The 72,089-nt window shown below is 36.3% G+C and overlaps 1 non-coding gene and 1 pseudogene across 1 annotated transcript; one reads left to right on the top strand and one right to left on the bottom strand.

Moving 5' to 3' along the window:
* Positions 1 to 24,168: 24,168 nt before the first annotated feature.
* On the bottom strand, positions 24,169 to 56,396 carry LOC136217391 (uncharacterized; annotated as a pseudogene).
* On the top strand, positions 53,073 to 53,179 carry LOC136221201 (small nucleolar RNA R71). The gene has a single exon (XR_010684983.1). It is a non-coding gene; the product is annotated as a small nucleolar RNA R71 (small nucleolar RNA).
* Positions 56,397 to 72,089: the final 15,693 nt, after the last annotated feature.

The raw sequence follows: 72,089 nt of genomic DNA, 5'->3' as shown, positions 1-72,089 counted from the left end.
CACCATTTTGCCGAGAGGTATCGACACACATAAGAAATTTATCCAAATGTTCGTTGGGGTTCTCATGGAGTTCCCCTCCGAATTGACCACATTGTTGTATCAATTGGATCATTCCGGTCTTGATCTCGTATGTGTTGGCCAGGATCGTGGGAGCGACAATGCCGTTACGATTTTGGGGACGATGCGGTGCAAGGATCTCCATCATCGAACGCGTATCATTGCCCCCGCGGACGTTGTTCACGTGTGGCCTTTGGTTTCCGTCGGGTTGGTTGACCTCGGCGTTGGGGTTTCCCATTCTCTCTTTTCGAATCCTACAAAGAGTACGTTCAATTTCGAGATCAATAGGAATAAGAGAATCACTTTTCGATCGGGTGTGCATAAAGTAAAAGGAAGTATAAAAGGTTATCAACAAGAAAGAATAATGTTAGTAAGAGTATATATAAACAATTTATACAAAAAGAATGCTTAAACTAACAATGAAATGTTTTTGTCTAATATTGTAGGAAATTATAAATCCCCGGCAACGGCGCCAAAAACTTGATGGGGCGTAGGATCTAGGGGTGTAGAGCTTTTCTAGGACGACTTAAATGTGTATTCCGATGAATGTGCTACTAATATGGATGTGATCTTTCTAATGCTCTAACTCTACTAGACGCAACGACTACTTAGGGGCAAGTGCACCCCGTCGTATCAAGTAATAATCCGGTTAAGACCGGGTATCGAATCCACGAGATTTATAATTACAAGTATTAGACGACTCGGTTTCGTATGTTATTTAAGCGGTAATTACTTTGGGGTTAAGTAAGACACAACTACACACTATTCCTCACTATTGGCGACACAGATTCATGTAGCTAAAACTCTATGAAGTGGGATGAATATGATAAGTTATAGCTATGATAAACAATGACTCTAAATGTATACGGATAATAGTTTACTCTTGCAAAGACGACCGGGTGTAGTAGAACCGACCCGTGAAGCACTTAGACTACGTGATTCCTAGTCAAGGCGTGTCTAATGCGAGGGAATTAGAAACTAGGGCCCATAAGTTCCGTGGCTTGTCAATTCCTACGGTTTCCGGTTTGTCACTTCCGGTAAGGCAACACTTATATAACTCCCTAAAGATAGCCCGAATGGCGGCGGTAATCGCGTTCTCCTACACAATAATCAATTATCAATATCAAAACAAGCAATAAACATTAACACATAAAGGGAAATAGAGATTATAAATCATAAATTATAAATATGGAAAGTGATTAGATGAAATACAACCAAGCCTAGTACATAGGAAGAGTTCAAGCTAATTAGCAAGTAAAAAGGGAGAATCCTCCCTTGGAACTAGCTAACCGGACTCAAAGCCGTCTCCTAGGTCGTGGAGGTGGAACTCTCGAGCTTGGTGACGAATGGTGGAACGGAACGTCAATGGAACGCCGGAACAACGAACAAGCTCTCGAGGGGGAGAGTTTACAAAATCTGAATCTAAATTACAAGGAAAGAAAAGAGTATAGTGTAGCTCTCTAGTATGTAGTTGGTGTCAAATGAAGTTCAAGAGCTTCCTATTTATAGACATCAAGCAAGGGCAAGTTTGTAATTTCACAAAGCACAAGTATGGAGCAACATTATTTGGTGCAGAAATCCCATGATACGCCCCGCGTAAATTGGTCTATGCCCCGCGTAAATGCCCATTCCGTCAGAAATCTCCTGCATGTGGACCAATTCGTTGTCTTGTTGTCTCAAGCACGCCCTGCGTAAAGGATTGTACGCCCCGCGTGTTTGAGTCTCTGGAGTTTTATTGCTTGAATTGGTGCTTTTACGCCGTGCGTAGCTAAAGTACGCCCCGCGTAAAAGAGTCTCTGATCTTTTTACGTTGAAGAATTGCCTTTTACGCCCCGCGTATATGGTGGTACGCCCCGCGTAAGGAGAGTTGACTCTGGGAGACAATGCAGTCTGACTTTCAGGATTAGGCCAATTATTGCCGACATGTGTCATACGCCCCGCGTAGAGTGGCATACGCCCCGCGTATGCTGAGTCAGTTCCATATGGCTTCTGCGGATAAGGCAATCATTACCGACACCATGTTTCACGCCCCGCGTAGAGGATTATACGCCCCGCGTAGAGGAGTGGATTTTTGCTCCTTTCTCGTACCTGAAATACAAAACTTGAGAGCCGAGTTAGCTTGACGTTTTTATTTCCTAAACTAATCAAAAATGAGGAAAATAAACTGAAAGTATGAGATTTATTTTTATTTCTTTATTTTATCAAAACACTTTATTTTTGTAATTAAACTTATTTATTTTATCCAAAATCAACCCGTAAATCACGCTAAAAGATAGGGGTAAAATACCCCTATCAATGTTCTATCTACCGTTGCAATCGAAGTGCCCACAACTCTTACTTCGAGTTCCCGAGAACAAGACAAAAACACAATTCAAAACCAAGTTAGAATTCAACCGTATGAAAGCAATCAAGAATAGATTGCCTCTAATTAATCAACACAAGATCAAGGAATAGAGAAAGAGATTGATAATCAATTGAAACGAAAGGAAGCGGTGAATAATCTCGTCCTCAACAAGGGGGTCGAAATTCTTCTCTTCGGTAGACACTGTGTTGGTCGAAATTTACACATAGGGGGGTATATATACTCTCTTGTATCTAAACCCTAGTTAGATAGAATTGGGTTACTGAATAAGAATTCAATTCGGAATATAATTCTTATTTATCATCTATAATTATATCTAAATATAAAGATAATAATAATAACCTTTTAGGATAATAATAGGAGCAATTTAATCTCATTAAACCTCCTAACTTATTTATCCTTTAATTAATTTAATTCACAATCATAATCTAATTAGGACTGCTTAAAATCAAATTAATTTCTTTATGTAATTTATACATAAAAATCGCCCCCCTTGCTTACTGGGCCTTAGTGGACTCAGTTGGGCTTCCATCAATTAATTAACATCTGTTTCTCTTTTCGGCTCCAAGTCTTATGTGTGACCCATTAGGTTCTTATTGCTTCTAGACGTATGCAACTATTAAATTAATTTTCTCAGAATTATATTTATTCTTTGCATAACGGAATGAGTACGCGAAATGTGATTAGCAAATCCGAAACATTCCCCCAGAGCTATAAGAAGACATGTTGATTCTGTCGTTGACCTTTCCATATTAATTACAGTATAATTCGATCCTTTATCAACTACATCCTTGAACTGAATCTTATGACTATGGATAATGTCAAGTCACATATAGCGAGACGTTCGTTTTACTTGTACAGGCCGAGTTAACTCCAATTAGATAGGTTAAGTGAAATCTGTATTTCAAGTCTTAAGCTATCACCTTGCAAGGATTTAGAGTCAAGTCTTCCACAAGCGATCCTTGGACGTATCTCCCATTTATCGGGAGTGACAAATGCTCAATCCAATGTATAACTATCCTGCAATTACTTCATGTGATACCCAACGTCTGCCGTTCACACCCTAGAGTCATCTCTGTTATGGATCGTGTTACAACAGGATCAAAGCATCACATTCCATAATCCAGAATCACTAATTAACATTCCTTTGAGTCTAAGGATTACTTATACCTATTAATACCAATGAGATGAACAAGTGACAAGGATAAATCTACCCATCCTGTTATCTCAAGTCGGGTCCCCAATCCTAATGAACTCCCTTTCATTGGATCCATGCAACTGTCCAGATATTTGCATATCTGAAGCTTGTGAGATCAGCTTTCTGTCTCGACAGAAGACATTGTTACATGCAAGTCTCAACAGTGATATGTCAATCCTATTTCTAAACATATTACTTGACTTGGGGTAGTTTTAAGTTTATTAGTTTATTATAAAGTTTCGTCTCACTTCATGCTTGTATGAACACTTTATAATCACTTTAAACAAACTTAGGGATTTCCTTTTATTAGACTTATTTAGTTCGTAAAAGAGGTTGCCTTTATAAATAGTTATGAAACCATATCTTATTAAAACAAATGATGCAAAGAACACTTCATTTACATTAAGTTTATATCCTAGAACAATTGTCTATAGGACACTAAACCCCAACATACTCCCACTTGGACTAAAGCCAATTGTTTCTACAATTTATCCCAGTAGAACTTAGATGACGATCATGTACTTTATGGGCTAAGGGCTTTATCAACGGATCTGCAACGTTGTCCTCAGTAGGTACTCTTTCTATTCTCACATCTCCTCTTGCCACAATCTCTCTTACAATGTGGTATCGCTTCAGGTAATGCTTGGATGCATTATAAGACCGTGGTTCCTTTGCTTGTGCAATGGCTCCATTGTTATCACAGTACAGTGTAATGGGATTTACAATGTCAGACACCACACCAAGTTCAGTAATGAACTTCTTAATCCAAACCGCTTCCTTTGCTGCTTCCGCAACATCGATGTACTCTGACTCGGTCATAGAGAAAGCTACGCTTCCCTGCTTGGAACTCTTCCAATTGACCGCGCCTCCATTCAAAATAAACAGGTATCCTGATTGGGATCTAAAATCGTTATCATCTGTGAGATGACTGGCGTTTGAAAATCCTTCTATTTTCAGATCCCCTTCTCCGTACACTAGGAACATGTCTTTAGTCCTTCTCAAGTACTTAAGAATGTTCTTGACGACATTCCAATGCTCGTCTCCCGAATTACCTTGATAGCGACTCGTTATACTTAACGCGAACGCTACGTCAGGTCTAGTGCATAGCATACATAATCGAACCGATTGCGCTGGCGTACGGGATTACAACCATGCATTTCTTATCATCTTCGGTTTTAGGACATTGATGATTTCTTAACTTTACTCCATGTACCATGGGTAAGTTACCTCGTTTCGATTCAAGCATGCTAAACCGCTTTAGCACCTTTTCAATGTATGTAGCCTGTGAAAGACCAGGCGGTCTTCTTGATCTATCTCTATAGATCTTTATACCAAGTATATAAGCTGCTTCACCAAGGTCTTTCATGGAGAAGTTACATGATAACCATACTTTCACCGACTGTAGTAGAGCTATATCATTTCCCATTAATAATATATCGTCCACATATAATATTAGAAATGCAACTGAGCTCCCACTTGCTTTCTTGTAAATGCAAGCTTCTTCTCAATTTTGTTCGAAACCAAATTGTTTTATGGTTTCGTCAAAACGCTTGTTCCAGCTTCTAGATGATTGCTTGAGTCCATAAATGGATCTCTGTAGTTTGCAAACCTTATTTGCATCCTTTGATATGAAACCTTCATGTTGCATCATATATACATCCTCAAGCAGGTTTCCATTTAGGAAAGCTGTTTTCACATCCATTTGCCAAATCTCATAATCGTAGTGAGCGGCAATAGCGAGCATTATTCTGATTGATTTGGACATAGCCACAAGAGAGAAAGTTTCGTCATAATCAATTCCTTGTTTCTGATGATATCCTTTCGCTACTAACCTAGCTTTGTAGGTGCTAACCTTTCCATCCATGTCAGTCTTCTTTTTGAAGATCCACCTGCACCTAATGGGTTTTATCCCTTCGGGTGGATCAACCAAAGTCCACACTTGGTTGGTGTACATAGAATCCATTTCAGAATCTATGGCCTCGAGCCATGCTTTAGAATCTGGACTGGTAAGAGCCTCTTCGTAGTTCTCGGGTTCGTCGTCTAACACGGGAACCTCATCATCATCTCCCACTAGAAAACCATATCTAATTGGGAGTTCACGAACTCTTTGTGATCTACGAATGGGTGGCACTTGAGTCTCATCCAATGGGACTGCTTCGGGTTCCTCAACCGCCTCTGTTGTTTCAGTCGGTGTTTCTTCTTCTTGAACTTCATCAAGTTCAATCATGCTTTCCTTTTCTGTTTCTTCGAGAAACTCTTTCTCTAAGAAGGTTGCGTGCTTGGATACTATTACTTTCTGATCATCTGGATGATAGAAGTAATACCCTACATTTTCCTTAGGATATCCAATGAAGAAACATTTATCAGATTTAGAATCTAGTTTGTTTGATGCTATGCGTTTGACAAATGCTGAACAACCCCATACTCTCATGAATGAGAATGTGGGTTTCCTACCAACGAACAATTCATATGGTGTGGAACTAGCGGATTTAGTTGGTACTCGATTTAGGGTGAAGAGGGCAGTTTCTAAGGCATAGCCCCAGAATGTCTTTGGAAGTAATGCTATGCTCATCATAGATCGTACCATATCTAGTAAGGTACGGTTCCTCCTTTCGGATACACCATTGTATTGTGGTGTATAGGGAGGTGTCCATTGTGAGCATATCCCACATTCAGTTAGATAATTCAGAAAATCATCTGAAAGATATTCGCCACCTCGATCAGATCGAAGTATCTTTATTTTCTTTCCTAATTGATTTTCTACTTCATTCTTGAAGCATTTGAATTTCTCAAAAGCTTCGGACTTGTGCTTCATCAAGTAAACATAACCATATCTGGTATGGTCGTCTATGAAGCTTATGAAGTATCTGAATCCTCCTCTTGCTTGGACCGACATAGGACCACATACATCTTAATGTATTAATCCTAGAGTGTCTGATACACGCTCACCTTTATTGCTAAAGGGTGTCTTTGTCATTTTACCTTTTAAACATGCTTCGCATGTTTCCAATGATTCATAATCAATTGAATCTATAAGCCCATCTTAATGTAGCTTAAGCATGCGTCTTTTGTTTATATGGCCTAAACGATAATGCCACAAGTAAGTCGAATTATCTAGCTTATGTCTTTTGGTATCAATTGCGAATACAGAAATTTTGTCATCTAGCACATAAATCCCATTTTGTGATATTCCTGAAAAATAGAAAATCCCATCTCTATAAAACTCGCAACGTTTGTCTTTTTATTGAAATATGAAAACCGTCGTCAATAAGACGGCTAATAGAAATAATGTTTCTGGACATTTCTGGAACATACAAACAGTTCCCTAATTCTATTACAAGCCCAGAGGGCAAACTTAAAGCATAATCTCCAACAGCGAGGGCGACAACTCTTGCTCTATTTCCTACTTGCAAGTTTATGCTTCCTTTCTTCAATTCCTTAGTCCGATTTAGTTCCTGCATATTTGTACAAATATGATATCCACATCTGGTATCAAGTACCCAAGATTCAGACTGTGAAATTGTATTTATTTCAATATAAAACATACCAGACGTTGTAAGCACCGTCTTTTCCCTTCTTGAGGGAGGCTAGGTACTCCTTGCAGTTCCTCCTCCAATGCCCATCTTTACCACAGAAGTGGCACTCTCCTTTGGGCTTCTTCACTTCCTTTGCCTTTGCTCTAGTGGGCATGGCCCTCTTGCCTTTCTTGGGATGTTTAGGATTGGGAAAATTCCCTTTCCTCTTCTTTGATCCGTCTATGACAAGAGCCAGTATTGCCTTGTCTTTCTTCATATTGGGCTCAACTGTCTTGAGCAAGTTTGCAAGCTCTTCAAGAGAGGTTTGCAAGTCATTCATCTGGTAGTTCATGATGAACTATGAATAACTCTCTGGGAGGGATTGAAGAATTAAGTCTATGCTTAGTTCGTTATCCATCGCGAATCCAATACTAGAAAGCTTGGTAATATAGCCAATCATCTTGACACAATGTGTCATTACAGATGTGCCCTCTTGCATCCTGCAACGATATATCAATTTTGATATCTCGTAGCGTTCGCACCGAGTTTGTTTCCCAAACAACTCTTTTAGGTGCACAATGATGGAATAGGCATCCATTTCCTCATGTAGCCTCTGCAATTTCGGTGTCATCGATGCAAGTATGATGCATCCCGCATGATCGTCATCAGTCTTATGCTTCTGGTAAGCATCGATCTCTTCTATGGGAGCATCATCAGCTGGGATAGGGGGTATCGATGTATCAAGTACATACTGTTGGTCCCTAGTAATTAGTTCCAAGGGGGGGGGATAGGAACTAATTTAACTTTTTCGCTTTTAATTATGCTGACTTAATGCTATTTTAAGAGTTTATTAACTCAGCGTGTTGGTCAGCACGGCCGATTGATTAGTCAGAAAGTTTTAGTTCTATGCTGACTAAGACTGCTTGACTTGAGAGTTGGGAATTGACACTTGAGAGGTCAGCTTCTAACTCAGCACTCAGATTTACTCAGTTTCAGTTTTAACAATTTATAAGCTGAGTAAATACAACAAGCAACACATGCACATATATATATATATATATATATATTGAGAGAAAGAGTTTAGAAGTTACTCAGCACGACTTATCCTGGTTCGGCCTCTCTGCCTACGTCCAGTCCCCAGTTCCTCCTGGGATTTTCAATCCAATACTGAGCTCTTTCAAGGTAGAGCACAAACCCTTTACAAGGCAGTGAGTATGCAAGAGTACGTCCTCTATTCGTCTACTCAGCTCCTACTAAGTACTACAACCCAGCACTTAGATTTTTCTACCACTAAATGCTTACAACCAAGCACTCAGCATACACTTTCAATATAACAATTGATAAAACACTTGTTCTCTTTTCAGTAAAGAACACTTTAGAAGATTACACAGAATCACTCTAGCATTTACACAAGGAATAGAAGATTTGGTGTAAGATCTTTTTGTATTTGAGTGCTTTGAAGATTTTCTCTCTTGTATTTTTCTTTTGATGCTTCGGCAAATGTCCAAGTGAAATCCTTGTCCATTTTATAGATGAATTCTGGAAATTAGACCATTTGATTTTGGTGTGTCCGTTGATTCCAAAACGGCTCTTTTAGCAGACAGCTTCTGGTCAGCTTCAGTTTTGCAGGCCAATCATGTCATCTAATTTTTTCAGGTGTTAGCCTTGTCTTCTTCCTACAGACTTGTCTTTTTGTGGCAGTTGTCTTTTACCAATAATCCATTGTCCCATGTTTCTTGGAATTAGTCTTCTGTGTATTTTCGGGACTTCAATTATTGGTGCAGAAGATTGGCAGACTTTGTCCTTTAGTGAACGGATCCTTCATGCTGTCCTGACTGTCACTCGGCTTCATTCGTTATCTTCGAATGTTCAACTTCCATGCTGAGTTCCTTCTTAGTCAGCTCCGTTCTGTTTATTCAATTCTGAAGGAGTCTTCTAATTTAGTCAACTTCATTCTGGCAACTTAGAAGAAGACTTCTGAGACTGAGTTCTACTCCACTCAGCTTCAATTCTTTTATGCTGAGTTCCGTTCCACTCAGCTTGTATTCCTTCATGCTGACTTTTGTCCTGTCTTACTTTATATATATATTTTTGCACTCAATATTGAACAAACACATTAGTACAATTAAATCAAAGCATTTAAATTTAATTGCCTCTTAATCATGGATGATTTTGTCAAATCAAAATCTTGTGGAAAGGTGTTTCAACAAACTCCCCCATTTTGATGTTGGCAAAATACATAATTATGGAACTCAGTTATAAGTTACCCCATGATTGATTTATTTTTGAAATGACTCCCCCGTAAGGGTTGCACATATTGTCTTAGCTTAATTCTAAACCTTCCAAGATTTAATTGAATTATCCTTAAGACATTTGTGTATACTGACTTAATTTAATGTTAGATTTTTCAAGATCTGAGCTAATTTGATTTAAGTCAGTTTTCAAAAATATTAGAAGTATGTTGCTACTCAGTTTATTACATAAGTATTTTAGTGTTAATGTATACTGAGTATGTTTTACTTCTTAATTTGTTTGTTCAATTTTATCGACCAGATTTGAGGAAATAGTACTTGTCATGGATAAAAAAAACATATGAGCATATGAGGAAGGAAAGATTATATGCTAAGTTCTAAACATTGACTAGGCTATATCTAGTTCTTCTTCTTCTTAGCTTGATGGTCAGCTTGATCAGCTTGATTTATTCCTTTGCCTTTATCTTTACTTCTTGAGGCAATACCTGCAAGCTGAGTTCCTTCTTGGCTTGTCTCCCCCGTTTTGCCATCATCGGGTTTATAAATGAAGGTATCGTTGCGAGCATGAGTGGAGAGGTGATTTGAGTAACGCTGGAGCCTCTTAGTACTTTCACGCAAGCCATCAATTATAGGAACACTATCATCTTGGACATGGCGAGGAACCCGGAGAGAGCTGCTAATCATGCTGAGTAGGCATTCATGGGATTTGCTAAGCCAGGTGAGCGCGCTGGTGAGCTGACCAACGGATTGGTGGTACATCTTTAGCAAGGCAGAGTCATAAAACATGCGCTGAGCATTGTTGATGCGCATTGCCTTCATAATTGCTTGGGAAAAGCTCAAGAGTTGACCATTGGAGACTGGATCAACATCCATCTGTGCTTTGTTGATGTTGAGTAGATTTACTGCTTCGCTCAGTTGGTCAATTGTACACTGAGAGGAGGAGGAGACTAACTCACGCGTACAAGTCAGCTCAGCATTGAACTTGGTAAAGCATTCTTGGAGTTCAGCAGATGTGGCATACTCAATATTGCCAGGTGCGCTTGATTTAGATACTTCTGCAGTTAACTTAGCAAAATTAGCTTGAAGTTCAGTGGAAGTTGCATACCCTGGATTAACTTCCGACAGTTGGTGGATTTTGCCTTCAAGCGAGTCTAGATGGGTCACCATTATGAGTACCAACTCAGTCAGCTTTGCTATTTGGTCTTGGCTTGGTTGCTGAGTTTGAACGGTGGTTATAATACTTACCAGATCCTTGAGTCCTCTAAGTTCATTAAGAAGCTGAGTGATACCAGACAGTTGAGAGGACTCAGCATGAGAAGATCTAGTAGCATCAGCTTGAGGGGGGTTCAAATCTTGAAGCAAGGACTGAGCAGAGGCAATGATTCGTCGTCCTGACTCAGTAGCATTCAAGTATTGGAATTGAGCAGTATTTGTCTCAGAGGCTGGAATTGAGCTTGATGGAGGTGGAGTTGGCTGTTTGCCAGATTGATCATCTTGCAGATTGACTTCAGGAGCAGATTTATCAACATGCTGTGTTGGAGGTGGAGTTTGGTTAGTCATGTTGACTTGCTCATCCTGAGTGGGTGAAGTTGAAGCATGATTTGTTCCATCTTGAGCAGTTTTTGGATTCTCCGGAGTCTTGGCTTGTTCTTCAATATGAGTAACAGAGGCTTGGTTTTGCACAAGATCCGTTAGAGGAGACTCAGGCTCCGCATCATGAGAGAAATATTTGAGCTGAATTTTGGAGAGTTCAGCATCAATATCTTGAGGAGGAGAGTCTATAAGGAGGTCAATAGCTGGAGTCTTATGGGCTTTCTTCTTGAGCCGTTTGAACCTTGTTTCTTTAGTAGGAGATGGGTCAGCATGAATAACCTCCTCATCAGTATCAACTGTCTCTTCTACCATAGTTGGATTCTCATATTGCTCAATATGATCCTCAACAGCAATATTTTCTTCTTCCTCAACTCTTTGCTCAGCATCTCCCTGAGGTTGCTCAACATCAGCAGGTTCTTCCTGCTCAGTATGGACGTCTTCCTCAACAAAAGTTTCCTTCTCAGCTTCCCTTTCTAGGTCAGTTCCATGACCTTTGGAAGATACAGCCCAATCTAAGGGATCAGCTTCAACTGTCTTTAAGGTATTAACCTTCTTCCTTTTCATCAAAGGGGATTCTGGGGTTTCTTTTTCATCCTCAGGCTCTTCTGGCCTTTTTCTCTTCTCTGCCGACTCAGCTTTCTCCTTAGCTTGGTCAGCTTTAACTTTTTCTTGAGACACTAGTCTCACTTTCTTTGGGACAGCATTGATGTCTTTGGAGCAAGTTTCAATGGCCTTTCTCTTCTTTTTCTTCTTTTCCTTAGGGGACTCAGCAGGAGCCTCCACTTCTTTCTCAGGCTCATGCTCAGGTTCAACTTCTTGCTCAACTTCATCATTATCCTCAGCATTTTCAACTTCTTCATATCCTTTCAATGGTTGATTGTATAATAATCCAACCAGCAGAGCGCAGTGATTTCGCTTCCCAAACTGTCTATTTCATTCACGGTCTCAATCTACTTATCCTCCAGAATTTTTGTGATTAGAGAGCCCAATCGAAGTTTCTTACCTCCTCGTTGAAGAGCTCCAACTAGAAAGACTGGAAGGTTGAGAGGAGAGTAGGTCAGCATGTGCCATATGAAGCACTGCTCAAAGTTGGAAGCGGATGAGGCTGAGTTGAGTTTGGGGAATATGAAGTTGGTCAGTATGTAGTGTGCCATCTTCTGTTCTTGCCCCATACAGGTGCTGGGTATTTCACCTTTATGATTCTTGGGTTTACAGAACCCCTTGATCTTGTCAAGCTTTTCCTTTGGTGCCTTCTCTTTTGTTGTCCTAAATTCTATTCCTTCGTCTGGTAAATTTAGCTAAGTAGCTAGATAGTCAGGGGTTATGGTGATTTTCTGACCTTTGACTGTAGTCTCCAAATAGTTAGCATTCTCTTCATCAACAAACATGTTGGAATAAAATTCTCTGACCAGCCTAGGGTATGTTTTTCCGACGAGTGAGAAGAGACCGGTCCATTTGTTCTTCTCGATCCAGTCACAGAACGGTTTCTCAGATGTGACGAATCCTGGAGACAACCATCTGCATTTCAGAACCTCCAAGTTGTTGACCTTCTTATGGACCTTGATCATGTTCCTTTCTACTGGTTTAGATGAACCGGCGGGGTCAGCTTGAGTGGGTTTGCCAGATGTTTGGCCAAGCTGAGTGGTGACGTTAGGGATTTCGTTTTTGCCGGAAGCCATTGTTATAGATGAAGGTTTTAAGGTTTAAAGAGAGAGAAGAATTCGATTTTAGAAGATTTTAAGTGTAAAGAGTAATGAGTGGGGATCCTTCCACTACTTATAGAGTTTTGAGTCATTAATGAACTAGCCGTTTTCATCTTGGGACTTTAATCGACAAAGATTCTGCCATTTATGACAGGTTCGACGCATGGGTATTCATTATTACTTGCGTTTTCCTAGGTATGATTTGTTACACGTGTCATTGTTTATCGGTGCAAGTGGGCTTTTACTCAGTTTGCCAGAATATGAGTCGTTTATAATACTGAGTATTTAATTCTATGTAGATGGATTTCCTATCTCTTAGTAACTCAACATACGTTAATCACACAACATGTACATCTACTCAGCATAAGGTGATTACTCAATATGTCTATCTACTCAGCACAAACTATTAAGCTCAATGTGCAGTAGTTACTAGATTGATATCAGTCAGCATGACAATCACTCAACATTTATTCAAATACTTAGAATTATTGAAGAGGATTAGACATACCGATAGCTTCCCTTAGTATGTTAAATTGCTCACGAGCCAAAGGCTTGGTGAAGATATCTGCAAGCTGTTCATTTGTTGGCACATAGGTCAGCTTGATCTCACCCTTTAGTATGTGATCTCTGATGAAGTGATGCCTTATGCTGACATGCTTCATCCTGCTGTGTTGGATAGGATTTTTGGATAGATCAATGGCACTTTTGTTGTCACATTTGATCTCTATTGTTTCAGTTCTTACTCCATAATCCTCAAGCTGTTGCTTTATCCATAGGACTTGAGCTACACAGCTTCCAGCAGCAACGTACTCAGCTTCAGTTGTAGACAGAGCAACTGATGACTGCTTCTTGCTGAACCAAGATACTAGACAGCTTCCAAGGAAATGACATCCTCCTGAAGTACTCTTACGTTCTAGCTTATCCCGTCCATAGTCAGCATCAGTGTATCCTATGAGTGTGAAGTCATTGAGGCTGGGTCCACAAACCTGCATCAACTGAGCTCTGCAAATATCTAAAAATTCTTTTTACAGCAATTAAGTGAGATTCCCTTGGGTCAGCTTGATATCTTGCACAATAACATACTGAGTACTGTATATCAGGTCTACTAGCAGTGAGATAAAGTAAGGAGCCTATCATACCTCGATAAAGTTTACTATCTATTGACTTACTTTTCTCATTTTTGCATAGGACAGTGTCAGTACCCATAGGGGTTGATATGGGCTTGCAATCTTCCATATCAAATTTCTTTAACATCTCCTTGGTGTACTTGGACTGACTAATGAAGATGTCGTTCTTACCTTGCTTGATCTGAAGTCCAAGGAAGAAGCTGAGTTCTCCCATCATAGACATTTCGAACTCAGTCTGCATCTGTTTGCTAAACTCTTGACATAAGGATTCGTCAGTAGCACCAAATATTATGTCATCTACATAGATTTGTGCAAGTAGGGTATGTTTACCCTTTTTCTTAATGAACAAGGTTGTGTCAGCTTTTCCTCTGACATAATTCCTGGTCAGCAGGAAGTTGGTCAACCTTTCATACCAAGCTCTTGGAGCTTGCTTCAGGCCATATAAGGCCTTCTTGAGTTTATAAACGTGGTTTGGAAATTTTGGATCTTCAAAACCCGGAGGTTAATTAACATATACCTCTTCGTTTATAAAGCCATTAATGCACTTTTAACATCCATTTGATACAATTTAAAGTTCATGAAACTAGCATATGCACACAATATACGTATAGCTTCTAACCTAGCAACTGGTGCAAAAGTTTCACCATAATCAATGCCCTCTTGCTGACTATAGCCTTGGGCTACAAGTCGAGCTTTGTTCCTGATTACATTTCCATGCTCATCTAGTTTGTTTCTAAAAACCCACTTAGTTCCTATGGATTTTTGATTCCTAGGTTTAGGTACTAAATCCCATACCTCATTTCTCGTGAATTGGTCAAGCTCTTCTTGCATAGCATTGATCCAATACTCATCATGCTCAGCATCAGCAAAGTTCTTTGGTTCATGAACTGATACGAAAGCAACGTTGCTAAGGAATTTCCTAAGCTGGTCTCTAGTCATTACTTTGTTGTTGGCATCATCAAGGATGGACTTTTCTGAGTGTCCTCTTGGAATTTTTATCTCCTTGGGTAATGTTGAGTTGTTTGGAATAGGTGTTTCTACAATCTCTGCAGGGACAGATTGGTCAGCAAAGGTAATTTCAGTTTCGATTTTACCTTTGGTCAGCTCTTGTGCTGATGGCTCAGCACCTCCACTTTGGTCAGTATGAGCTGAGTTCGGCTCGTCCTCCATGGGTTGGGTTGTCTTACCTGCAGGGTCAGTTTCATCAAAATCTACATGGACTGACTCTTCTACAACTTGGGTTCTTTTATTATAAATTCTATATGCTTTGTTGTTTGTTGAGTACCCTAAAAAGATTGCTTCGTCAGCTTTGGCATCAAACTTTGCTAAATTATCCTTAGTGTTGAGTATAAAACATTTACACCCAAAGGCACGAAAGTATCCAATATTGGGCTTTCGTCCTTTCCAAAGTTCATAAGGAGTTTTCTTTAATATAGGTCGTACCAAGGCCCTATTCAATATGTAACATGCTGTATTGACAGCTTCTCCCGAAAAATACTTTGGAAGCCTATTTTCACTCAGCATTGTCCTAGCAATTTCTACTATTGTCCTATTCTTCCTTTCAACAACTCCATTCTGTTGAGGAGTTCTAGGGGCAGAGAAATTGTGGTCAATACCATTAGTTTCACAGAATTCATCAAACATTTGGTTTTTGAATTCTCCACCATTATCACTTCTAATGTGAGCTACTCTTAGGTCTTTGTCATTTTCAAGCTTTTTGATTAATGTAGTAAACATCTCAAATGTTTCATCTTTGCTACTCAGCAAGATGATCCAAGTATACCTAGAGAAATCATCTACAATAACTAAGGAAAATTTCTTACCTCCCATGCTGAGTGGCTGGATAGGTCCGAAAAGATCCAAATGTAGTAATTCCAATGGTCTTTTGGTTGAGACAACATTTTTGCTATGAAAAGACTTTTTGGTTTGTTTACCTTGCTGACAAGCATTACAAAGTTGATCTTTTTCATACTTTAATTTGGGTAATCCCTCAACTAATTGCTTTCTAGCTAGTTTGGCAAGGAGGTCCATGCTGACATTCCCAAGTCTCCTATGCCATAGCCAGGAGTTGTCCTCTTTAGATACTAAGCATATATTATTTGAAAATTGTTTTTCTAAACTCAACATATAAACATTTTCTACACGAGGGGCTGTTAAAATCAAATCATTTGTTTTTCCCTCGAGTATTTGACATTGAGTATCATCAAATATAACCTTTCTTCCACTCTTGCAAAGCTGAGCTACACTTAGAAGATTATATTTGAGACCCTTAACTAAGGAGACTGACTCAATTCTGGGATTACCTCCAATAGTTCCTGAGCCAACTATCTTACCCTTCTTGTTGTCTCCAAAGCTTACACTACCTCCTCGTTTAAGCTCTAGTGTGATGAACTGAGTTTCATCACCTGTCATGTGTTTTGAGCATGCGCTGTCTATGTACCAAAGTTTTGACTTCTCCACGCATGTCAAGCTGACCTGCATTTTAAACTATTCATTTTTAGGTACCCAATTCCTTTTGGGTCCTTTCTTGTTAGTATAAACAGATGCAGAGTCATATTTTAGTTTGTGACGACATACTTTTGTAGTATGGCCACTTTTACCACAAAAGCCACACTAAGTTACCCTTTGAGGGTGATGTTGAGTGTGGTCAGCATTGTTGTGCTGAGCATGCCAGCACACCTTGGTAGTATGACCTTTCTTACCACAGAAGTCACATTGGACAGTCTGTTTGTTATGCCAGCATACAGCTTTTGTGTGTCCTTTCTTCCCACAACAGCTACATTGAGTAAACTGTTTATACTGACCAGTACCTGAGTACTCAGCATGGGGTTTATTCTTAGTCGAACCTTTTATTTGGTTCTGTATGGTGGTGACGTCCTTTTTCAGTTTCTTTGAATCTGATTGGACTTCCAAGACAAACTTGTGCATAATTTCTATGTTGCTATGCAATGTTGAGTTGTCTTGGAGGAGATATCGAAGATCACTTAATTTGACCTCCTCAATCTCGTCGCAGCGCCTGCTGAGTGCCTTAATCTTTTTGTTACACTTCTTAGTTAGTGTATATAAGTCACTCAGGGCATTTACCATTTCGTTTCTAAGCAAAAGTAAGGATGTTACCTCATTGTTGTTTTCCTCCTGCTCAGAATCTCTAGAGAGGTCACCTTGCTCAGATTGAGATTGGTCAGCTCCATCATCTGCCATAAAACATATGTTGGCTGTTTCATTTTGCTCAGCTTCAGATGATGTTGACTCATCACTGTCGCTCCACGTGGCTACCATTGCCTTTTTGCTTCCATTCTTATCTTTCTTCAGATTAGGACAGCTTGACTTAATATGCCTAGTTTGATGGCACTCATAACATGTGACAGGCTTGGAGCTGTCCTTTTTGTATCTGGTGTCACCGGACTCAGCTTTATATCTATCTCCTCTCTTGTATGGCCGCTTACTATTTCTTTCATTTCTTCTGAACAGCTTTTTCATTTTTCTAGTAAACATAGCCATTTCCTCATCATCAGTTGACTCAGCTTCTGTGGAGTCAGCTTTCATCACTAGTGATTTCTGTTTCTTATCCTCAGATTTTTCTTTTGCTTCAAAGTTTTTCATGGAAATTTCATGGGTCAGCAAGGAACCGATCAGCTCATCATATTTGTATGTGGTCAGGTCCTGAGCTTCCTCTACAGTTGTCTTCTTAGCTTGCCAGCTTTTGGGAAGACTTCGTAAGATTTTCTTCACTTGTTCTTCTTCAGTGAAGTTCTTCCCGAGTCTTTTGAGCTCATTTATTATGTTGGTAAACCTGGCATTCATTGCCGAGATGTCCTCATTGTCAGTCATCTCAAACAGTTCATATAATCGCATGTGCTGGTTTACTTTGGACTCCTTGACCTTGCTTGTGCCTTCATAAGTCACTTCCAGCTTCTTCCAGATCTCCTGTGCCGACTCACAACCTGAAATCTTATTGTATTCTGCAGCATCTAGAGCACAGTGAAGCATATTGATAGCCGAAGCATTATTTTGCAATTTTTTGAGGTCATCTTCTGTCCACTCAGTTTCACTCTTGATAAGTTTCTCATTATCAACAGTTTTGTAAGGTATATGTGGACCTTGAACTATTGCAAGCCATGCACTCATGTTTGTGGCTTGAATAAAGTTCTTCATCCTATTCATCCAGAATGTATAATTAGATCCAAAGAATAGGGGAGGCCGACTAATTGATAATCCCTCAGGAAGTATCTGTGTTGTTTGGTTTCCTGGAAGGAAACGAGTGATGTTTTCAGCCATTTACCGGGATCAGCTCAAGATTGTTAGATCTTTGAGTAGTGAGATTTTTGCTCTGATACCACTTGTTGGTCCCTAGTAATTAGTTCCAAGGGGGGGGATATGAACTAATTTAACTTTTTCGCTTTTAATTATGCTGACTTAATGCTATTTTAAGAGTTTATTAACTCAGCGTATTGGTCAGCATGGCCGATTGATTAGTCAGACAGTTTTAGTTCTATGCTGACTAAGACTGCTTGACTTGAGAGTTGGGAATTGACACTTGAGAGGTCAGCTTCCAACTCAGCACTCAGATTTACTCAGTTTCAGTTTTAACAATTTATAAACTGAGTAAATACAACAAGCAACACATGCATATATATATATATATATTGAGAGAAAGAGTTTAGAAGTTACTCAGCACGACTTATCCTGCTTCGGCCTCTCTGCCTACGTCCAGTCCCCAGTTCCTCCTGGGATTTTCAATCCAATACTGAGCTCTTTCAAGGTAGAGCACAAACCCTTTACAAGGCAGTGAGTATGCAAGAGTACGTCCTCTATTCGTCTACTCAGCTCCTACTAAGTACTACAACCCAGCACTTACATTTTTCTACCACTGAATGCTTACAACCAAGCACTCATCATACACTTTCAATATAACAATTGATAAAACACTTGTTCTCTTTTCAGTAAAGAACACTTTAGAAGATTACACAGAATCACTCTAGCATTTACACAAGGAATAGAAGATTTGGTGTAAGATCTTTTTGTATTTGAGTGCTTTGAAGATTTTCTCTCTTGTATTTTTCTTTTGATGCTTCGGCAAATGTCCAAGTGAAATCCTTGTCCATTTTATAGATGAATTCTGGAAATTAGACCGTTTGATTTTGGTGTGTCCGTTGATTCCAAAACGGCTCTTTTAGCAGACAGCTTCTGGTCAGCTTCAGTTTTGCAGGCTAATCCTGTCATCTGATTTCTTTAGGTGTCAGCCTTGTCTTCTTCCTACAGACTTGTCTTTTTGTGGCAGTTGTCTTTTACCAATAATCCATTGTCCCATGTTTCTTGGAATTAGTCTTCTGTGTATTTTCGAGACTTCAATTATTGGTGCAGAAGATTGGCAGACTTTGTCCTTTAGTGAACGGATCCTTCATGCTGTCCTGACTGTCACTCAGCTTCATTCGTTATCTTCGAATGTTCAACTTCCATGCTGAGTTCCTTCTTAGTCAGCTCCGTTCTGTTTATTCAATTCTGAAGGAGTCTTCTAATTTAGTCAGCTTCGTTCTGGCAACTTAGAAGAAGACTTCTGAGACTGAGTTCTACTCCACTCAGCTTCAATTCTTTTATGCTGAGTTCCGTTCCACTCAGCTTGTATTCCTTCATGCTGACTTTTGTCCTGACTTACTTTATATATATATTTTTGCACTCAATATTGAACAAACACATTAGTACAATTAAATCAAAGCATTTAAATTTAATTGCCTCTTAATCATGAATGATTTTGTGAAATCAAAATCTTGTGGAAAGGTGTTTCAACACATACCCTATCTTATCGAACTTCAAAACGATTTTGAGGTTGCGATACCAGTCGGTGAAGTTTGAACCGTTCAACTTGTTATCGGTAAGTATATTTTGCAGATTGGTTTTAGTCATGATTTTAAGAGTGTTTTAATTTAACCTGAGAGTGAGAAAGAGTAAACGTATGTTATTCCTTTGCTTTAAAGTACATCAATCTAAAATTATAGGTCTTTTAGTTCATTTTAAATTGCTCCAATTATTTTGCCAAATTAATAGCCCTCCATATTAATTCGAAGAATTTTACAAATCCTTTAGTGAGCTAGGATCCTAACTCCTGAGATTTCACTTTGAGTTTGCTCAACAAGCTTGTCTCATTTGTTAGGTAGATTCATGTAATCAATCACATCTTTAATGTGATTCCTAGGTTATTGAGTTACTAACCACATTAGTAACTAATATGCTATTCATATTAATCCCAACCATATTGCCCATTAGGTTATGATAACATGAGTTTGCTCATCCAATTACCATAATCTAATTTAAGTATTACCCCATATTCATGAAAGAATGATTTTCGATAATTCAGGTGTTACCATAAGACCCCGAGCTTGAGTATGCTCAACAACCCAAAGGCCCCCAGTACTGCCGGCTGAATTATAATATTAGGGAGGGGCAACGGATTTTAATAACTTGCTTATTTACTTAACTTTTAATTAGTGAGGGATTTTTTTATTTTAAGTCTCATAATCTAACTTAGTCTTGATTTGATTTAGCATACATCAGACACATACATTAGTGTTATGGACATATTATCTAAATTATTCAGTCGAGCCAGAGACGGAATTAAAGGCCAAACCTAGAGAAATACTAACTATTACACATTTCTCTTTAGGTCCTCCGTCTTCTCCATGGCGCCTTGAAATTACATATTAATTTCTATACTACTAAAGAAAACTTCAATTAACTTGAAGGGAATTAGATGAGAGGAGAAATTACAATAGATAGTAGAAAGGCAGGACTCGCAGGCCCTATTTCAAAAATACCAAAAGACTAAATAGAGGGTCCAAATATGTCCATAACTCCAAACATACATAGACTCAATTAAATAAATTTAATTGGTTGATTACATAAAATACTTATGTAATATTTAGGTTAATCACATTAACTCATCAAATTAACTTTCATCCAATTTTAATTCTAACAGTTTCGTATCTTCTATATTAACCTTTTAGATTAATACAACTATACAAAACTTTATTTATGCATGTCCCAATTATTTTGATTTCAATTCATTTAATACTTTTGATTTACAAATAGGTAAAACAAACTTTTAAATAAATTCTTTTATTCGATAATCAAAACAGAAAACTATTAATTTCTGAAACATATATATATATATATATATAATTATATTTAAAAACCATATTTTAAAATATACATGTTCCGGGCCGGGCCCTGAACACGTGGCTGCTACCGTTTGGCAGCAGCCACGCGTCTGGTCCGCAGCTGCCTCGCGGCAGCAGCGGCCAGACGTCATGCGATTGCTGCCGCGAGGCAGCAGTCCCACGACGGCAGTCGGGTTGCGCCTCACGAACTGCTGTCTTTTTTTTAAATATGTATATATATATATTGGTTTTAAAACGGTTTTAAAACGATTTTCAGAAAATAAGAAAACTTATTAAAGATTTTCCGTTTTATCTTTAGATTTAATAAAACTAACTTTTATCAATCTAACTATAAAACTAATAGTTTTGTCATAATGATTATCAACCATACTAATTAGCAACATATGCATAATCTATTTTAATTAACAATTAATTAAAACTTATTTATCTTTAGAATCAATTAATCAAAACAGTTTCGTTAATTAACCTAACTATAAATATTCATTCAATCTGATTGAAAAACTTCTTAATTTTCATATATGAAATAATGGATTTAACGCAGGCTCTGATACCACTGAAGGAAAATAGGCAAATGTTTGGCAGCGGAAATATAAAATTTTTAATCTTTTTCCATTAACCCAAGATCCGTTAATCGTTATTTCATATAAAGAGGGATAGAAGGAAATACCTTTTGATGTTCTATCTACCGTTGCAATCGAAGTGCCCACAACTCTTACTTCGAGTTCCCGAGCACAAGACAAAAACACAATTCAAAACCAAGTTAGAATTCAACCGTATGAAAGCAATCAAGAATAGATTGCCTCTAATTAATCAACACAAGATCAAGGAATAGAGAAAGAGATTGATAATCAATTGAAACGAAAGGAAGCGGTGAATAATCTCGTTCTCAACAAGGGGGTCGAAATTCTTCTCTTCGGTAGACACTGTGTTGTTCGAAATTTACACATAGGGGGGGTATATATACTCTCTTGTATCTAAACCCTAGTTAGATAGAATTAGGTTACTGAATAAGAATTTAATTCGGAATATAATTCTTATTTATTATCTATAATTATATCTAAATATAAAGATAATAATAATAACCTTTTAGGATAATAATAGGATCAATTTCATCTCATTAAACCTCCTAACTTATTTATCCTTTAATTAATTTAATTCACAATCATAATCTAATTAGGATTGCTTAAAATCAAATTAATTTCTTTATGTAATTTATACATAAAAATCGCCCCCTTGCTTACTGGGCCTTAGTGGACTCAGTTGGGCTTCCATCAATTAATTAACATATGTTTCTCTTTTGGGCTCCAAGTCTTATGTGTGACCCATTAGGTTCTTATTGCTTCTAGTCGTATGCAACTATTAAATTAATTTTCTCAGAATTATATTTAATCTTTGCATAACGGAATGAGTACGCGAAATGTGATTAGCAAATCCGAAACATTCCCCCAGAGCTATAAGAAGACATGTTGATTCTGTCGTTGACCTTTCCGTATTAGTTACAGTATAATTCGATCCTTTATCAACTACATCCTTGAACTGAATCTTATGACTATGGATAATGTCAAGTCACATATAGCGAGACGTTCGTTTTACTTGTACAGGCCGAGTTAACTCCAATTAGATAGGTTAAGTGAAATCTGTATTTCAAGTCTTAAGCTATCACCTTGCAAGGATTTAGAGTCAAGTCTTCCACAAGCGATCCTTGGACGTATCTCCCATTTATCGGGAGTGACAAATGCTCAATCCAATGTATAACTATCATGCAATTACTTCCTGTGATACCCAACGTCTGCCGTTCACACCCCAGAGTCATCTCTATTATGGATCGTGTTACAACAGGATCAAAGCATCACATTCCATAATCCAGAATCACTAATTAACATTCCTTTGAGTCTGAGGATTACTTATACCTATTAATACCAATGAGATGAACGGGTGACAAGGATAAATCTACCCATCCTGTTATCTCAAATCGGGTCCCCAATCCTAATGAACTCCCTTTCATTGGATCCATGCAACTGTCCAGATATCTGCACATCTGAAGCTTGTGAGATCAGCTTTCTGTCTCAACAGAAGACATTGTTACATGCAAGTCTCAACAGTGATATGTCAATCCTATTTCTAAACATATTACTTGACTTGGGGTAGTTTTAAGTTTATTATAAAGTTTCGTCCCACTTCATGCTTGTATGAACACTTTATAATCACTTTAAACAAACTTAGGGATTTCCTTTTATTAGACTTATTTAGTTCGTAAAAGAAGTTGCATTTATATATAGTTATGAAACCATATCTTATTAAAACAAATGATGCAAAGAACACTTCATTTGCATTAAGTTTATATCCTAGAACAATTGTCTATAGGACACTAAACCCCAACACTCATATATATAAAACAAACCGTAATATTTTGAATTCAATTTTTTTATATATATAATTTGATATCAACGGTAACCACAACCGTAATATTTTATTTCTACTATAAAACATCTCATTTAACCCATAAAAATCACATTCAATCTAAAAACCATCTTCTACTCTTAATATATTTTTGTGCAATGGATTCCAATAACTGATTAAAAGTAATGAAAATTAAATATTATATGACATGTGGGACCCGTGATTGTGACTAACCACTAGAGAGAATTTTTTATTGGAGTTGTTTTGTGGAGAAAGTTGTTAGAAATTGGTGAGGTGTAGTGGTTGGAGGGTGTGCAACTCTCCAACCACTAGAGTTGCTCTAAGAGCATCCTTAGTCCAAAGTAACAAACTTTGTTACTTTGGACCTCCACTCATAAAAAACAACACCCTAAAATTACATACCACTATAACACCTTATTACTTCAAATATTAGTAGACCCAACTTGTCATAAACCACTTTATATTTACTCAATTAACATACAATTAATAACTTTTACCCAATAAATAATTAATTCAATACTAATTATTAATACAAAAAATATTAACCTAAGATGATAATTAATTCAATATGCATTATTATTTTCATAAAATTAATTAATTATTATGAAATAAATTAGGACTATTGTGTGACTAATTATTTATTAAATAAAAAACTCTTACCAAAAAAAAAAATTTATTAAATAAAAAACACTCTTGGAATAAATCTTATTTTAATTAATTAATATACGGGTTACATACGATAAAATAACATAATTTTTACGAGAATCATACATTAAGGTCGGTGACTCCGAAATATTGCCATATATGTTCAACTAGATCGAGTTTTAGATTCATATGAGTGACTCTACTGCGGAGCTGTAAATCCCGTGCGAGGTAAGCCGCAAAATCAGGAGCGGGTCCTTGTCGAAGGTCTTCAATACCGACTGGTTCATATACTTCTACAGGATAACTTCTAGAGTAAAGGTGCCGCTCATCTTCGACAATCATGTTATGCAATATAATACAAGCTTCCATAATATCATGCATTTTACTTTGGTCCCAAAGCCTAGCTGGTCCACGAACAATTGCAAAGCGGGCTTGTAGTATGTTGAGCGATTTCCGCAAGTGCACGGTATACGCTTGTAGTAATAAAAGATATCGAACCCACAGGGAACGCTTTTTAACTAAAACTTATTTTAATTCAGTTTTATTCACGTCTTTAGGTTTAACTTAAAGAAAATCGTTTAATTAATTGTATTGGTTCGGATTAATTAGGATTAGATGAGAATATTATATTGAACTTAGAGAACAATTCTCTCTTGAGATTTCATTACAAGACAGACGCTTTCGTATTTGGAATAAATCAAAGGTATAAAACTTATTCTCATTAAGCAAAGAAAGCAACTATAACTTTAGTAGGATTATGAACATGGAATAATACAAGAATTTATGCAAGTAAATGGCTTTGAACCGTAGAAATCTCTCTGGATCGGAGCAGATTTCTACCTTAATCAAATTAGTATTTTATATCCGATAAGCCGTGCTCACGATCATATCATCCGTAAAAACTAATTCTTTCAAGTGTTCAACAAATTTTCTTTGTAAATTTGATTGTATAAAACGTTTTAATAAAAACACCAGTTTACCATTTTGAAAATCATTTTGTCAGAACAATATCAAAATAACAATAGGAAGAGTATATTGAATAAAATAAATGTATTATTAGTGAATTGTGAATCTTCACAAGTTAACAGAGAGGAAGAAACATAGATAGCATTTTGACGAAATCTTTGAGATCCGGGTTGTCAATCTTTCCCTCAAACTCCGTAGGTTTGTCAGACCCTTTTGCGCTTCAGCCATTAGTTCTTCTCACTGAATCTTCGGAATAGAGACCGCTAGGTCCACTACCAGAATGAGAATTTGTCTCTGATCAACCTTTGAAACTAAACTAATACTACTATGTTTATAACTAATCTAAGAACAACTTGTGTACATCAAGTTTGTTTGTATAGAAATGTAATCTAACTTTCTAACTCTTTCTGAATCAGAATTTCTTCAACATAATAACAACTCTCTAATTTCTCTAACTTTTTCCTACTCTAATTTCTGAAATGAATCACTTATTTATAGTTGGTGAATGGTTGTAATTGAAGGGTCCTGTCCGCTGGTGAAGGGTCGCTTTTATCCAAACGAACAGACGCGTTTTTTGGATTTCTGACATGTGAAAGCTGTGCAGAATTCTTCGCTGTCTCAACTGAGATTCTGAAAATCTCAGTCGTGACAGGGGGCACAGAGGAAGGCTGAAAATTTCGATCATTGGGTGACTGTCATTAGCGTGTCGCGACTGAGATTCTGAAAATCTCAGTCGCGACAGGGGTATTCTTCCCCGTCTCTCGGCTGCTTCTTGTCTCCTTGAGTCGGTCTTTTGATTAACACGTATTTTTGGCACGTAACTTAGGTTTTCCCCTCGTTTTTGCTCCGTTTTAGCTCCTATTTGGATTTAACCAAATAATTAAGTACCTTGTATCAAAGAAGTATACAAAGACGTAAAAGTACTCTAAATGAATATAATTAGCACGATTTCACTTAAATTTAACGTATTTATATATGATATTTTAGGTATATTTTGGGCTTAACAAGCTCCCACACTTAAGCTTTTGCTAGTCCCGAGCAAAATTTCACTGAATTTATTCTTTAATCAATCTCTTTATAAATAGAACATATATCCATATATTCCTCTTTAAATTAGTTAAACCGAAAGAAAAACTTTTCATGGTAAATTTATACGCAAAGTATCAAACTAGCTAGTGTAAAGGAGATATATCATTCGTCTTGTATCTCAATTTTTATATTGAAGCATTCGGGACGGTGTAAGCACGCATGTTTTCGAATCTTTCGTCTCAAGGCATTTCAAAGCACAAAATTTCCTTTCCCAAACCTAAACTATTACAAATATAGATTTATTAAGGACTTAGGTTTAATATATTTACTTAGTCACGCCCGTGATAAGGGTGGTCTCGTCCGTGACTTTATATGAATTAATTTGCTTTTGTGTTCGTTTAAGAGGTACCGACCATGCCATGGGTGGACGCAATCGTTACTTAAAACTTTAAACACGTTTAATTTTGCTTTAATTTCTAACGTTCCTTTCATACCTCGACCGTGATAAGGGTGGTCGCAATCGTGGCCAAAAGTACCGTTTGTTTACTTTTTCTTTCCTTTCATACCTCGATTGTGATAAGGTTGGTCTCAATCGTGGCCAAAAGTTAAGAATACGACTACTTGATTTAATTAACATGTAAATAAAATTGGGAAAGAAAAATAGCACATTCATCCTATATTGACTTGAAATTCAACATGTATTATGGATAAAGTTTTCTTAAAAACTTCAATTGGTTTTTTAATATAAGACGAAAAGCATACCGAGCTAAAAAGCTAAAGTTTGTTAGTTCGATTTATGCCTATAAACCTAATTGAAAATTGAAAATAAGATTTATATTTATCATGAACTCATGATATAAAATAGAGATTTGAAACTAAAGAAATTTTACTTATATACATTTACTCGAGACGTTTTGATAAAAAGCGTTTCAGAGATTTGTAAAATAATTTGTAAAAATATTGCCCGTATAGAAATATCATTTCTAACAATAATGATAACCTTAAAATATGTTAAACATTATTTTGAAAGTTGAATTGTTTGAAACATATGAAATATATACTTAACAAAAATTTACGTTTATGAAAAATTGTCATTATTTTTGAAAAATGTTGCACTTTATATAAAAAGGTTAGGGGTGAGCATGGTCCGGTTCGGTTTAAAAACCGAACCGAACCAAAAAAAATCGAACCAAATAAAGGCAAATTTTATAAACCGAACCAAACCGAATTTTAATTCGGTTCGGTTCGAACCGAACCAAACTATTTCGGTTTGGTTCGGTTTGGTTCTATTCCGAACCGAATTAGAGGATTTATATATATTTTTATGAAGTGTGCCAATTTACCACCATCCTGCATAATAAATTAGAAATCATCAAAATCTTAAAAAATTGTTGCTGTAACTTTTTTTGTACAACTTTTATTTCATAATTTTAAACCAATTCATATATAATAATTAAAATTTTATACCTATACCAATTCATGTAGTGTTGATGTAACTTTTAGAAGTTTGAGCTCCTCTTAATTTAATTCTCTGCTTATAATGTTCTAAGTTTTTTTTTAAATACACAAAAAATAATAAATGGATGGGCTTAATTAAATACTACAGAATTAATTTGATTTGTCTTATTTTTTCGGGCTATATAAGTAGTGGGATGGGCAGTATGTTATGTATAATTCGGTTTGTTTGATTTTTTCAGTTTATACCCAAACCAAACCGAATCGAACCAAAAACCAAAGTTGTAAAAAAAAAAGAACCGAACCAAACCGAATTACAATTTGGTTCGGTTTGGTTCGTTTTTTTTAATTCGGTTTTTTCGGTTTTTGGTTTATGGTTCGGTTTTGCTCACCCCTAAAAAAGGTTGCATTTCTGTTTTGAAAATGTTGCATTATATATTTTACTTAAACATTAATAACAACATGCATTTATACTTAAATAAATATCATTCATTCTCATTCGTTGCATTCATTCGTACTTAAAATTAAAATGAATATGAAATATCTCCTCCCACACTTAATTTGGACCATGTCCTCATTGGTGCAAAAAGCGATAAAACACGAAAACTAGTACGAAATCAAACCATACGAATTTGAATTAAAAATATGGTACGATATCATTCAAACATAATAATAAAGATAATTGTACCAAACATAAGTAGAAATATTGTACCAAACTTAACAAAACATAATAACGAAAATGAGTTAAAGATAGAAAGGATAAAACCTATCAAGGTGAACTCGGTGGGGGAAGGTGTAGTCGCAACTCCTTGGCGTCGGAAGAAAGATAGCAACCGGCGACGAGTAGGCTTGTGCCCATGTCTCAAAGTAGTGATATTGGCATCCACCGTGTTTATCCTCGAACTCATTTCGGTATTGTTGGCAACGACCTCATCTAACCGCAAATGCATTTGACGGTTATTCTCGTTCATTTGTGTCAAAACACGTTGCCATCCAACTTGTTCTTCAACATTTGGTTCCTCATTTGCTTGCTCTTGGGCATTGGCATCAACATTCTCCTCCTCCTCCTCTTCATATTCCTCATCATGCTCCTCATCATCTTCTTGGGCACCTAATCCTTGAGAACTTGAAGCTTCACCACCCAAAGTAGCAAAAATACGTCTTGTACGATCCTCGTATGATATAAAAGCAGGTGGTCCCAATTTTTTCAACAAATTGTCTCTTTGAAGTGCCGTAATATCCAAGGAAGGCAAACCAACATGAGGCACATTTTGATAATCCGCTAATTCACCCCGAGCACCCAAAACAATGCCGGTAATTAAATTACCCATTGGCACTTGCTTATTACGTGAAGCGGAAGCTCAGACCAAATTAGTAAATATCATTCCAATACTATCAATGGTCAAATTCTTAAAAATACAATCTAACACAAACAAGTCACGGATTTGCACCTTTGAACTCTCAACCCGACCAAATAAAGAGAAGGATAAAAATTTGTGAAAGAAAAAGATACAATTATCCTTAATTAATTTGCTAGATGTGTTCTTCGGATGAAAAACATCTAGGCCGGTCAAAGATTGCCAAACCGTGTGTGCATCAAACTTCTTTGGTTTTGAATAAAAATCTTGAGTAGGAAAACCAGACCAACGGCCCATCGCCGCATACCCGACCTCAAAACGAATATCATTATTTCGAAAAGAAATAATACCTCTCTTCTTATCATAAGTTAGAGTGACCAAAAACTCCATAATATGCGATTTATTACTAGGAAAACGCATACTAGCAAATTTTGTCCAACCAAGCACGGATAAAAATTCATCAATACGTTCGGTAAAAGAAAATACGTTTACCGTGTCAGTATCGATAAAAGGCATGTCGACGAACTCTATCTGGGTATGTGAAAAGTGGCGAAATTTACGTCCTTCTGCCTCCGTCGTAATATCGAACGGTGCTCCATATTGAACTCGTAATCTATTGATTTCAGTGGCTTTGGTTTTGTTAGCAACTCTTTTTTCTCTAGGTATTTTTTGTGTGTGAAATTGATGAAAGAGATGAAGAAATTTGAAAGAGATAAATGGTAGAGTAAAGATAATGGTGGTGATTTAGGGAAGAAGATGAATAGGGTAAAGATATATTGAGAAGGTGAGTGAATCTTGGTTTTTGGGAAGAGTAAAAGTTGATTGATTGGTGTAAATAGAAGTGATTTATATAGGTGTAAGTTATAGGTATTGATTAGGATAGATTAAGAGGTATGTAATTAGAGTAGAAAAAGGAATAAATGCAAAACTCTCCCCAAATCTCGTCATACCAGTCGCGTGTCACGACTGAGATTTTCAAAATCTCAGTCGCGATAGCAAGCATTCCAGGGGATTAAATCTTCTGAAAATTTGCTCATTCGCTGTCTCAACCGAGATTTCAGAATCTCAACTGAGATTCTGGAATTTCTGGCTAAAAACTGCATATTTTTGACAATATCAACATGATTAATTCAACTCCTCTTGTAATTAAGTAACATTAATGCTAAGTTTAATTCCTGAAAACAAAACTGAAATATTAAATTGAAGGAAAACCTAAGGTTTTGCCTTAATTAAAAGAAATTAATGAAATAATTAATGCACTTTATTAATCATAATGAAGATAAATACATTAAATACCTTATTACATATATACATAAAAACATCTATGCAGAGAGAAAAAAAAACAGCAATCATATGTACACTATTTACAAACAAACAATATAAATTTAAATAGTATCCATATGAATTGGAATACGACGTGCATTGGCCCTGTCAATCTTCGCTTGAATGAAGATTTGCCTTTCTCCAGGAGAAAGAAATTTTGGACCAGAACGAAACTCTCTCTTTACAAGTCCCTCATTTTCCAGAAACTCGTAATTAAGAATAGGAAATGGTTCCTTATCAGTCCAAGGAACAGAAACTGATCCATTGGTTCCTAGAATTATTCCACATATAATATTCCCAAACCCTATTGTCCGATTCTTCGAACGGGAAGCGGCAACTAATCCCTCCATCAAAATCTTTGAGGAATTAACTGTGTTACCTTGGAAAATATCACTTAGCATATACAAATCTGTATCCTAGACGACACTGCTTCTGACTCGACCAAATAGGCTATGACAGAGAAATTTGTGAAGAAACAATATGGAGTTAGAATTTATTGATTTGTTGTAGGCAAGACGTGGATTGAATCTCCAAAATCCCGTCAACATTCTCCAGATATCTGTAGAAGTCATATCTCTGCCAGGATGGTGCGAAGTGGTGTCCCATGGCGGAAAACCAAACCAAGAATGAAGTTTAGGATATCCAAAAGTGAATATCTTACCCTCACATCGAAAACTGAGATGAACACGCCTCTTATTGACGAAACAAACAGTAGACAGAAACTCTAGAACCCAATTTCCAATAATAGGAAACTTCATGGATGCAAACTTGGTCCATCCCAAGTTTGTCAGATAGCGATTCATGTCATCGCTTATCCCGAGTTCTTCGTTCAGGAACTCGTCCAGATACAACATGCCACAAAATTGTGCATATCTAAACTGCAAATATTGTTTCCCCTCATCATGATTGTAGATTGGAAACCATGCTTAATAGCGTGAAGAGATATCAACACGCTTGCCACGAGCAGAAGTGTTCTTCCTAGCATTTTTCAGAGATTTGGTCATGTTTGTGAATAAGATTGTGTCTGTAGGCTTTAGAAATGAAGAAAGAAATTCAGAATTCTGAAAGAGATGAAATGTAATGAAGGAATTCTGAATCTACAGGAATATATAGGTTACAGAAGTGAAAAGTTGTGTCTATTGGGAATGAAAAGGTGTAAAACTGATACCTTTTGAAAAAAACTAACTGAATATCTCAACTGAGATTTCTGTAATCTCTTACAGTTATTTCAAAATGTTAAAATACTGAAAATCTCAACTGAGATTTCCGGAATCTCAACTGAGAATTCCTAATTCTGAAACATGGAGAATCTCAACAGAGATTTCTAAATATATATTTTACTCAAAAACACTTAACACTTTATGAAAATTTTCAAAACATGACTAGATTAGAATTTAATTTTACAAAACCTTATTTGTACACAAATTCAAAAATAAAAATAAATAAAAATAAAAACAAAAATAAATTAACCTAAAAATTAAAATAAAAATAGATTAAATTAAAAAGAAAGAAAAATAAAAATTATGAACAAATAATTAGAAAAACTAAAAATTAAAAATATGAAAACTAAATAAATTAATTTTCATAGAATTCGTCCACGAATTCAATTGCTTGAATTGGAGCTCCTTCGTAATAAATTTTGCATCGATTACCGTTGACCTTAAATCGATCGCCTTTGGAATTTTCTAGCTCTAAAGCTCCATAATCAAATGTTTTAACAACCACAAACAGTCCATTCCATCTAGACTTGAGCTTACCTGAAAATAATTTTAATCTGGAATTAAAAAGTAAAACTTTATCTCCAACATTAAAGCTTTTAACTCTAATTCTGGCATCATGCCATTTTTTAACTTTTTCCTTATAAACCCTTGCATTTTCGTAGGATAAATAGCGTAATTCATCCAACTCGTTTAAGTCGAACAAACGTTTTTTTCCTGCGCTTTGCAAATCATAATTAAGGGTTTTTATAGCCCAATATGCTTTATGTTCTAACTCTACTGGCAAATGACAAGCTTTACCATAGACTAGTCTATAAGGTGTCATTCCTATAGGTGTTTTAAATGCAGTACGGTATGCCCATAACGCATCGTTAAGTTTATGTGCCCAGTCTCTTCTAGAAGACGAAACTGTTTTTTCAAGTATCCATTTGAGTTCTCTATTTGATATTTCTGCTTGACCATTCGTTTGAGGATGGTATGGCGTAGATACACGGTGGTGTACTTCGTATTTTCTCATAAGCGACTCAAAGCTTCTATTTATGAAATGAGTACCTCCATCGCTTACCATAACTCTAGGGACTCCAAATCGGCAAAATATTTCATTTAAAAACTTAACAACTACCTTAGATTCATTTGTCGGGGTTGCAATTGCTTCAACCCACTTTGAAACATAATCTATGGCTACTAATATATAGTTTTTGCCAAAAGAAGGAGGAAAAGGACCCATGAAATCGATTCCCCACACGTCGAATATTTCAACTTCCAACATGTTTGTGAGAGGCATCTCATCTTTCCTTCCTAAATTTCCGGTTCTTTGACATTTATCACAACGGATAATAAATGAACGAACGTCTTTAAATAGGGTAGGCCAAAAGAATCCACATTCTAATATTCTAGCTACTGTTTTGCTTATGCTGTTATGACCTCCATAAGCGCTTGCATGACATTCCAACATTATAGAGTCATATTCAAACTCACTAACACATCTCCTAAGCATTCCATCGCCGCATGTTTTGAACAAAAATGGATCTTCCCAAAAACATCTCTTAACTTCCGAAAAGAATTTCTTCTGTTGCTGAGAATTTAATCCATCTTGTACAACATGAGCATCTAAGTAATTGGCTATATCCGCATACCATGGTGCTATGACACTTTTTACTTGCATGAGATATTCATCGGGGAAATCATCTCGAATGACTAATGTTTCACCGATGGGACCGTTTTCATCTTTAAGTCTTGATAGATGATCGACGACAAGGTTTTCAATTCCCTTTTTATCTTTAATCTCTATGTCAAATTCTTGTAATAACAGGACCCATCTAATAAGACACGGTTTTGCATCTTTCTTAGCAAATATATATCTTAAAGCTGCATGATCGGTATAAATGATGACTTTAGATCCTAGCAGGTATGACCTAAACTTATCACATGCAAACACTACCGCTAACATTTCTTTTTCAGTTGTGGTGTAATTTAACTGTGCACCGGACAATGTGTGAATCGCATAATATATAACATGAAGTTTCTTATCATTCCTTTGACCTAATACACATCCTACAGCTAAGTCACTTGCATCACACATAATTTCGAAAAGGTAAATTCCAATCGGGTTTTGATATTATAGGTGTACTGACTAAAGCTGTTTTCAATGTATTGAAAGCTTGTAAACAATCCTCATTAAAATCAAAAGTTGAATCTTTCATATGCAAATTAGTAAGTGGTTTGGAAATTACAGAGAAGTTCTTTATAAATCTCCTGTAAAAACCTGCATGACCTAAAAATGACATTACTCCCTTAAGAGTAGTTGGTGGGGGTAATTTTTCTATAACTGAAGTCTTTGCTTGATCCACTTCTAAACCTTTTTCAGATATCTTATGACCTAAAACAATCCCTTCGTCTACCATGAATGTTGGGGGTTTAGTGTCCTATAGACAATTGTTCTAGGATACAAACTTAATGTAAATGAATTGTTCTTTATATCATTTGTTTTAATGAGATATATGTTTTATAACTATATAAAGGCAATCCCTTTTAAGCATTAAATAAAGTCTAATAAAAGGAAATCCGTAAGTTTATTTAAAGTGATTATAAAGTGTTCATACAAGCATGAAGTGAGACAAAACTTTATAATAAACTAATAAACTTAAAACCACCCCAAGTCAAGTGGTATGTTTAGGATTGATATATCACTGTTGAGACTTGTATGTAACAATGTCTTCTGTCCGACAGAAAGCTGATCTCACAAGCTTCATATATACAGATATCTGGACAGTTACATAGATCCGATGAAAAGTTGTTCATTAGGATTGGGGATCCGATTTGAGATAACAGGATGGGTAGATTCGTCCTTGTCACCTGTTCATCTCATTGGTATTAATAGGTATAACTAATCCTCAGACTCAAAGGAATATTAATTGGTATTCTGGATTACGGAATGTGACGCTTTGACTCTGGTGTAACACGATCCTTAACAGAGATGACTCTGGGGTGTGAACAGTAGACGTTGGGTATCACAGGAAGTGATTGCGGGATCGTTATATATTGGATTGAGCATTTATCACTCCCGATGAATGGGAGATACATCCAAGGATCGCTTGTGGAAGACTCGACTCTAAATCCTTGCAAGGTGATAGCTTAAGACTTGAAATACAGATTTCACTTAACCTATCTATTTGAGTTGACTCGGCCTGTACAAGTAAAACGAACGTCTCGCTATATGTGACTTGACATCATCCATAGTCATAAGATTCAGTTTAAGGATGTAGTTGATAAAGGATCGAATTATACTGTAACTAATACTGAAAGGTTAACGACAGAATCAACCTGTCTTCTTATAGCTCCGGGGGAATGATTATGGACTTGCTAATCACATACTCTGTACATCATTCCGTTATGCAAAGATTAAATATAATTCTTTGAAAATTAATTTAATAACGTTGCATACGGCTAGAAGCAATAAGAACCTAATGTGTCACACATAAGACTTGGAACCTAAAAGAGAGATAGATGTTAATTAATTGATGGAAGCCCAATTGAGCCCAAAAAGGCCCATGGACCAAGGGGGGGTCAAAATTCATGTAATTAAATACATGAATAATTAATTTGATTTTGTTATTCCTAATTAGATTAGGATTATGAATTAAATTAGTTAAGAGATAAATAAGTTAGGAGTTTTAATTAGATTAAAATACTCCTATTATTATCCAATAAGGTTATTATTATTATCCTTAATATATTAGATATATAATGAGATAATAATTAGGAATTCTATTCCGAATTGAATTCCTATTCAGTAACCTAATTCTATCTAACTAGGGATTAGATACAAGAGATTATAAATACCCCCCTAGTGATTTTCGAAATCCCCTAAGTGCATTCCTACTGAGATTTTCGAAATCCCTATGGTGAGAGAGAGAAAATTTGACACCCCTAGTTCGAGGACGAGATTTCTCTACGGCTTCCTTTGATCAATTGATTTAATCTATTTCTTTTATCCTTGATCTTGTGTTGATTAGTTAGAGGCAATCTACTTTGGTTGCTATTCAACGGTTGATTCTAAATTAATCTTCCCGTGTTTTATTTCGTGTTTGGGAACTCGGAGAAGAGTTGTGGGCACTTCATTAACAACGGTAGATTGATCATCAAGAGGTAATTCTTCTTATCCCTCTTTATATGAAATAACGATTAACGGATCCTATGGTTAAATGGAAATAGGTTAAAATTTTTATATTTCCGCTGCTATACCTTAGCCTAATTTCCAACAGTGGTATCAGAGCCATCGTTAAATCCGTTATTTCATATATGAAAATTTAAAAGTTTTTCAATAGGATTGAATAAATATTTATAGTTAGGGTTAATTAACAAATTGTTTGATTAATTAATTCTAAGGATAAATAAGTTTTAATTAATTGTTAATTAAAATAGATTATGCGTATGTTCCTAATTATTTTGGTTGATAATCATTATAACGAAATCTATTAGTTTTATAGTTAGATTGATAAAATCAGTTTTATTAATTCTAAAGATAAAACGGAAATCTATAGTAGTTTTTCCTATTTTCTGAAAATCGTTTTAAAACCGTTTTAGAACTGATATATATATATTTAAAATTGTTTTATAAAAAAAATAAATAAATACGACAGCAGCCCGAGTCGCGCCTCGCGGCGCGACTGGCCGCTGTCGCGCGGCGCCTGGCCGCCGCTGCCGTAAGGCAGCGGCGTCCCATCCGCCCTAGGGCTGCTGCCAATCGGTAGCAGCCCACTCTCGGGTCCGGCCCGAGACCCACTTGATTTTAAATTGTTTAAAATCGTTTTGTTGTATTTAAATATATATGTTTCAGAAATTGATAGTTTTCTGTTTTGATTATCGAATGAAAATTTGTTTAAAAGTTTGTTTTACCAATTTGTAAATCAAAATGTTAAATGAATTAAAATCGAAATAATTGGGACGTGCATAATTAAAGTTTTGTATAGTTATATTAATCTAAAGATTAATATAAAAGATACGAAACTATTAGAAGTAAAATTGGATGAAAGTTAATTTGATAAGTTAATGTGATTAACATAAATATTACATAAGATAGTTATGTAATGAACCAATTAAATGTATTTAATTGAGTCTATGCATGTTTGGAGTTATGGACATATTTGGACCCCCTTTTAGTCTTTTGGTATTTTTGAAATAGGGCCTGCGAGTCCTGCCTTTCTACTATCTATTGTAATTTCTCCTCTCATCTAATTCCCTTCAATTCAATTGAAGTTTTCTTTAGTAGTATAGAAATTAATATGTAATTTCAAGGCGCCATGGAGAAGACGGAGGACCTAAAGAGAAATATGTAATAGTTAGTATTTCCTTAGGTTTGCCCTTTTATTCCGTCTCTGGCTCGACGGAATAATTTAGATGATATGTCCATAACGCCAATGTATGTGAATGTATGTATCTGATGTATGCTAAAGCAAATCAAGACTAAGTTAGATTATGCGACCTAAAATAAAATCCCTCATTAAAAAGTTAAGTAAATAAACAAGTTATTAAAATCGGTTGCCCCTCCCTAATATTATAATTCAACCGGCAGTGCTGAGGGCTTTTGGGTTGTTGAGCAAACTCAAGCTCGGGGTCCTTTCGGTAACACCTGAATTATCGAAAATTACTTTTCATAAATATGGGGTAATACTTAAATTAGATTATGATAATTGGATGAGCAAACTCATGTTGTCATAAACTAATGGGCAAGATGGTTGGGATTAATGTGAATAGCATATTAGTTACTAATGTGGTTAGTAACCCAATAACCTAGTAATCACATTAAAGATGTGATTGATTACATGAATCTACCTAACGAATGAGACTAGCTTGTTGAGCAAACTCAAGGCGAAATCTCAGGAGTTAGGATCCTAGCTCACTAAAGGATTTGTGAAATTCTTCGAATTAATATGGAGGGCTATTAATTTGGCAAAATAGTGGGAGCAATCTAAAATAAACTAAAAGGCCTATAATTTTAGATTGATATACTTTAAGCAAATGAATGACATACGTTTACTCTTTCTCACTCTCAGGTTTAATTAAACACACTCTTAAAATCATGACTAAAACCAATCTGCAAAACATTCTTACCGATAACAAATTGAATGGTTCAAACTTCACCGACTGGTTTCGTAACCTCAAAATTGTTTTGAAGTTCGATAAGATAGGGTATGTACTTGATACAACAATACCCCCTATCCCTGCTGATGATGCTCCCATTGAGGAAATTGATGCTTACCAGACGCACAAGGCTGATGATGATCATGCCGGATGCATCATACTTGCATCGATGACACCGGAATTACAAAGGCAACATGAGGAAATGAATGCCTATTCCATCATCATGCACCTAAAGGAATTGTTTGGGAAACAAACCAGGTGCGAACGCTACGAGATATCCAAGTTGCTATATCGTTGCAGGATGCAAGAGGGCACATCTGTCATAACACATTGTGTCAAGATGATTGGCTACATTACCAAACTTTCTAGTATTGGATTTGCGATGGATAACGAATTAAGCATAGACTTAATTCTTCAATCCCTCCCAGAGAGTTATTCACAGTTCATTATGAACTATCAGATGAATGACTTGAAAACCTCTCTTGAAGAGCTTGCAAATATGCTCAAATCAGTTGAGCCAATATGAAGAAAGACAAAGCCATACCGGCTCTTGTCATTGAGGGATCAAAGAAAAGGAAAGGGAATTATCCCAATCCTAAATATCCCAAGAAAGGTAAGAAAGCCTTGCCCTACAAAGCTAAGGGAAAGGAAGTGAAGAAGCCCAAAGGAGAGTGCCACTTCTGTGGTAAAGATGGGCATTGGAAGAGGAACTGCAAGGAGTACCTAGCCTCCCTCAAGAAGGGAAATGGCGGTGCTTCAACATCTGGTATGTTTTATATTGAAATAAATACAGTTTCACAGTTTGAATCTTGGGTACTTGATACCGGATGTGGATCTCATATTTGTACAAATATGCAGGAGCTAAAACAGACTAAGGAACTAAAGAAAGAAAGCATAAACTTGCGAGTAGGAAATGGAGCAAGAGTTGCCGCCCTCGCAATTGGAGATTATGTTTTAAATTTGCCCTCAGGGCTTGTAATAGAATTAAGGAACTGTTTGTACGTTCCGCAAATGTCTCGTAACATTATTTCTATTAGCCGTCTTGTTGACGACGGTTTTCATATTTCAATAAAAGACAAGAGTTGCAATTTTTATAAAGATTCGATCTTTTATTTTTCAGGAATATCACAAAATGGGATTTATGTGTTAGATGTCAAAATTCTTGTTTTTGCAATTGATACCAAAAGACATAAGCTAGATAATTCAACTTACTTATGGCATTGTCGTTTAGGCCATATAAACAAGAGACGCATGCTAAAGCTACATTCAGATGGGCTTATAGATCCAATCGATCCCGAATCATTGGAAACATGCGAATCATGTTTAAAAGGTAAAATGACAAACACACCCTTTAGCAATAAAGGTGAGCGTGTATCAGACACTCTAGGACTCATTCATTCGGATGTATGCGGTCCTATGTCAGTCCAAGCAAGAGGAGGATTCAGATTCTTCATAAGCTTCATAGATGACCATACCCGATATGGTTACATCTACTTGATGAAGCACAAATCAGAAGCTTTTGAGAAATTCAAATGCTTCAAGAATGAAGTAGAAAATCAATTAGGAAAGAAAATAAAGATGCTTCGATCTGATCGAGGTGGCGAATATCTTTCAGATGATTTTCTGAATTATCTAACTGAATGTGGGATATGCTCACAATGGACACCTCCCTATACACCACAACACAATGGTGTATCCGAGAGGAGAAACCGTACCCTACTAGATATGGTACGATCCATGATGAGCATGGCCTTACTTCCAAAGACGTTCTGGGGCTATGCCTTAGAAACTGCCCTCTTCACCCTAAATCGAGTACCAACTAAATCCGTTAGTTCCACACCATATGAATTGTTCGTTGGTAGGAAACCCGTGTTTTCATTTATGAGAGTATGGGGTTGTTCAGCATTTGTCAAACGCATTGCGTCCGATAAACTAGATTCGAAATCTGATAAATGTTTCTTCATTGGATACCCTAAGGAAACTGTGGGATATTACTTCTATCATCCAGATGATCAGAAAGTGATAGTATCTAAACATGCAACCTTCTTAGAGAAAGAGTTTCTCGAAGAAACACAAAAGGGAAGCATGATTGAACTTGACGAAGTTCAAGAAGAAGAAACACCGACTGAAACAATGGAGGCAGTTGAGGTACCCGAAGTAGTCCCATTAGATGAGACTCCAGTGCCACCTATTCGTAGATCACAAAGAGTTCGTGAACTCCCAGTTAGATATGGTTTTCTAGTGGGAGATGATTATGAGGTTCCCGTGTTAGACGACGAACCCGAAAACTATAATATCACATCTAACCACAAGTGATTCCATCCCATAGCACTTAAATAGCTCTAATTGATGAAGCCTAGGACTAGCATCAATGATTGATTCAATAATTCCATTGACTAGAACACATGAATCTAGCTTTAATTCAACTAAATTCAACCAATTAATTTGTAAATTAGGTGAAAACTCACAGAAATGTAGATGTAATTTCACCAAGGTAGAGAGTTGTAGAATGACACTACTGACCATGAACTCATCCCCTATAATAAACATACCTCTGGGTGTCCATGATAGGGGTCAAAAACCCCTATCTTTGGGTACGATTTTAGGACGGTTTTTAGGGTTATTTGGCTAATAAGCGAGCAATTCTCGCATTTAAATGCTTTTGTGTGAGTTAGTTAGAAATTGAAAACATTCTATTTACTTTTCGTCGTTTAGGCTCGTTTTGTAATCAATTTAGGCAAATACGGCCGAAATAGCATGCGTATTAGAATTCCGTTATCTTTTGAAGCTAATTGGTCCGTCATTACTAGTCTAGATTCTAAATCATGGCTTGAGGCCATGGATTCTGAAATGGATTCCATGTATACTAACCAAGTGTGGACTTTGGTTGATCCACCCGAAGGGATAATTCCCATTGGGTGCAGGTGGATCTTCAAAAAAAAGACAGACATGGATGGAAAGGTTAGCACCTACAAAGCTAGGTTAGTAGCGAAAGGATATCGTCAGAAGCAAGGAATTGATTATGACGAAACTTTCTCTCCTGTGGCTGTGTCCAAATCAATCAGAATCATGCTTGCAATTGCCGCTCATTTCGATTATGAGATTTGGCAAATGGATGTGAAAACAGCTTTCCTAAACGGAAACCTGCTTGAGGATGTATATATGATGCAGCCTGAAGGTTTCATATCGAAGGATGCAAATAAAGTTTGCAAACTTCAGAGATCCATTTATGGACTCAAGCAAGCATCAAGAAGCTGGAATAAGCGTTTTGACGAAACCATAAAACAATTTGGTTTCGAACAAAATTGCGAAGAAGCTTGCATTTACAAGAAAGCAAGTGGGAGCTCTATAGCATTTCTCATACTATATGTGGACGATATATTATTAATGGGAAATGACATTGCTCTACTACAGTCGGTAAAAGTATGGTTATCTGGTAACTTCTCAATGAAAGACCTTGGTGAAGCAGCTTATATACTTGGTGTAAAGATCTACAGAGATAGATCGAGAAGACTGCTTGGTCTTTCACAGGCTACATACATTGAAAAGGTGCTAAATCGGTTTAGCATGCTTGAATCGAAACGAGGTAACTTACCCATGCTACATGGAGTAAAGTTATACAATCATCAATTTCCTAAAACCGATGATGACAAAAGACGCATGGCTGTAGTCCCATACACCAGCGCAATCGGTTCGATTATGTATGCTATGCTATGCACTAGACCTGACGTAGTGTTCGCGTTATCAGTAACGAGTCGTTACCAAGGGAATCCGGGAGACGAGCATTGGATTGCCGTCAAGAACATTCTTAAGTACTTGAGAAGAACTAAAGATATGTTCCTAGTGTACGGAGAAGGTGATCTAAAAATAGAAGGATTTTCAGACGCAAGTCATCTCACAAATGAGAATGATTTTAAATCCCAATCAGGATACCTGTTTATCTTGAATGGGGGCGCGGTCAGTTGGAAGAGTTCCAAGCAGGGAAGCGTAGCTTTCTCTACGACCGAGTCAGAGTATATCACAGCTGCGGAAGCAGCAAAGGAAGCGGTTTGGATTAGAAAGTTTGTTACAGAACTTGGTGTGGTGCCTGACATTGTAAATCCCATTACACTGTATTGTGATAACAATGGAGCCATTGCGCAAGCAAAGGAACCACGGTCTTAAAGCTGCATGATCGATATAAATGATGACTTTAGATCCTAGCAGGCATGACCTAAACTTATCACATGCAAACACTACCGCTAACATTTCTTTTTCATTTGTGGTGTAATTTAACTGTGCACCGGACAATGTGTGACTCGCATAATATATAACATGAAGTTTCTTATCATTCCTTTGACCTAATACACATCCTACAGCTAAGTCACTTGCATCGCACATAATTTCGAAAAGGTAAATTCCAATCGGGTTTTGATATTATAGGTGTACTGACTAAAGCTGTTTTCAATGTATTGAAAGCTTGTAAACAATCCTCATTAAAATCAAAAGTTGAATCTTTCATATGCAAATTAGTAAGTGGTTTGGAAATTACAGAGAAGTTCTTTATAAATCTCCTGTAAAAACCTGCATGACCTAAAAATGACATTACTCCCTTAAGAGTAGTTGGTGGGGGTAATTTTTATATAACTGAAGTCTTTGCTTGATCCACTTCTAAACCTTTTTCAGATATCTTATGACCTAAAACAATCCATTCGTCTACCATGAATGTTGGGGGTTTAGTGTCCTATAGACAATTGTTCTAGGATACAAACTTAATGTAAATGAATTGTTCTTTATATCATTTGTTTTAATGAGATATATGTTTTATAACTATATAAAGGCAATCCCTTTTAAGCACTAAATAAAGTCTAATAAAAGGAAATTCGTAAGTTTATTTAAAGTGATTATAAAGTGTTCATACAAGCATGAAGTGAGATAACAGGATGGGTAGATTCGTCCTTGTCACCTGTTCATCTCATTGGTATTAATAGGTATAACTAATCCTCAGACTCAAAGGAATATTAATTGGTATTCTGGATTACGGAATGTGACGCTTTGACTCTGGTGTAACACGATCCTTAACAGAGATGACTCTGGGGTGTGAACAGTAGACGTTGGGTATCACAGGAAGTGATTGCGGGATCGTTATATATTGGATTGAGCATTTATCACTCCCGATGAATGGGAGATACATCCAAGGATCGCTTGTGGAAGACTCGACTCTAAATCCTTGCAAGGTGATAGCTTAAGACTTGAAATAAAGATTTCACTTAACCTATCTATTTGAGTTGACTCGGCCTGTACAAGTAAAACGAACGTCTCGCTATATGTGACTTGACATCATCCATAGTCATAAGATTCAGTTCAAGGATGTAGTTGATAAAGGATCGAATTAGACTGTAACTAATACGGAAAGGTTAACGACAGGATCAACCTGTCTTCTTATAGCTCTGGGGGAATGATTTCGGACTTGCTAATTGACGCGGCCTCACACGGTTGTGGAGTGAGGCCGATCTTAGGGATAAGTGTACCCCGTCGTTATCAAGTAATAAAATTCTGGAAAGTCCAGGTATCGTCCACAGGATTTATTTACCACAAGTATCGAATTACTTGGTTTCAGGTGTTATCTAAGCTTAGGGGGTTTTGAGTTGGTTTTGCTTAAGTTAATCTACTCCTAGGTTGAATTATACTACTCCTAGCTAAGTTATCCGATTCTAACTAAGTTATTCTACGCCTAATTAAGTTACTCTACCCCTAATTAAGTTAAACTACTCCTAAGTGATCTTATACCAATGCAATTATCCGAAGGAACATGAAGGGATACGATGATAATGAGAATAGATTGTTTAAGCAATTGAATTAAAACCTAAGTCACTTGTGTCCGAGGCGATTAACCCGACCTATCCTCCTAAAGTCCCTAGTTCGTGATTCCCTTGTAAGGCCGAAACTAGCTCTAAGGCTCAGCAATTTGGGCTTAATCTTCTATAGGGTCGTCAATCCTATAGGCACTGACTAGGTCAGATTCAGCTCGCAATATTTGCCAACTTGATTTTGGGATTATCGAATGAGTTAAACCAATCAGACAAAGCGTAAGACAAAGATTAAAGCATTAAAACAATTGAATGAACAAAAACCATAATATATATCAAAGATGAAAGTATTGTCACGAAGTTACAATGAGCCTAGGATTCATAACATGTATCAGAGGCTAGACAGAATGTAAAAGAAGAAAAATCCCTTTCAGGGAACCTGTCTACCAATGCAGGCGTCTTCCTAGGACTTAAGGATGGAGCTTGAGCAATCCTCGATGAACGGAGCTTCGGAGGTGTCTTCAATGGAGGTTTGAAGGATATGGAGGAGGTGGAGAGGATTTCTCAAGATGAAAAGTTAAGAAAATTACAAAGATAAAAGATATCTAATTACATTGGAAAAATCCTATTTATAGGCGTGGCTCGGGCCCTTTTCTTGACCTATTTTCGTGTCCTTATGCAGGTAGGAAGTCGTGGGGTCCATCGTGGCGTCGTGGGGGCGGAATTGGTCTTTTTGACCAATTCCCGCAGGTCTGCTCGCCGAGCAGGGCGAGCTGCTCGGCGAGCAGGCACTGCTCGTCGCGAGCAGGCACAACCTGCTCGGCGAGCAGGCCTCTGAGGGCCTGCTCGGCGAGCAGGCATAATGCCTGGGCAGTGCCTGGGCGGTGCCTGGGCAGCTCGCCGAGCAGCGCCTGGGCTGCTCATCGATGCTCAATTCGCCGAGCGACTGCCGGGGGTCCCCGAGACACGATTTTTTGCCTGAAATTGATCATGTTTTAACCTGCACACGCACATAAACTCCAAACAACATTAGTCCAAAGACTAAATTGACCCGCCAATCGCTTATTTGATCAAACGTTTCGTTTGGTGCGACTTTTGATGGATCAATTAGCTTCAAAGGATAACGGAATAATATGCATGCCATTTTGGCCGTATTTGCCTAAATTGATCGTAAAACGAGCCTAAACAACGAAAAGTAAATAAAACATTTCCAATTTCTAACTAACTCACACAAAAGCATTTAAATGCGAGAATTGCTCGCTTATTAACTAAATAACGCTAAAAACCATTCTAAAACCGTACCCAAAGATAGGGGTTTTTGACCCCTATCAAACCTCCTCGCACTTAAAACTTTACTTGTCCCCAAGTAAACTAAAAAACTAAACCCGCAATCACAAGCGAGCTAGAAAACCTCCCGGTTTGACTAGGTGCTTGACACAATTTCGAGCATCTGTAATTACATGCATTCGGAAATACAAAGTAGAGACACGATATCCAAAAGCCGCATTCCAATTATCATAGGTCATATGTTTTAAGAAAAAGGACACATGTTCAATTAAACGAGCTTGAGGGGATCGCTAAGTAAAACACCTCACCATAGGTAGTTCACTCATTTCACACAATTTTGGTGGCTAAAGTGTTTACTCTCAGCTTATGTTCTTGCTTAGGATTACGTTGATTTTGCACGTTCATCCAAGTTCCTCTACTATGCTATATGACTCCGATGATATCAAAAACAACCTCAAATTGGGGTTGTAATGTGGTTAGAGGGTTAAAGGTACAACAAGGGTTAATAGTTCTAGCGCTAGAAAAACAAAGTTCAAATGGCTTTAGCAAATATGAAGTGACTGAGCTTTTTATTCATTCATTATTCTCTTTTTAGGACGTTTTCTTGAGACGTTTTGATTTTAAGAACTGGGGAATGAAGTTCTCCCCTTTTTGTTCGTCTCTTTTCTTTTCTTTTCTTTTTCTGTTTTTCTGTTTTTCTTTTTTTTTTCTTTTTCCCTTTTTTTTTGGGATAGTGATGCTCATTCACTTTTTAGCCTTTTGGCTTGCTACTATAATGCCATAAACAAAGATAAAGCGCTAGAACGACAAAGGCTCGATGTGAGCTTTGCATAAACTTAGGGTTAAGTAGCAAACCAAATGATGGTTTGCAAGAATTGGGTTAGAACGAAAGAAAAATCTATAAACTACAAAAATATAGGCTCAAAGGGGCTTCCTAGAGTGGATGAAAAAGAGAAAATAAGGTAAAGAAAAGGGTTAATTCTAATGAGGCTGATTCATCGTTTATCATCTCAAATCATTGCATGTAGGTTCAACACAGTATTAGGTGCAAAATCTGTAATCTTTCCACAAGTCAAAGCATTCACACAAAAATGTCAAGAAAAAGAGCTTTTTGATGTTCGCTCTTAGGCTCAAATTCAACTCACAATTCTTTGGGTTTCAATTTTGTGTTTACTAGTTCTCTCCAAACTCAAGTTTAATATCACATGCCCTCAATTCTTAAGTTATCTACCTAAGTAATGATTTTAGCATTTCTTCAAAAGTAGGGTCTAAATGCAAACTTTAGCTCATGCTTTTACAGATACAAGGATTGTGTCCTACACCTAAACTAGTTGTCATGCAATCTTAGATTCGGTTCTCAGCCCTCAAGGACAAATAACGAAGTTTAGATTCGAAGGAGGTTCACGGTTTTAGATCCTAAACATGCGAAAACATAAATAAAACCCGAAAACGCTAAACTAAACTAGACACGACGCAATAAAAATTTAAAAAAAATTATACAATTTTTGTAAGTTTGTCTATCCCTCCTCCTCACACTAAAAATATGCAATAAGTTCCAACATTGCATCACAAACCATAAAGTACAAGTGCAAAAAGTTAGGGTGGAGAAGACAACTTACTGATTTTATCGCAATCGCCAAAAATTTGATGATTTGCGGTGCCAATTTTTTTTTTTATTATTATTTATTTATTTATTTCAGCTCCGTTCGGGAAAAAAAAATCCCGAACCGTTGCTTATCTCGACCGAGCGGCGGGCTGGGCGGCAGTGCCCAGCGGCGGGCTGGGCGCAGTGCCCAGCCGCGGGCTGGGCGCCAGCGCCCAGCTCGCGGCGAGCTGGGCCCTGCTCGCCGAGCTGGGCGGCAGTGCCCAGCTCGCCCGAGCTGGGCCTCCTGGGGCCAAATTTTTTTTTTTTTTTTAAACCTGAACACTAAAAAAAAATAAAAATAAAATAAAATAAAAGAAAACTAAACAACTAAACTAAAATATCAATGTATAAAATAAAATAAACCTGAAAAGTTTTATTAAAACTTGGGTTGCCTCCCAAAAAGCACTACGTTATAGTCGGTGAGCTCGACATAGAATTCCCGCCTAGGTGTATGCTGACATTCGCGTTAGGAATTCAAATTCCTGAATAAATAATCCGTACCTACAAAACGGATTAAGAGCTTCTAATAAGTTTAATGAAAGCAGGAGGTCGAATTTAAACATATTATGAAAAAGTTTGGTTTGCTCCCTTTTGGATTCTCTTGGTAGGTCGAAGAGAATGAAAACTTCTGAACAAGGAGTAAATCCAAACTTTTCTAACTTTTGAGGAAAAGGTAGTTGATATACACAAGCTTCGATTTGATCATTTATTTCTATCACATGATTTAGAATTTCAGATTTTGAACCGGGGTTGCTTACCGCTTCCGGTTCTTCACTTACCTCGAGTGATGCATGTGATAGTGGACTTGGTTCTACCTTTTTGTCATTCCTCAAAGAGATGGTTTGAGCTGATTCCCTTTGTTGGATTTCTATGTTTTCCTTTATGCCTGGGAGAGCATCTCGGGATTGCTCTTGCATCTCATGGTTTATTTGAGCCAATTGGTTGCTCAAGTCCTTGCAAACCTCCTCGTTGATTGTAAGTCGGGCTGATATTCCTTTCAAAAGGGATAGCACCTCATCTCGTGAGCTAGAGGGTTGTGGAGGAACTTGGCTTGCTTGTTCGTAAGGGAACATTCCCAATCCGTTTTCCCTGTGCTCATTAACAAACCTATTTGGAGGCCTCAACATGTTAGGGTTCCCGTAGGACAAATTTGAGTGTTGAGGTCTCCTCCAATCACTACCATAAAAGCTGTAAGAATTGGGGTTAGAATTATACCTTTGGTGATCACCCATAAAACTTACACTTTCATTGGTGTTGAGGCTCAGTTTCGCCATCAAGATATCCATTTTCTCATTTAAGTCGCCCATGGAGGGATTGGGAGCCTCATTCTCCAGGGCATGAATGTATTGTCTTGATGGGATAGTAAACTTTTGAGCTTGCCACTTGACTTTTTCTTGCCAATTCATTGATCAGAGAATGCAGAGAAAAAGTGAAGTTCTAGCACAAAAGTTGATAAGTAACAGTATACAGATATGAACAAGTATAGAAAAGTATAAAGAAATCATATATCAACAAGTATAGACGATATAAACAAAGGAATGCCTAAACTAACAAATCGACCTTTGGTTCGATATTGCAGAAGAAATAAATCCCCGGCAACGGCGCCAAAAACTTGACACGGCCTCACGCGGTTGTGGAGTGAGGCCGATCTTAGGGATAAGTGTACCCCGTCGTTATCAAGTAATAAAATTCTGGAAAGTCCAGGTATCGTCCACAGGATTTATTTACCACAAGTATCGAATTACTTGGTTTCAGGTGTTATCTAAGCTTAGGGGGTTTTGAGTTGGTTTTGCTTAAGTTAATCTACTCCTAGGTTGAATTATACTACTCCTAGCTAAGTTATCCGATTCTAACTAAGTTATTCTATGCCTAATTAAGTTACTCTACCCCTAATTAAGTTAAACTACTCCTAAGTGATCTTCTACCAATGCAATTATCCGAAGGAACATGAAGGGATACGATGATAATGAGAATAGATTGTTTAAGCAATTGAATTAAAACCTAAGTCACTTGTGTCCGAGGCGATTAACCCGACCTATCCTCCTAAAGTCCCTAGTTCGTGATTCCCTTGTAAGGCCGAAACTAGCTCTAGGCTCAACAATTTGGGCTTAATCTTCTATAGGGTCGTCAATCCTATAGGCACTGACTAGGTCAGATTCAGCTCGCAATATGTGCCAACTTGATTTTGGGATTATCGAATGAGTTAAACCAATCAGACAAAGCATAAGACAAAGATTAAAGCATTAAAATAATGGAATGAACAAAAACCATAATATATATCAAAGATGAATGTATTGTCACAAAGTTACAATGAGCCTAGGATTCATAACATGTATCAGAGGCTAGACAGAATGTAAAAGAAGAAAAATCCCTTTCAGGGAACCTGTCTACCAATGCAGGCGTCTTCCTAGGACTTAAGGATGGAGCTTGAGCAATCCTCGGTGAACGGAGCTTCGGAGGTGTCTTCAATGGAGGTTTGAAGGATATGGAGGAGGTGGAGAGGATTTCTCAAGATGAAAAGCTAAGAAACTTACAAAGATAAAAGATATCTAATTACATTGGAAAAATCCTATTTATAGGCGTGGCTCGGGCCCTTTTCTTGATCTATTTTCGTGTCCTTATGCAGGTAGGAAGTCGTGGGGTCCATCGTGGCGTCGTGGGGGCGGAATTGGTCTTTTTGACCAATTCCCGCAGGTCTGCTCGCCGAGCAGGGCGAGCTGCTCGGCGAGCAGGCACTACTCATCGCGAGCAGGCACTGCCTGCTCGGCGAGCAGGCCACCAGAGGGCCTGCTCGGTGAGCCAGCACAGTGCCTGGGTAGTGCCTGGGCAGCTCGCCGAGTAGCGCCTGGGTTGTTCGCCGAGCAGCGCCCGGGCTGCGCGCCGAGCAGCGCCTGGGCTGCTCATCGATGCTCAATTCGTCGAGCGACTGCCGGGGGTCCCCGATACACGATTTTTTGCCTGAAATTGATCATGTTTTAACCTGCACACGCACATAAACTCCAAACAACATTAGTCCAAAGGCTAAATTGACCCGCCAATCGCTTATTTGAGCAAACGTTTCGTTTGGTGTGACTTTTGACGGATCAATTAGCTTTAAAAGATAACGGAATAATATGCATGCCATTTTGGCCGTATTTGCCTAAATTGATCATAAAACGAGCCTAAACAACGAAAAGTAAATAAAACATTTCCAATTTCTAACTAACTCACACAAAAGCATTTAAATGCGAGAATTGCTCGCTTATTAACTAAATAACGCTAAAAACGGTTCTAAAACCGTACCCAAAGATAGGGGGTTTTGACCCCTATCACTAATCACATACTCTGTACATCATTCCGTTATGCAAAGATTAAATATAATTCTTTGAAAATTAATTTAATAACGTTGCATACGGCTAGAAGCAATAAGAACATAATGGGTCACACATAAGACTTGGTACCTAAAAGAGAGATAGATGTTAATTAATTGATGGAAGCCCAATTAAGCCCAAAAAGGCCCATGGACCAAGGGGGGGGGTCAAAATTCATGTAATTAAATACATGAATAATTAATTTGATTTTGTTATTCCTAATTAGATTAGGATTATGAATTAAATTAGTTAAGAGATAAATAAGTTAGGAGTTTTAATTAGATTAAAATACTCCTATTATTATCCAATAAGGTTATTATTATTATCCTTAATATATTAGATATATAATGAGATAATAATTAGGAATTCTATTCCGAATTGAATTCCTATTCAGTAACCTAATTCTATCTAACTAGGGATTAGATACAAGAGATTATAAATACCCCCCTAGTGATTTTCGAAATCCCCTAAGTGCATTCCTACTGAGATTTTCGAAATCCCTATAGTGAGAGAGAGAAAATTCGACACCCCTAGTTCGAGGACGAGATTTCTCTACGGCTTCCTTTGATCAATTGATTTCATCTATTTCTTTTATCCTTGATCTTGTGTTGATTAGTTAGAGGCAGTCTACTTTGGTTGCTATTCAACGGTTGATTCTAAATTAATCTTCCCGTGTTTTATTTCGTGTTTGGAAACTCGGAGAAGAGTTGTGGGCACTTCATTAACAACGGTAGATTGATCATCAAGAGGTAATTCTTCTTATCCCTCTTTATATGAAATAACGATTAACGGATCCTATGGTTAAATGGAAATAGGTTAAAATTTTTATATTTCCGCTGCTATACCTTAGCCTAATTTCCAACAATGAAATGACATATTTCCCAATTTAATACTAAATTCGTTTCTTCACATCTAGACAATACTTTATCTAAGTTCTGTAAACATGCATCGAAAGAATCTCCATAAACTGAAAAATCATCCATGAAAACTTCCATGATATCTTCAATGAAATCATTAAATATTGCTGTCATACAACGTTGAAATGTTGCTGGTACATTACATAGACCAAAGGGCATTCTCCTATATGCAAATGTTCCATAAGGACATGTGAAGGTTGTTTTGTCTTGGTCATCCGGGTAAATGTAAATTTGAAAGAATCCGGAATAACCGTCTAGGAAACAATAAAATGCATGACCGGCTATCCTTTCGATCATTTGATCAATGAAAGGTAGGGGAAAATGATCTTTCCTAGTTGCTTTGTTTAGGTTCCTATAGTCTATACAAACCCTCCAACCGGTGGTGGTTCGCGTAGGTATTAATTCACCTTCGTCATTCCTTACAACAGTTATGCCTCCCTTTTTAGGTACACAATGGATTGGACTAACCCATTCACTATCCGAGATCGGATAAATGATTCCATTGTCTAAAAGTTTAGTAATCTCATTTTTGACTACTTCTTTCATGTTCGGATTTAAGCGTCTTTGCCTATCCGCTTTAGGTGGCTTATCTTCTTCTAAGTGAATTCTGTGCATTACGATACTAGGATTAATTCCTTTTAAGTCTGAAATTTGCCAACCCATACTTCCTATCCTATTTCTAACAACTTCTTTCAATTTTTCTTCTTGATCATTTGTTAATTTGTTAGAGATAATTATAGGTAGAGAATCGCCTTCGCCTAAGAAAGCGTACCTCAAATGACTGGGTAATTCTTTAAGTTCTAATTTAGGGGGTATTACAATCGAAGGCGGAACTGGTCCATCTTCTCGAATCAAAGGCTCTGGGTCCTTATCTTCTAATTCTTCACCCATTATATGTTCTATTATTTCGTCATTTTGAATAACGTCATTGACACATTCTTCAACTAAGTCAAGTTTGATACAAGCGAATTCCTCCATAGGATATTTCATCGCTTTGTTCATATTAAACTCGATCTTATCTTCTCCTATCCTTAAAACTACTTTCCCTTCCAACACATCAACTAGAGCACGTCCTGTGTTCATAAACGGTCTACCAAAAATTAGTGGACAATTAACGTCATATGCAAAATCTAATATAACAAAATCGGTAGGAAAAATAAATTTGTCGACTTTAACTAAAACATCCTCAATTATACCATACGGTCTCTTAGTGGTTTGATCCGCTAATTGCAAAACCATATTGGTACATTTGATATCTTCTTCTAAACCTAACTTGTTAAAAATGACAACGACATTAAGTTTATACTTGCTCCTAAATCACAAAGACAACTTGGGAATTCAATATCTCCCAACTTACACGGAATAGTAAAACATCCGGGATCTTTGAGTTTAGTGGGCAGAGTACTCGACACTATTGAACTACAGCCCTCAGTTAGCGAAATAGATGAAATTCCTTCCCAACTAATTTTCTTCGAAATTAAATCCTTTAAGAACTTACCATAGTTAGGAATTTGCGTAATTTCATCCATAAATGTTAAATTAATGTGCAAATTTTTAAGTTTATCCAGAAATGTTAAAAGTTGTTTGTCATAGTCCTTATTTCGGACTTTGTGCGGAAAAGGTGGTTTGGGTACAAAAGTTTTTGTACTTGAGTCAATTGGTGAACTTTTTGTGTTTGATATATCTTCTTTGGACTTTGGTAAATCAATTCCTGGTAATGTTGCATCTCCGGGCATTTCCGGACCTAGATAATTTTTCCCTGAACGAAGAGTGATAGCCTTTACCTGCTCTTTTGGATTTTCTTCCGTATGGCTGGGAAGACTTCCCTCTTTTTGGGATGGAATTGATTTAGCAAGTTGACCAATTTGGACCTCCAAATTATGGATGCTAGATGAGTGGTTTTTAATAAGCTGATTGAATTTACTTTCGATCCGTTTAAAACCATCGTCGTGATTACTTATTTTTCCACTGATAGCATCTATAAATTTGTCGATTTTAGAAGATAAAGTGCTAATCGTATCTCTTGACTGATTTTGATAAATATTGGTACGATTTTGATTAGCATTTGCATTATTATTGTTATCTTTCCAGTTAAAGTTAGGATGATTCCTCCATCCAGAATTATAAGTATTAGAATAAGGATTATTAGTTTGGTTTTGCCCTTGGACAAAATTTACCTGTTCGATCTCACTCATATTTTCATAATCCACATCCGTTTGGATTGGATTACCATTGGTGTCACATGGTGCCATAAACCTATCAATTTTGTGCGATAAAGCAGAAAATTGGGCTTGTAACATCGCGACTGGATCAAGGTTCACTATACCTTTAACCGATGATGTGGTTGAGGATGATGGTTTTGCCACCGGTATATGTCCATGTTCCGCGGGCCACATACTGCTGTTGATTGCCATTTCCTCCAAAAGTTCTCTTGCTTGGGCTGATGTCTTCTTCATAAATAGCCCTCCCGACATAACATCTAATGAACCTCTAGTTGTAGGATTTAGTCCATTATAAAATGTTTGCATTAGAAGTTCAGCGGGCAATTGGTGGTGTGGGCATAAACGTTGAAGTTCTTTAAAACATTCCCAAGTCTCATAAAGAGTTTCATTATCATTTTGAGAAAAAGATGTTAACTCTTTTATGACTCTTGCGGTTTTTGCTAAAGGAAAATATTTTGATAAAAAAGCTTGGGCTAATTGTTCCCAAGTTGCGAACGTTGCGCCTGGCATCGAAGTTAACCACTCTTTGGCTCTATCCTTCAAAGTGAAAGGAAAAAGGTGAAGTTTGATTGCTTCGACAGTCACATCTGGTATTTTAAAAGTGTCACAAATTTCAAGGAAATTCGTCAAATGGGTGTTAGGATTTTCGTTAGGTAACCCATAAAATGTTACATTGTTTTGCAACATATTAAGCAATGCTGGCTTAATTTCAAATTGGTTTACGGTGATTCTGGGTCTAACGATACTATTGATTACACCGGCCACCCCCGGCCTAGCGTAATCCATAAGTGTTGGTGGGTCTGCCATAATATCTGGCTCGGTATTTGTCTTTGATGGAGTTTTGTTTTTGTTTTTCTTGTTTTTCTTGTTCTTTTTAATAGTTTTTTCAATTTCTGGGTCTAACGGGTTTGGTGTAATGCCTGAACTTCAAGAACTGCGCATGAACCTGAAATCGTACACGAACCGAAACTACCTCCAAAACAGAATTTGAAAAATAAATAAATTAGTAAATTAAAATTAATAAATTACAAAAATTAAAATAAGTATGTATAAACCTAGATTCGAAATAAAACACGAAAAATTTAAATTTTTGTTAAAAATTTTGGCGTTCCTCGGCAACGGCGCCAAAAACTTGTTGAGTGATTTCCGTAAGTGCACGGTATACGCTTGTAGTAATAAAAGATATCGAACCCACAGGGAACGCTTTTTACCTAACACTTATTTTAATTCAGTTTTATTCACGTCTATAGGTTTAACTTAAAGAAAATCGTTTAATTAATTGTATTGGTTCAGATTAATTAGGATTAGATGAGAATATTATATTGAACTTAGAGAACAATTCTGTCTTGAGATTTGATTACAAGACAGACGCTTTCGTATTTGGAATAAATCAAAGGTATAAAACTTATTCTCATTAAGCAAAGAAAGCAACTATAACTTTGGTAGGATTATGAACATGGAATAATACAAGAATTTATGCAAGTAAATGGCTTTGAACCGTAGAAATCTCTCTGGATCGGAGCAGATTTCTACCTTAATCAAATTAGTATTTTATATCCGATAAGCCGCGCTCACGATTATATCATCCGTAAAAACTAATTCTTTCAAGTGTTCAACAAAGTTTCTTTGTAAATTTGATTGTATAAAACGTTTTAATAAAAACACCAGTTTACCATTTTGAAAATCATTTTGTCAAAACAATATCAAAATAACAACAGGAAGAGTGTATTGAATAAAATAAATGTATTATTAGTGAATTGTGAATCTTCACAAGTTAACAGAGAGGAAGAAACATGGATAGCATTTTGACGAAATCTTTGAGATCCGGGTTGTCAATCTTTCCCTCAAACTCCGTAGGTTTGTCAGACTCTTTTGCGCTTCAGCCGTTAGTTCTTCTCGCTGAATCTTCGAATAGAGACTGCTAGGTCCACTACCAGAATGAGAATTTGTCTCTGATCAACCTTTGAAACTAAACTAATACTACTGTGTTTATAACTAATCTAAGAACAACTTGTGTACATCAAGTTTGTTTGTACAGAAATGTAATCTAACTTTCTAACTCTTTCTGAATCAGAATTTCTTCAACATAATAACAACTCTCTAATTTCTCTAACTTTTTCCAACTCTGTTTTCTGAAATGAATCACTTATTTATAGTTGGTGAATGGTTGTAATTGAAGGGTCGTGTCCGCTGGCGAAGGGTCGCTTTTATCCAAACGAACAGACACGTTTTTTGGATTTCTGACATGTGAAAGCTGTGCAGAATTCTTCGCTGTCTCAACTGAGATTCTGAAAATCTCAGTCGCGACAGGGGGCATGGAGGAAGGCTGAAAATTTCGATCATTGGGTGACTGTCATTATCGTGTCGTGACTGAGATTCTGAAAATCTCAGTCGCGACAGGGGTATTCTTCCCCGTCTCTCGGCTACTTCTTATCTCCTTGAGTCGGTCTTCTGATTAACACATATTTTTGGCACGTAACTTAGGTTTTTCCCTCGTTTTTGCTCTATTTTAGCTCCTATTTGGATTTAACCAAATAATTAAGTACCTTGCATCAAAGAAGTATACAAAGACGTAAAAGTACTCTAAATGAATATAATTAGCACGATTTCACTGTAAATTTAACGTATTTATATATGATATTTTAGGTATATTTTGGGCTTAACATAGTACCCCAAATGCTCGTTCTACATCCTTCCTTGCACTCTCGTGCTTCTGTTTAAAAGTGACTTTCTTAGGTTCAACCGCATGTGGAAAGCTTTTCACAAATGCAGCCCAATCGGGATATATACCATCTGTCAGGTAGTATCCCATCTTGTACACTTTGTTGTTGATAGTGTATTTCTCTTCTGGAGCTACTCCTTGTAATTTATCTCGAAATAAATGTGATCTGTTCAACACATTAAGGTCGTTGTTCGACCCAGCAACACCAAAAAACGCATGCCAAATCCATAGATCATGTGAAGCGACTGCTTCAAGCATGATTGTAGGAACCCCATGATCGCCTCTAGTGTATTGTCCTTTGCACCCAATAGGACAATTTTTCCAAGCCCAATGCATGTAATCAAGACTTCCGAGCATCCCGGGGAACCCATGAGTTTCCTCGTGCATTTGAAATAAACGATGGACATCAGCAGTATTAGGCTTTCGCATATAGACTGCTCCGAACACCTCGATAATAGCACGACAAAAATTTTCAAGACATTCAAATGTTGTACACTCAGCAATTCTAATGTACTCATCTTCACAATCAGCCGCTTCTCCATATTCAAGCATGCGAAGTGCCGATGTGCATTTTTGAAGTGGCGTAAATCCTTTTTTCTTTATTGCATCAACCCTCTGTTGGAAATATACTGTGTGATTCCCTAAGGCCTCCACAATACGTAGGAACAATGGTTTACTCATGCGAAACCTTCTTCGAAAACAGTTGTCATTGTATACTGGTTCGTCCGTAAAATAATCTTTATATAAACATTCTGCACCTTCTTCACGATTTCAATCCACATATTTTCTACGTCGAGGTGGTGCAGATGGTTCTTCTATTTGTTGCAAAAACTCACGTTCCATTTGGTCATCTACTTCGTCCCACATATTTCTAATAGCATCTACTCTCGCTTGGTAAAAATTGTTACGCTCTGAACTTGACATTTTTTTTTTTGAAATTTGAAGTATCTGATATAATAGAAAAAGTTGAAGGAATGAAATATATAGAGAGAAAATTGATTTTTTGCTTTGGTTGATCAAATGTAAAGTATCCGAATATATAGAAAAAGTTGGTTGTTGAATTTATTATATTTGGTGGAATTTATTATGTTTGTTTACATTTATTGGGTTTAGTTGAATATTTATTGGATTTAGTTGAATATTTATTATGTTTGGTGGAAACTTACCTATACAATTAAATAAACATAAACTCTTTTTTTGAAGTCAATAAACAGAAACTTAAAGCAATAATAAATTACAACTAAATTATAAAGTTAATATTATAAATAAATAGAAACAGAAACGTACATATCCTAAATAAACAGAAAGTTACACATATATTATAAATAAACAACTAAATTACAAAAATAATACTAAATTAATTACTAAATTACAAACATAATACTAAATTGCAAACATACTAAATTAACAACTAAATTACAAATAGAATAACAATTACTTAAAGCAACCATACTTAGATAAAATATATGCGCACATTTTCTCGTGTTGTGCCTTCATTGTTGGATCCATATCAGACGTATCTTTCTCGAGAAAATCGAAATCTTTGGCTCTAATCTCTTCGGTCTGATTACGAAGAAATGTTACGCCTTGATCAAATAATAGTTGGTTTGTTCTAATTTTCTCCTTTTGTAATTCCATAAAAAATTCTTTTTCTACCAAATTAGAAGATGCACCCGCCTTTTGTTTTCCTTTGGCAGCCTTTTTAGCAGTCTTCTGTCCTATTGGACGTTGAGGAAATGATTGTACATCGTTCATTGATTCGTTCGTTGAACTGTATTCTCCAGTTGATGAAAGCTTCGTCCTTTTTGAAGAAATTCCGTCGTTGTGTTTTTCTTTAAAAGCGAGCCATTTGGGTTCGTCTTTCATTATCTGCCAACAATGAAGAAATGGAAATTTCGAGCCATGCCTCTGAGCATACAATTCTTCGGCCTTCTCAATAATTTGTGCATCCGAATGCCCACTCGGTTTCAACTAGACAATGTCGGAATAACACCCTACAAAATCACTAATTGTTTTACTCATTTTGTAAAATTTTGTTGAAGCCATATTCTCCTTTATTAAAGAAGGACCTTCGGGCTTGTATATGTTGTAGTGATTGGTGATTCTCTTCCAAAAATCCCCCATCCGTTGATCCGTACCCACAATTGAATCATTTGTGATTGTCAACCAACTTGTACATAAAAATTTCTCAAGTGTATTATTCCACTTAAACCTCGTTGTTGACCCGCCAACGGCTTGTGCTTGATGTTCCATTACTTCAACGCACTCATCAATAGAACCTCTCTTTGGAGATTCGACACTAATTGAAACTTGACCGGAATGCTCCCGTCTTGTATAATCTTGACCCGTATACGGATCATTAGCAAAAGGCCCACGAGGGTAATACATCGGCCTCCCTTGATAATTTCCCGGTATATTCATATACGGATGAGGGAATTCGGGACTGAATAAGTTTTGGGGGTTCGGGAGATAATGCATGTACGGATCATAAAATGGTCGTGGAGTTGGTCTAATAGGAGACCTTTCGGTTGGCGTATTTGGATTTGGTGATTGAGAATTTTGCGATTCGAGATTTTGGGTGTTTGGAACCTGAGAATAATACTGGCTAAAATAATCTTGATTGTTTTCCATTGGAAACTAAGATAAAAGAATGAAATATTAGGGAGAATAGAAATTTTTTGGTAAGGATAAATGAAGAATTAAGTGGCTTTTATAGAATAATTTCATCAATTTAAAAGTTGAGCTGTTCATTGTAAAATTTAAAAAATTACTGGAGTTTTTTTAAAAATATTTATGTACCAAACGGTAATATTACCGTTTGAAATATTGTCAAATATAAAACTCACTTCTTTTACTATACACTACACAACGGATAAAAAATAGTGGGAAAAGATAAAAACAAAGACTATTAAATATATTAAAATCTGACAATCACACTTATAGAGGCAAATTTGTTTGTTATTAACTTTTGTTACTTACTAAAATAGATAACAAGTGGAATAGTGGTTACCACCAATTGCTCCAAGGTTACAACTAAAAAGCTCCCACTAGGGATGCTCTAATACACTCAACCACATCTCTATTACACCCATTTTGTATCACTTTTTTATATAGGTCCCACTTGTCATAAAATTCTTACACACTTCAAATAAACTATTATTTCTATCCACCAACCAATTAATCTAATTATTTCATCATTCAATTTAAATAATTCAATTAATCTATAAATTAGTTAAAAAATAAATATCAATTATATCTATAATTATTTTTCACCGAAATATTTAATTAAAAAATATAATTAATTGTAAAAAATAATATATATCACAAACGATATTTTTTATTGAAATAAAACATGAGAATACAAAACGGAAAACATACAAGATTCAAACTAACACGATTACGAGACCATTGCCAACGGATAGATATGCATAGAATATTAAAAATTGTTTTGATATGGATATATATGTATATACTATTCTCTCAACTATTACTTTTTCGATTTAAAAAAAAAATTCAGAACAGCAGGCACACTTAACTCAAAACAACAGGCACACATTACCTTTTCGTCCGCATCACAAATGTGATTCACCTTTTCTCTCCCCTCACATAACTCACTCAACTCCAATGCAAAAACTCACTTTTTTGCATCACTTTCTACAAATGATACAACTGATGCTCTTAGAGCATGTCTAATGGGTGTAATTTGGTTGTTACCAAATTCAAATTGGTAACAACCACCCATTAGACCACTTGTAACTAAATTGGGTTTGTTACTTTTTTTTAGTAACAACTAAAAAATCGACCAACATTTTCACTTGCCTATATAAAAACACAAACTGGACATCACTTGCCCACATCCTCAGAAATTGAAGACCATGCTCTCCTCTCACACCCGCAAGCATCTTTTTTGCTTTTTCTTTTTACTGTCAAATTACATTATCAATCATCTACTATTAATTAATATATTTTTTACCCCATCAAATTCTCAAATAACAATAACTTTTATAATTAATAAATTTTTTGACCCCACAAAATTTTAAAAAACTAATCTACTCTAGTGGGTGTCACCAAACCTTGTTACTTTCCGCTCTAAAATCACAATGGTTGTTACCAACCATTGTGGATGCTATTAGAGCACCCACAATGAGTGTCTCACTTTTTTTGTATTATATCACAAAAAAACCCACTTTTTAAAAAAAAATCTAATACACTCAACCATATCTCCATTACACCCATTTGTATCACTTTTTTTTTACGTAGGCCCCACTTGTCATAAAACTCTTACATATTTCAAATAAATTATTATTTCTATCCACCAAACAATTAATCTAATTATTTCATCATTCAATTTAAATAATTTCATTAATCTATAAATTAGTTAAAAAAAATAAATATCAATTATATCTAAAATTATTTTCAACCGAAATAGTTAATTAAAAAATATAATTAATTGCAAAAATAACATATATCACAAACGGTATTTTTTATTGAAATAAAACACGAGAATACGAAACGGAATAAAATACAAGATTTAAAAACGAAAAAATTACATTAAAAGCACGAAATAAGGGAGGATAAAAAAACAATGACATTAGAACACGCATCATATTAAGCAACTGAACCGCTAGGTCATTGGTTGAGATCTCTCGTTCCATGACGTTGCCATATATGCTTAACTAGATCATCAGTTAGCACGGTATGTGTGGCTCTATTGCAAATTGCCAACTCCTGTCTAACTAAGTTTTCGAAAACAATTGGAGGGTTTCCTCTTGCAGCGCCTTCAATGTCTTTCGCTTCAAAAATTTCAGGAGGATAATCCCTACAATACGTGTTTCACTCGTCTTCAATAATCATATTATGTAGTATAATGCAAGCTTCCATTATATCATGAAGTTTTCTTTCTTCCCACAGCTTGGCAGGTCCACGAACAATGTTAAAATGGGCCTGAAGTACACCGAAAGCCCGTTCCACATCCTTCCTAACAGAGTTATGCATTGTCATGAACAAAATTTGTTTCCGATTAATAGCATGTGGAAAGTTTTTCACAAATGTAGCCCATTCTGGATATATACCATCAACGAGGTAGTACCCCATGTTGTACATCTTACCATTAACCATATAATCCTCTGGTGGAGATTTTCCTTCTATCTTGTCCTGAAACAAAGGTGATCTGTTAAGGACAGTAAGGTCGTTGTTCGACCCAGCAACACCAAAGAATGCATGCCATATCCAAAGATCTTGTGAAGCAACATCTTCAAGCATAATTGTAGGCACGCCTTGATCCCCTCGGGTGTATTGTCCTTGCCACCCAATAGGACAATTCTTCCAAGGCCAGTGCATGCATTCAAGACTCCCAAGCATACCTGGAAACCTATGGATATCCTTGTGCATAGAGAATAAGCATTTAACTTCATCAGCATTTGGCCTACGCATATAAACTGCTCCAAAAACCTCAATGATGGCCCGACATAATTTTGATAGACATTCTAATGCTGTGGTTTCAGCAATCCTGATGTACTCATCTTCACGATCAGCGGCCTCTCCATAAGCTAGCATACATAAAGCTGCAGTGCATTTTTGGATGGGTGTGAATCCCATCCTCCCTAATGCATCAACCCTCTATGTAAAATAGACTGTATAGTTCTCCAATGATTGGACTATACGCATGCACAATGGTCTACTCATCCGAAACCTTCTTTGAAACATTTGGTCATTGTATACTGGTGCATCAGCAAAGTAATCTTTATATAAACGATCGGCTTCTTCTTCACGATTACGGTTGATATGTCTTCTACGAAGAATTGGTGCCAATGGTTCGACAATTTCTTGTGTGATAGCTTGCTCAATATGATCATCTCCTTCGTCCCACAGATTTGCAAAAGTTGCTTGTTGTCTCTGAAAGAAGTCATCGTAATTGAAATGGACATTTTATAAGGTGTTTGTTAAGAAATAGATGAGTATTTTGTATTGAGAAAATTCATATGACTTGTTGCAATTTATAGATGTAATAATTATATAGATATGACATGAGATAGTGGGTTCTGTAATGATTCTGTAGATACCAGATGTAATAATTCTGTAGATAGCACATGGGTTAGTGGGTTCTGTAATAATTATGTAGATAGCACATGAGATAGTGGGTTCTGTAATAATTCTGTAGATAACACATGAGATAGTGGGTTCTATAATGATTATGTAGATAGCACATGGGATAGTGAGTTCTGTAATGATTCTGTAGATAGCACATGGGATAGTGGGAGATGTAATAATTCTGTAGATAGCACATGGGATAGTGGGTTCTGTAATAATTCTGTAGATAGCACATGGGATAGTGGGTTCTATAATGATTCTGTACATATCACATGGGATAGTGGGAGATGTAATAATTCTGTAGATAGCACATGAGATAGTGGGTTCTGTAATGATTCTGTACATAGCACATGGGATAATGGGTTCTATAATCACGTGTGTAGACCTTTATGCTTTCTATAAGACCCACACATCTCAGCCTCCATTATCACCCACTTGTGAAAATGGATCCATCTAACTTCCCCATGGAATATAGCATCATCACAACCCTCAATCAGTCTGAGTGTACTCAAAAGATGATTGAATATCAATATGATGTTGTCCGCTCTTACGGACAAATATTTATTCAACCGAAAATGTTTCATCCCGATTTCCCGTTTATGTCTTGTTTCAAACTTCCAATAAGGGGAGAGTTCCCCAGGAGCTCAATGCACATGTGTTGGTTATTATGCTACATGCATTACATACCAATGGAATTTTCTTTATCTGAATGGTGTGACGGTCTATGTGGAGGTACTATTCCTGCAAACGTACAAATATTTATGAAATGGTTTATGCCACTTGATGTATGGAATGTGTATTTTTCTCGATTGTTGTTTGAAAACATGAGGGTTTTTAGAGCAAACTATACACAAAGGAAAAATATTTCTGTAATATTTTTTTCTGTTGGGATTGATATGAGGGATTAATGTAGTTTTTAGTTTATGTGTTGTTGTGAAATAATGTGTTTTTTAAGTTTATGTGTTGTTGTGAAAAAATGTGTCTTTTAAGTTTATGTGTTGTTGTGAAAAATGTGTTTTTTAGTTTATGTGTTGTTGTGAAAAATGTGTTTTTTATTTTATGTGTTGTTGTATTGAAAAAAATACTAAAATACAATTTAAATAAAATACAATTCAAAAAAATACAATTTAAAGAGATGTTACCATTAACAATTAAAAAAATACAATTAAAAAAATACAAGTCCACTAACAATTAAAAAATTACAATTAAAAAAAGACAATTTAAAAAAAAAATACAATGCAAACTAACACGATTAAGGGAATATATCTGTGTTTTTCTTCATGAGGTAAGAGCACATAATATCATATATTTTTTTTGCTCTTCATCCATTCCGGCTGAACCCTTATTGATAAATTCAAAATCTCGTTGCAGCATAACATGGTCATTTTGCTGTGCCACTTCCTTCGCCGTTATCATTTTTTCACTATGCATTTTTTCAAAATAAGGTGCTCAATCCACTTTTGCGGCTGAGACGCGTCTCAAGCGTGTGTGTAACACACGTGCCAGCTGAGGCACGATCTCGGCCGCAAGATAGACCGTGTACCACAAACACTCTTTGCACAAAGAAAAATCCGGGTTGTATCACAATTGTGATACAATTAATCTCTCTCCTCCTTTAATACAAACACCTGCAATGCACTGATACAAGAAATTGTATCTCTTTTCTCAAAATGATTCATGTACTGCAGGTGCTCTTATAGAAATGCCACTAATAAAGCTGCTAGAATACTTATTTGTCTCCCATCCGTATTGCCTGCCACAACTAACAATTGTAATTCTCTGACAAATTCCAGCAAGGTGTATGAAAAATTTATAATTGAAGGGAATTTTTAAAAATTAAATACATGTCACCTGTGAATTTGATAAGTTGATACAATAAGGAAAATTTTACCTTATGATTTTATTTATTTTTATATATTTCTTTTCTTTTATTACACATGCAAAATTCATCAAGTACAAATTCTTAAGCAAATCGTTTTTCTTGAACACCCGGTCCTAATTTGATTGTTATAAAAAATGATAAATTTAAATGGGTTGTCACACCCGATCCTAATTTCGTATTTTTTCTTTATAAAATTGCTGATATTATATATTTATCTCTGATACAACCCACACACAAATACCCCATGGGCTTGAGGTTGTCAGGACTCGAACCCTCGACCGTTTGGTTCTAGGGGCTCTGATACCATGTCATGGAACCGATTGAATTAAAAGCTCGAGCTTGTAGTTAAAGGTCCAATTTGTAGTTAAAGGTCCAATTTGTAGTTAAAGGTCCAATCATATTTATATTTATCTTTGACACTAATCACATAGACCTTAATGACCATGTAGTATTTGATCATTTACCATTAGATCTAGACTTATTAGAATCATAAGGTGTAGATTCAAAGCATCATAAGGCTTGAATTTAATAAGTCTATATCTAATGATGAATGACCAAATTCATTTGGTCATTAAGGTGCATTGGAAGGAGGTGTCATTTAAATAGATGTACATATATATAAATAAGTGTAGTTTTATAAAAATAAAAATAAACATCAAATGAGGGAGATTGCCAATTGATATATATATATATATATATATATATATATATATATATATATAGGGGAGGGATCAAGTGAGAACCACCCAAAACTACGTAGTTTTGGGTGTAAAATTTAATAAAAAAATCGCCGCTGCTTGGGGGTCGAACCCTGGCCTCTAAATTTCCACTCCATACTACTTACCACTAAGCCATTTACTTTCCTTGTGTATTTTACCGCGCGCTAATTAATATACCAATGCCCTTGTAGCTTCTATTGTTTAATATTTGATGCATGCACTTATTAATATTGATTAAATTCGCATAATAATTATTAATAGAAAAACACAAATGTGCATAATAATTAATTATTAAAAGAAAAAAAACCAAGAACATGCTCTAATTTCTTATTTATTTTATTCCTCTATATTTTTGTAATTTATATTTTAAATTGTTAAAGACGATGTTCTAAATATTGTTACATATGTTCTAAACTTTATAATTTGTGTTCTAAAAATTAAGATAATGTCTTAAAAAAATAGTAATTATATGGGCCATTTTTTTGTTCAAAAAAAAACTCACATTCTAAATAACATAACGTATGTTCTAAAAAACATAACATATGTTCTAAAGTTTATAGTTTGTGTTCCAAAAATTAAGTATAATTTTCTAAAAAAAGCAGTAGATATCTGGATCGTTTTTTCCCTTGTTCTAAAAAAACATAACGTATGTTCTAAAAAATATGTCGTACGTTCTAACTTCATAGTTCGTGTTTTAAAAGTTAAAATATATGTTATAACGTATGTTTTAAAAAATATATAGTTTGTGTTGTAAAAATTAAGTATAATGTTCTAAAAAATCAGTAGATATCTGGATCGTTTTTTCATTTTTTCTATAATATAATTTATAACTCATGTTCGAAAAAACATAACACATGTTCTAAAAAACATAACGTATGTTCTAAAAAATATGTTGTACGTTCTAAACTTCATAGTTCGTGTTTTAAAAGTTTAAAATATATGTTCTAACGTATGTTTTAAAAAATATATTTTCTTATATAATATAAATTACAAAAATATAAAGGAATTAAATAAATAAGAAATTGGAGCATGTTTTTGGATTTTTTTTCTATTAATAATTCATTATTATGGACATTTTCTTTCTATTAATAATTCATTATTATGCAAATTTCTTTTTTTTTCTATTAATAATTTATTATTATGCACATTTAATCAATATTAATAAGTGAATGCATCAAATATTAAATAATAGAAGCTAAAAGGACATTGGTTTATTAAGCAGTGCACAACATAATACACAAGAAATGCAAATGGCTCAATGGTAAGGAGTGTGGAGTGTAAGGAAGGAGGCCAGGGTTCGACCCCCCCAAGCAGCAGCGTTTTTCAGCGATTTTTTTTAAATTTTCTACCCAAAACGACGTAGTTTTGGGTAGTTCTCACCTAAGGTGAGTTCTCACAAGAGCCATCTCCTATATATATATATATGCTGCTTACTAGGGGGTTCAAACCTAGGACCTGTTCATCTATACTTCATGTTGTTTACCACTGAGCCAATTGTCTTTCTTGTATACCATGTGTCGCGCTGCTTAATATATTACGACCCTTTTAGCTTCCATTGTTTAATATTTGATGCATGCACTTATTAATATCAATTAAATGTGCATAATAATAAATTATTAATAAAAAAAGAAATATGCATAATAATGAATTATTAATAGAAAAAATGCAAAAACATGCTCTAATTTCTTATTTATTTAATTCCTCTATATTTTTGTAATTTATATTTTAAAATGTTAAGGACGATGTTCTAAATATTGTTACATATATTCTTTTTTTTTTTGATGAAAAATGCTTGTATTTTCATGACATGATAGAAGAAGTACAACAAGCAAAATACAACAAAGAAAACATTACACAAGCAGAGGCTAAAGCCAATACAAGATCCACGAAGGGATTAAAAAGACTACAAAGAGCAAATAAAACCATCAAAGGTATAAAAAACATCAAACAATAATATAACATATATTTTTCGTAAATCGAAATCTGTAGAAAAGCATCTGCAATCCAAATTTCATCCTTTAAGCCATTCCGAATATTCGGATCTGAGTCCTTTTTTCTGTTGCAACCACGCAGATTTATTGATCCACGGATAAGATAAACCGTTTCCGCTCTTGCTAAATCCGAGAACAGTATAAACGACAGAATAATAGAGAGTAGATACAATTCAAACGGATAATGAAGATCCGATAAAAAAATATATGATCAGACAAAACAAAAAACAACAATAATAAAAAATATAAAAACCTAACCCGATAGAAGGAGGGTAAAGGAAGACAAACTTCCTTTATCCTCCTTGTAGTAGATCAACAAAACAGAGACTTTGACACACAGGAAGGGAAGGGAAGGGAAGGGAAGAAAAGAAGAGGGAGGAGATGGAAGTTTTTCTTTCTATTGGGAGTGGAAGGGGCGGAAGTTATTGTTACATATATTCTAAACTTTATAATTTGTGTTCTAAAAATTAAGTATAATGTTTAAAAAAATAGTAAATATATGGACCATTTTTACATTTGTTCTATAATATAATTTATAACACTCATATTCTAAATAACATAATGTATGTTCTAAAAAATATAACGCATGTTCTAAAGTTTATATTTTGTGTTCCAAAAATTAAGTATAATGTTCTAAAAAAATCAGTAGATATCTCGATCGGTTTTTCATTTGTTCTATAATATAATTTATAACTCATGTTCGAAAAAACATAACACGTGTTCTAAAAAACATAACGTATGTTCTAAAAAATATGTCGTACGTTCTAAACTTCATAGTTCGTGTTTTAAAAGTTAAAATATATGTTCTAACGTTTGTTTTAAAAAATATATAGTTTGTGTTCCAAAAATTAAGTATAATGTTCTAAAAAAATCAGTAGATATTTCGATCGTTTTTTCACTTGTTCTATAATATAATTTATAACTCATGTTCGAAAAAACATAACACGTGTTCTAAAAAACATAACGTATGTTCTAAAAAATATGTCGTACGTTCTAACTTCATAGTTCGTGTTTTAAAAGTTAAAATATATGTTATAACGTATGTTTTAAAAAAAATATAGTTTGTGTTCTAAAAATTAAGTATAATGTTCTAAAAAATCAGTAGATATCTGGATCGTTTTTTCATTTGTTCTATAATATAATTTATAACTCATGTTCGAAAAAACATAACACATGTTCTAAAAAACATAACGTATGTTCTAAAAAATATGTCGTACGTTCTAAACTTCATAGTTCGTGTTTTAAAAGTTAAAATATATGTTTTAACGTATGTTTTAAAAAATATATTTTCCTATGTAACATAAATTACAAAAATATAAAGGAATTAAATAAATAAGAAATTAGAGTATGTTCTTGGATTTTTTTTTATTAATAATTCATTATTATGCACATTTCTCTTGTTTTCTATTAATAATTCATTATTATGCACATTTCCTTTTTCCTATTAATAATTCATTATTATGCATATTTAATCGATAAAAAAACAATAGAAGCTAAATGGGAGATGGTATATTAATCAGCGCGCGAAATAATATACAAAAAGAGCAATTGGCTCAGTGGTAAACAACATGGAGTGTAGATGAACAGGTCTTAGGTTTGAACCTCCTAGTAAGCAGTAGCATTTTTTCTTAATTTTCCTACTCAAAACTACGTAGTTTTGGGTGGTTCTCACCTAAGGTGAGTTCTCACTTAGGGGAGGATTCTCACTTGATCCCTCCCCTATATATATATATATATATATATATTATAGTGTATCTATTATCTCATGTTCTTTACCACAGAGTAGTATAGCTCTTTTATTTTTATGTTTTGCCACCTGTCCTCCTCTTCCCTGTTTTTACGGATATTAACGTTTTCTTTTCTGGCTTTGTATATGACCGTTGTACTGTGCTTCTCCTTCAAGTTGAGAATAATGAAATCATAATTTCTCTTCTTCATTCTTACTGATGTGCTTTTATATTTTTGTTATGGTATCAGAGCATGAAATTTAAATCTCACTGTTCTTCCCGGTATGTCATTTGTCGATGTTATTGCAAATCGCACACCAAATTGTAGTACATCCATTTCTGGAATATCTCCTGACTCAAGGATAGATTCAGTCTTAGTCACCTGTTGACTAAGCTTGTATCTAAAACTTACTCAGTCTCACCGTGCTAAAAGACTTCGAGAAAGTCTAAGTTCGAAATTAACAGTCAGCCATACGTGAAAATTTTAAATAGTTCCTAACCCCCCCCCCCCCCCTTGGAACTAATATTGTCACGTTACATGGGACCAACAAGTGGTATCAGAGCTTAACAGCTCACTGAACATGATATAACTATCTTGAGCTGATCCCCACAATGGCTGAGAACAGCACTCGTTTCCTCCCAGGAAATCAGACAACTCAGATTCTTCCTGAGGGACTGTCCATTACTAGGCCTCCTCTGTTCTTCAGGTCTAACTATACCTTTTGGAAGAACAGAATGAAAAACTTCATTCAGGCAACAAACATGAGTGCATGGCTTTCCATAGTCCACGGCCCGTTTGTTCCTGTTGAAACTGTTGACGGACAAACGTCTGTCAAAGCTGAGGCTAAGTGGTCAGAGGATGATCTCAAGAAACTACAAAATCATGCCGCTGCTATAAACATGCTTCACTGTGCGTTAGATGCTGCAGAGTACAATAAAATCTCAGGTTGCGAGTCAGCACAGGAGATATGGAAGAAGCTGGAGGTCACCTATGAAGGAACCAGTAAGGTCAAAGAATCCAAGGTGAACCAACATATGAGGCTGTACGAGTTGTTCGAGATGAATGATGGTGAAGGAATTTCTGACATGAACTCAAGGTTCACCAACATTATTAACGAACTCAAGAGGCCCGGCAAGATCTTCACTGAGGAAGAGCAAGTGAAGAAAACACTGAGGAGCCTTCCCAAAGCTGGCAAGCAAAGAAGACAGCCATTGAGGAAGCCCAAGATCTAACCACCTACAAGTATGATGAACTCATCGGATCCTTGCTGACCCATGAGATATCAATGAAGAACTTTGAGGTGAAAGAAAAGGCTGAGGACAAGAAGCAAAAGTCTCTTGTCATGAAAGCTGACTCCACTGATGGTGACTCATCTGATGATGAAGAAATGACCATATTCACTAGGAAGATGAAGAAGCTGTTCCGCAAGAATGACAAGTACAGCAGAAAGCCATTCAAGAAATATGACAACAATAAAGCTGAGTCAAGCGACAGCAAATACAGGAAAGAAAGCTCAAAGCCTATCACATGCTTTGAATGTCATCAAACTGGCCATATCAAGTCAAGCTGTCCTACTTTGAAGAAGGACAAGAAAAGTGGGAGAAAAGAAACGGTGGCCACTTGGAGCGATAGTGATGAATCATCTTCATCAGAAGCTGAAGCAACTGAGTCAGCAAACATCTGTTTCATGGTAGATGATGCTACTGACCTCTGTCCGTCTGAGCAAGCTGACTCATTGTCTGCATCCGATAATGAGGAACAACCAACTGAGGTAACAACTCTACCCTTGCTCAGAAACGAAATGATTAATGCCCTGAGTGACCTGTATACACTTATCAAAAAGTGTAACAAGAAAGTACGAGCACTCAGTCGGCGATGTGATGAGATTGAAGAGATCAAACTCAGTGATCTCTGCCATCTTCTCCAGGACAATAGTAGGCAAGATGAGAACTTACAAATCATGTATAAGTATGTCACTGAGGTCCAATCAGATTCTAAGAATCTGAGAAAGGACATCACATCCATTCAGAACCAACTAAAGGTTCCAACTAAGAAGAGTTTCCATCATTACGCTGAGTACTCAGGTACTAGTCAGCGGAAATGGACTCCCCAACGAAATGTCCAATGTGACTTTTGTGGGAAGAAAGGCCACACTACTAAGGTATGTTGGCACGCTCAGCACAATGGTGCTGACCCGCCGATAAGGCATCCACAAAGAAAGGTCCATTGTGACTTTTGTGGCAAGACTGACCGCACCATTAATGTGTGCCGTCATAAAATGAAATATGATGTATCACCTGCTGTGCCTAACAAACGAGGACCCAAAAAGACTTGGGTACCTAAAGATAACTAGCTATATTGCAGGTCGGCCTGAGGTGTGCGGAAAATTCAAAATTGTGGTACGTTGACAACGCATGCTCGAGGCATATGACGGGTGATGAAACTCAGTTCATCACACTTAAGCTTAAATGAGGAGGAAGTGTAAGTTTTGGAGACAACAAAAAGGGTAAGATAGTAGGGTCAGGAACCATCGGTGGTAATCCTACTATTGAGTCAGTCTCCCTAGTTAGAGGGCTTGAATATAACCTACTGAGCATAGCTCAGCTCTGTGATAGCGGTAGAAAAGTTATATTCGATGCCACTGGATGTAAAATACTCGAGGGGAAAACAAATGAATTGATTTTAACCGCCCCTCGTGTTGACAATGTCTTTATGCTGAGTCTAGACAAGAAATTTTCAAAAAATATATGCTTAGTGTCAAAGGAAGAAAATTCCTGGCTATGGCACATGAGACTTGTTCATGTAAGCATGGACCTCGTGGCCAAATTAGCAAGAAAACAATTAGTTGAGGGATTGCCCGAACTTAAGTTTGAAAAGGATCAATTATGCAATGCTTGTCAGCAGGGAAAACAAACCAAAAAATCTTTTCATAGTAAAAACATCGTCTCAACCAAGCGTCCACTTGAGTTACTACACTTGGATCTCTTCGGACAAGTCCAGCCGCTGAGCTTGGTTGGTAGGAGATTTTCCTTGGTCATTGTAGATGACTTCTCTCGGTACACTTGGATCATCTTGCTGAGTAGTAAGGATGAAACCTTTGAGACATTTTCAACATTGGTTAGAAAACTTGAAAATGATAAAGACCTAAAACTAGCTCACATCTGAAGTGATAATGGTGGAGAATTCAAAAACCAACAGTTTGTTGAGTTCTGTGAAGCCAGCGACATTGACCATAATTTCTCTGCTCCTAGAACTCCTCAACAGAATGGGGTAGTTGAAAGGAAAAACAGAACCCTGGTTGAAATTTCCAGGACAATGCTGAGTGAGAATAGGCTTCCAAAGTACTTTTGGGGTGAGGCTATCAACACAGCCTGTTATATACTCAATAGGGCTTCAGTCAGACCCATATTGAAGAAAACTCCCTACGAACTTTGGAAAGGAAGAAACCCCAACATTGGATACCTTCGTGCCTTTGGGTGTAAATGCTTTATTCTAAATACTAAAGACAATCTTGCTAAGTTTGACTCAAAAGCTGATGAAGCTATCTTTTTAGGATACTCAACAAACAGCAAAGCATATAGAGTTTTCAATAAAAGAACTCAGGTGTTAGAAGAGTCAGTACACATTGAGTTCGATGAAACTAACCCTGCAGGGAAAGTCAGTCAAACGACTAAGGATGATCTATACTCAGCAGAAGCTGACCAAAGTGGAGCCGCTGAGTTACCACTTCCAGGGCTGACTAAAGGTAAGAGAGACACTCAAATTGTTTTCACTGACCAATCTATACCTGCAGAGATTGTTGAAACACAACCAGCTCAAGACATCACACTACCGAAAGAAACCAGAATCCCAAGAGGACACTCTGAAAGCGCCATTCTTGATGCTGCTGAGAACACCCTGATGAAAAGAAATCAACTCAGGAGATACCTCAGCAATGTAGCATTCCTCTCAGTTCTAGAACCAAAGAATTTCTCAGAAGCTGAGAACGACGAGCACTGGATGGGTGCAATGCAAGAAGAGCTTGATCAGTTCAAAAGAAATGAAGTTTGGGACTTGGTGCCAAATCCAAGAAGCCAGAAGACCATAGGAACAAGATGGGTCTTCCGTAACAAGCTAGATGAACAAGGGAATGTGGTCAGAAACAAAGCAAGACTTGTAGCTCAGGGCTACAGTCAGCATGAAGGTATTGACTACGGTGAGACCTTCG

Source organism: Euphorbia lathyris, chromosome 2, assembly GCF_963576675.1.
Source record: "Euphorbia lathyris chromosome 2, ddEupLath1.1, whole genome shotgun sequence".
In the NCBI taxonomy this organism is placed as follows: Eukaryota; Viridiplantae; Streptophyta; class Magnoliopsida; order Malpighiales; family Euphorbiaceae; genus Euphorbia; species Euphorbia lathyris.
The sequence above is the reverse complement of the archived record's forward strand: the minus strand, read 5'-3'. Positions and strand labels throughout refer to the sequence as shown.